Raw genomic sequence first — 72,089 nt, 5'->3', positions numbered from 1 at the left:
ATCTTCATTATCAAAATAATAATAAGATTACATGAAACTATCCACAAAAGTAAGCTCGAAGTTGAGCAGAGCAAAACTTCAACAAGAGTTTGAAAAGTTGACTAACATTCAACAAACTAATGAGGCCCTAGGCCTCTCTACTTATACAACTGGATCTCCCAATAGATCCCTTAAAATCAGGAAGGCTTGGCTCCCAAAACCTGAGATAGACAGCAGTTATCCTCCACTTGCTCGGCTGCCTCTTTGGTGCATTGATGTGGCTGCTTGTGCTTCAAGCTTTCTGAAGGATAATTTGAAGTATGGAGTCATAAATGAGGGGGGAACCCTCCTATAAATCCTCTCCCTTGTCTTCTTCAAATATTTGCTGCCAAATGTTCATTAAATCTTTGACTTTGTCTCCAAAATTGACCAAAAATTTGCATTAAGCACACATTAGACTCCATGGTATAATGACCAACCCAACTCACTCTATTAGCATAAATATAATCAAAAACATGCAATAAACTAATGAGAATGGTGGATTAAGATAATTTAGGAGGCAAAATGAGCCCATATAATTACCCATTTATGGGGCTCATCAAAATCCCTTGACCGGTAATGGCAGGATACACGGTAAAGTCTAGAGATCTAGACGGACAAATTCCTCATGGTTTAGGTGGAGAGATTCAGAGGCATCCATTCTTGTTTAGGACCTAGTGATTTGGTGCGATTGTGATAAAAAATGGTTGTAATGATCAGGGTTTCAGGCCTAGGAATCCCTTAGTGGATATACGGTAAAGCCTAAGGAAGCTGTGGTTGGTTTTGTTGTGAGTCCCACATTCATGCTTGGAATGTGACATAGGAGTGATTGGCTTAAAGAAATATATCGTTCAGCCCAATCTATGGTCAAGCGGTCCGTGGAATCCCCTTGCTTGGTTGCCTTATGCATTCATTAATAATAGATCTTTCTCCTTTGGTATTTCATGTGTAAATGTACTTGTTCATATGTGGTTTTCATGGTTGTTCCACCATTGTATTTATGTTGGTTATAAGTATGGTTTATGAAAAACTTTGATTATGGCTCTCATCATGTTTTGATTAGTATATGAAATGTGAATGATTATGTGACCTAATAGATGATAATACAACTATTGTGATAATTCATCAATGCTCCCTACGAATCTCAGATAAGTATGAGACCCCTATGCTCAGATATGTTGTTATGACCTGTAGATTACATATTTGTGACATGTTTGAAAAAATATATGTCATGGATAGTAGGGGTCCAGTCAAGTCCTTATACCAATGTTGCATTAGTAGCCTTATTTCATTGTTATTTATCATTTCTGAAAGTTTCATGAAGTTCTGGGTAGGGGCCTAAGACCTAGCCCTGAAATAGTGGCACAAAATCTAGGGTTGTTGGCACATAACTGCTTGAAAAAGGCCATAGTAGTTGGCATGCATTGCTGTGAGAGTGATTGGAGGGTCTCGGCCGCATGCATGGCTTTTCATGGGTGTGGCTGAGGGTTCAACTCAGCAAAATAATAAGTTGTCTTAGGGGTTAAGCACTTGGTCGGGTTGGCTGCCTCCTGAAGGGTCTATAGCTCCTAAGGAAGGTAAAATTGGTTTTTTTTTGTTGGTTCCACTCCCTTAACTTTACATGGGGAGTTGAATAACATCATAGTATCCTCTCTCACATTTTTATCCCAATGGACCAATTAGCTAGAGTAAATGTGGGAAGAGGGTGTTACAGAGGGGTATCAGAGCATGGTTTTATTCTCCTTGGGTGATGTCTAGTTTCTGTTCTCCTTGGATGAATGTGTTTTCATGTGTACATATCAATTGCATATGTGTCCTTATGCTTGTGTTCTATGTGCTCATTGTGTATGCATGGTGGTGGTCATTGTTTCATTGTGACGTCATGCAGAAGTCAATAGTGTTGTTGTCGGAATGTGTTCGTCATGAATGCATGTCATTGTTTATATGTATTATGTATGCATGTGTGTCGTACATATGTTGTTATGCATGCATTGTGTCTAGTTGGTGTGTAGTTGTGGCATCATGCATGGTACTAGATGATGATTGAGATGATGTCTATATATTGTTATGATTATGATTATATATGTATTGCACTAATCTAGTTGATCTTGTAGATGAGATATCCTCCCCTGAACTAAACTGAGGTATGTTGGTTTGTTTATGATTTCGTTTAGTTGACATGATATACCTTGTAGGAAGAGAAGATCAAAGATGACTACCAATATGGTATACTAAAGCTCACAAGATTCTCTCTATAGATCATATGATCATCATGGTGAGGGATATTCTCCTGACATAGAAGGCACTTTGAGAAGTTTGAAGGCAGAAATAAGAATTTTCAAAGAAGATAATGACATAATCATTCAAGCACAGGAGAAATAAGCAAAAGTTAATGCAGTAATCCTTTAGATTTTGTCATAATTGTATAGACAAGGACCGCTTAGGATCAGCAATGGGCATGAAGTTAGGACTAATGGAGCATATGGAAGTAGATATCATGTTGGGAAGAGGTCGTATAGGGATGACAAGATTAGAGACGGCAGGCTCTTAGATACATGGGATAGGAGAGGTGATGGACACAGGTTCTATTCTAGTTCTAGTTCTAACAGGCACTATAATCATCATCGTTATCATCCTTATGGGAGTAGTGACAAGGGATATTTTCCAAATGATTTCAAGAAAGAAAAGCCACCTACTTTTGATGGGGATTTGAAGAAGTCAAAGGATGTAGAGGCATAGCTACACGGGATGAAGAATTTCTTTGATTTGCATGATTACACGAAGAATATGAAGGCCAGAATAGTTATCTTCAGCCTCAAATGGAAAGTAGACATTAGGTGGGAAGACGTGAAGCTTGTTAGAGACATCAGGATAGAGGATTTGATTTGGCATGAATTCAAGAGACTTTTCAGGAAGAAATATTTGTCAAAGAGGTACTACGATAGCAAAGGTGAGTTCTATGAGATAAATATGGGAACAATGACAGATGAGGAGTATATGACCAAGTTCCTAGAGTTATTGAGGTATGTACCATATTAAGGATGAAAAAGAAAAAGTTTAGAGATTTGGTAGTGGATATCCATTAGCATTTAGATATCAGATTGAGTGTGATGAGCCTCAGTCGCTTAAGGAGGTCATTGGGAAATTGAAGCATCGATATGAAAAATCAAAGCATAAGACAAAATCTCAGCGAGGTTGGAAAGATAAAGACAAAGCTAAAGGTAAATGGTAGCCAAAGCGAAAAAGACTCCTCATAATGGAAGAGAGAAAGAAAATGTTTCACCTTACAAGAAGTTTAATGGATCACAGCATGGAGGGCAGAAAAATAAAGGTGATCGTAAGGAATAGTTGCAGTGTTGGATACATGGAAAGGAGAATATCAAGAAATATTTTCCACATAATCAGGGTGGTAGGCCTCATATTTACAGTGCACGGGATGGGTAGATAGTTGGGGATGTTGGGCAGAGAATTCCACGTATCTATACAGCATTGGATAACAGGAAGGAAGATCACCAGGCATCTATTATCAAGATGGACAGTAAGCTTTGTGATCAAGTTGTTTCTATTTTTATTGACCCTAGATCTAATTATAGTTATGTTAGTCTTGACCTGGTGGATAAGTGTGGTTTGAGTAAAGAAGTGCATACAGAATATTGTTTAGTGCAGTTGGCTATAGGTACAAAGAAGAGAGTTCATCATTGGGTAAGATCTTGTGCATTCGAGTTGAATGGTATGCCCACCTCAATGCATTTGAATGTACTTCCATTAGGATCATATAGTATGCTTTTGGGTATGGATTGGTTATATATTCATAGGACTAATGTGGACTATTATGACAAAGCTATTGAATGCTTGGATGACAATGGGGAATAGAAAATCTTGCCAGGTAAGAAGAAATATGCATCAGTCAGAATGGTGACAGCTATGCAGGAAAAGTGCAGTTACAGAAAAGGGTGTGTGTTATTTACAGTGAATATTTCTAGTGATAAAGGTAAGGATGTTGAGGCTGCAGATGTTATGAAGAGGTACCTGATCTTACAGCAGTTTTATGATGTGTTTCCAACATAAATTTTAGAGTTGTCGCCTTATAAAGGAAACTCATGATGAGAACAAAAGAAATGTTAATCATGATTCCATAGACGCTAATGTTGGATCGAAGAATCACCATATTCCAAAAATCGATATGAGGAAGTTTGATAGCAAGGATCCCGCCACATGGATATTACAGATGGAGCAATTCTTCGATCTCAATAATGTGCAAAACGCACAAAAGGTACGTATGGCAACTGTATATTTGGAACCAAATCAGTTTGTATGGTATCAATGGCTTTTCTCTCGTAAAAAATTTATCACTTGGGAAATTTTTACGGAAGAGTTGATAGCACATTATGAAGATACAAAAAGCAACACTTTTTTTAGCCAATTGATAAGTCTCAAACAAAAGGGTTCAGTAATGGAGCACATTGAGGAGTTCCAAAAATTGAACCTAAGGGTAAAAGATATTCCAGAGGAGCATAGGATTGATGTGTTCATAGGGTCTTTAAAGGATAATATCCAACATGATGTTCGCCTTTGGGAACCTGATTCATTAGAGAAGGCATTCAGGTTAGCAAGAAAAATGGAAAGCAAAATTATGGCAACCAGGAAGCATACCACTCACAACTATAAAGACGGAAGTGTTGTTGCCCCTAGTCTTCCACAACCTATAAGGTTGACACCACAACAATTGGAAGAAAAAAGAGCAAAAGGGCTTTGTTACAGTTGTGATAGCAAATACACTAAAGGTCATAAGTGTGCTGAGAAGAAATTATTCTACATAGATTGTGAAGAGGAAGAAGAAAAGGAGCAAGAAAGGTCAAAGGAAGAAGATATACTCCAGGAACAAAGCCTAGATGAAGAAAAAATAAATCCGACCATATCTTGTAATGCATTGGCGGGAATTACCACTCCTCAAACCATCAAGATAGAAGGACAAATCAAGAAGAAAAAGGTAATAGTGTTGATTGATTCAGGAAGCACCCACAATTTTATTCATTGTAGGGTAGCAAAAGAATTCAATTGCTTCCTATATCCAGCACCAAAGTCTCAAGTGATGATTGCAAATGGAGGAACAATAAATTGCTCTGGAAAGTGCCATAATATCAAGCTATCCATGGGAGAATATGTATTAACTAGCCCAATGCTTTCCATTCCAATGGGAGGTGCTGATGTTGTACTAGGAGTCCAATGGCTACAATCCTTGGGTACAATAGCTTTTAATTTTCAAGAACTTTTCATCAGATTTTCTACGGAAGGAAAGGAAGTTGAATTAAGGGGCATTGCAGAGAAACTAGGAAAGATAATCAGCTCTAATGGCATGACAAAGCTTCTAAAAAAGGAGCAAAGAGGTGTAATTGCACAATTATGTTCGCTAGATGTTTCCACATTGGAATCATCTATTTCTCCATATCTCCAAAAAGTCCTGGACAATCATTCCAAGGTATTTGAGACTCCAAAAGGTCTCCCACCTATGCGTGATCATGATCATGCTATTCATCTGATTCCAGGAAGTGTTCCTCCAAACATCAGGCCGTACAGATATCCCTATGTCCAAAAAAGTGAAATTGAACGTATGGTTGCAGAAATGCTAGAGGCTGGTATAATTCAACCGAGTCAAAGTTCTTTCTCAGCTCCAGTAGTATTGGTGCACAAGAAGGATGGATCATGGCGCATGTGTTCGGATTATAGGGAGCTCAACAAGCTCACTATTAAAGATAAGTTCCCCATTCCTGTTATTGATGAATTACTGGATGAATTGCATGGATCAATTTACTTCACCAAGTTGGATCTTCGTTCGGGATATCATCAAATCAGAATGAATATTGAAGACATTCCGTAAATGACATTTAGAACTCATGAGGGTCATTATGAATTTTTGGTCATGCCTTTTGGCCTTACCAATGCACCTTCAACATTTCAAGGTTTGATGAATTCAATTTTCAAACCATTCCTTAGAAAATTTGTGTTAGTATTTTTTGATGATATACTAATCTACAGCAAGTCTTGGAAGGATCATGTTGAACATGTTGACAGGGTGCTACAACTATTAGAGGAGAAACAATTATATGCAAAAAGATCCAAATGTTTCTTTGGAGTCCAGGAGGTGGAATATTTGGGTCATATTGTATCTCATGAAGGAGTTAAGGTAGACCCTAGCAAAATTAAAGCCATTAAGGAATGGAAAATCCCCACATCCATAAAGAATCTGCGAGGATTTCTTGGGTTGACAGGGTATTATCGCAAGTTTGTTAAGAATTATGGGAGAATAGCAGCACCTCTAACAACATTATTGAAGAAAGATTCATTTTCATGGACTCCGAAAGCAACAAAGGCCTTTGAACATATTAAAGAGGCAATGTGCCAAGCACCGGTCTTAGCTACACCAGACTTCACAAAAACCTTTATTGTGGAATGTGATGCTTCAGGAAATGGAATTGGTGCTGTTATAACGCAAGATGAAATACCCATTGCTTTTGAAAGTCGTCCAATCAAGGGAAAGTTTTTAAGCAAAGCTATTTATGAGAAGGAAATGTTGGCAATACTCCATGCACTTAAGAAATGGCGACCCTACCTAATGGGAAGACACTTCAAGGTAAAAACGGATCATGATAGCCTTAAATACTTTTTAGAAAAAAGATTATCCTCTGAAGAGCAACAAAAGTGGGTCACAAAGATGTTGGGTTATGACTTTGAAATCATCTACAAAAAAGGGAAGCAAAATGTGGTGGCAGATGCACTCTCAAGAAAGGATGAGGATGTGGAAGCATTGTTGTGTGCCATTTCTATTATCCAACCAGATTGGATAAATGAAGCAAGGGAGGAATGGAAGAATGACGAAGAAGTGTGGGCACTTATTCGAAAGCTACAACAAGATTCCAGTACTTCTGATACATTTAGCTGGAAAAATGATTCGTTATGGTACAAAGATCGCTTATACCTCTGTAAGAATTCCCAGCTAAAACAAAAGATTCTTATGGAATTGCACACTTCTCCCTTAGGAGGGCACTCAGGATTTGTAAAGGAGGTTGCCCCCTCGAAGAGGCTGAATTCTAAGGCGTTGATCTATCTTTTCTATCTTTTCTTGAGCTGGTTTCATAACAATGCCATATCTCAGCTCATGGAGAAGTCTAAAATGGTAGCCATAAACTATGCTATACCTCCCTTCACAGGAAATATATTTGATAATCTGGTAACTGACCTCATCCTAAGGGTAAGGTATGCTTGTCCTCCTAACGCCATTTTTGTCTTCTATAGGATGTTCATTGTTTTGGAAGAAGGTTTTCTTGGCATACTGTCCAATTGGCTTTTCATCTTTGCTCCAAGGTAATCCAAAGAGGAAGGGTGGTAACTCCACTGATAAATTCTGGGGTGATTTCCATGGAGAGACCTCTCAGAGTAATAGTGGCATGGGTCCTCGAGCAAGGGACTAAAGAAAGGGAAATCTCCTGAGCCACTTCTTCATCAAACCCTCGGGATTTTTCAAAAAATGGCATCCAATTTTCTCTGGTAAAAATGGCTACTACTTCGGGATGTTCATGGATCCTAGCTGAATTTTTAGGCTCCTTCCTCATGAATCCCCTTGTCATTTTTCTTATACCCCCTTTGAACACCCAAAATAGAGATGGAGACAAGAATTTTGAAGGATCAAGAAAACAAAGAAAAACTGTGTTTTTTTAAGAAAATAGGCAGAAATTTTTTTATGGAATTCCTCTTCTCCTACAAGCTCAAATCCTCCTTAAAACTGTATCATTCCTTTCACATATTAATAATCAAGGTGCGTATGCACAAAACCTACCTCCTCAAGCCATAAATCAAGCAAAAATCTCGTGTTTTCTCCTTAAAAACTACTTACTTCCCCTCCTATAGAACTAGCTGTAGGTGCTCCTCTAGAACCTGTTACTGCTCTTGTAGAACACCGATAGTAGGAGGATGGCCGAAAATGATAGAGAACGATGATTTCGAGGCTATGGAGGTGGTATAGAGCTTGCTGCAGCTAAGTGGACAAGGATGAAATGGAAGAAAAGGTGGTGGAGGAGTTTCGAGGAGGAGTACTTATGTCTTCTTTGAGATATTTCTAGTGATGGGTGAGCTGGCAAAAAGGTACGTTGCCATATTTGGACCGTTGGTCCCCACTGCCTTGTCATCAGGACTCTTCTCCGCAATCACTTCCCATCATTACATCGAAGTTTTTATACCGTCCACTACTTTTCCTTTGGATTTTTCTATGAGTTGACTAGGTACACGTGTGGTGACATCTCCGAATGAGCGCAGTCAACTAGATGAGGGTGGCCAGTTAACTGGCCACCTTTTCTCGTTCAACCCTAACCATCTCATTCGATTATGCATATTTTTCAATTACACCAATGCAACAGAGGATGGGGTTAGTCACTTACCTATGAGTCGAATGTATGCGTTGTGAGGCATTTTGGCTCCTTTTGCTGCTGCATGCTTGTATTTCCTTCGCTGCATGCTTGTGTTTCCTTTGCTGCATGTTTTCTACTTTCTGATGTGTGGCTAGTTGTTTTGTGCAGGTATCCTCTGGTTGGATCTGATCTTTAGGTGTTTGCTTCAACCTTCAGATTTGCACCCTCATGCTGTTGATGCTAGATTTTAATGGGACAGTGACTTTTTTTGTCCATATCTCCCAAACGGTAGACTGGATTGACCTGAATTTTTCTGAGCATGTTTCCATCATCATTATGCACCTCCCATAGAAAAAATTTGGTTAATGGATGCACGGATTTCAAGAAAAACTGAAAATGGCTAAAGGTGATGGAGGTTGATTTCTTGGAAACCGTGCATTGGAATTTGCTGAAATTTCTTGGGCATGTTACCATCATCCATATGCATCTCCCCATGAAACAGTTTTTTAAATGGATGCACGGATATTGAGAAAATGCAAAAATGGATAAAGGTGATGGAGGCCAATTTCTTGGTAACCGTGCACTAGAAGTTACTGGAATTGCTTGAGCATGTTACCGTCATCCATATGCAACTCCCCATGAAACAATTTTTTAAATGGATGCACGGTTTTGTTAGGATATTCCGACACATAGGAAATAGTTAAGTACAACTTGGTCTAGTATAGAGTTAGGTAAAGTGTGTTTCTTTACCTTGTACATTTTGTAACTTACAATCCGACGGTCACGATATGTAGTGATCTGACGGTTCATTCTCTCCTCGGTATTACCGACACTTGATCCGTGGCTTGACACCCGATTGGTCCATGATTTCTATTTAAAGCGCATGGAGGGTCATTTGTAGGGTAATCCGTCTATGAGAGAAGCTTATGTAAATTTTCATTCTTTTATTAATAAATTGCCTGAAGTGGCCGCGTTGGCTCAAGCCGTGGACTGTTTCCCTCTTTGAGGGTTTTAACCACGTCAAAAATACTGGTGTATTGATCTGCGATCTGGTTGTGAGCGGTGTCCTTTGGTGTTCTGTCTGAGGAACTTACCCTGTAAATTCCTACATGGTATCAGAGCTATTTGAGGGCCGCGTCCGTTGGTGATCCAAATATGAAGCCGGTAGAACTGCATCCGACTGTTGTTTCCTAGATCTACTGTTTCTGACTACTTTCGGGCCAAGAGGACTGCTCTATTGTGTTGGGAGCATCTGTTCCAGTGAGGAACCCCTTTCGTTTCACGCAAAAAGATTTCCGGTAGCCCTAGCTGCGTCATTTTTAAGATCTGGAGGTATACAGTGTTTATTTGTAGTTTACAGTTATTTTCTCTCTGTTTATTTCGATTTCGGTTTATTTAGCTTTTTTTATTACCGGATCTATACCTTTCATTTATGTGTATGCTCTTTTCCCTGCGACTTTGTGTGATTTGGGCAAATCAGAAACAGAAAGGAAGGATTTTTCTCATGCGTATGCTCTTTTCCCTGCGCCTTAGTGTGATCTCGGAAAATCAGAAACATTGAGGAAAATATTTAGTTTCCGGCTAAAGCTAACTTTGAGCCGCAAGGTTCATCTTTGAAAATATTTAGTTTTTCTGCTAAAGCTAACTTCGAGCCGCAAGGTTCGTTTTTTTTTTGTATGTCCGTGTTGGGTTTTGTGTTTTTGTTTTGTAGGGAAAAAGAGCCTTCTCAAAGCAAGCACGCAACCCAAACCATCAACCCCCCCAACCCCCCCCTCTCTCTCTCTCTCAAATTTTTTGTATAGCTCAATTGGTTCAAAGCTATTTTAAGAGAGTAGAGGTCTTGGGTTCAAATCTCCTTTTTGTGAGGGCGGATTTTTTCATTTCCGCACGTTCCCACACTTCGTCGGCAACTTCATCAATGTTTTTTCAAAAAGCCATAACTTCTTCATCCGGAAGCCGTTTTTAGAACTGTTTTTTTTTAAACAGCCTAATTTTTTGAGATCTATCCATTGGAACACTTAGTTTCAGCATCTTTAGCTTTAGTTTCCAATGAAATAGAAAGTCAATACCAAGTTACCCTTGACAGTACCAACTACTTCCAATGGTTGTCCTACATTGAGGATTTACTTAGAAGTAAAGGTCTCTACAGAATAGCCTCAGGCCAAGAAAAGAAACTGAAGGATGAAGATAAGGCTTCTAAATGGGAAAACAGGCAAGATCAAGCACGTGGATTGATAGTGATGTCTATTTCTCCAGATCTTAGATTCCATATTGCAGAACTTGATACTCCTGATGAAGCAATGAAACAAATCAATAAAGTTTTTGGGATTAAAAATGAACTTAGAGCCCATCAACTTGAAAATGAGTTGCTTACATTAGACCCTAATAATTTTTCTTGCATTGAAGATTTCTTGTCCAAGTTCAAGACCCTTAGATATCTCTTGGAAGGTGTTAAAGTTAAGAAAGAAGATAGTAACCTTATCTATTCCATTCTTACTAAGTTGGTACCAGCCTACTCTGTGTTTGTTTCCACATTCCATTCTACAAGAGAAGCCTTCATTTCTCAAGGAACAGACTACAAGTCCCCTTCCTTTGACTCTTTTTGTGATTCTTTAATAAGAGAACAAGAAAAACTCTTACACCTTGGTCTTCTTCATCTTGGAAACTCTTCTAAGAAAGCGTTAGCCGCCCAGCAGCAACCAAATCCAAAGAATCCTAAGAAGTTGTATCCTAAAAAGAATGGTCCTAAACCAAACAAGGGTCCTAAGCAATTTTAGCCTCAAAATGAAAAATCATTTCAACAAAATGATAAGACAAATAAAAACAAAGGGAAGAAGACTGATAGACATTGCAACTTTTGTAATCGAGATGGCCACTTAGAATCCAAATGCTTTAAGAAGATGGAAGCCTTGGAAGCAGCAATGAAGAAGCAGAACATCCATTTGGAGCAATCTTCAACTTCAACTTCATCTTCAGGAATGGCACTTTCTGCATGTGGTTGTCAATCATCTCGGTCTAGTTATGCATTAAATGTATCTTCTTCTTCTCATTCTCATGAGTGGCTCATTCATTCTGGAGCTTCTTATCACATGGCCAAAAACAAAGCCATGTTTTCTTCTTTAAATGATTGTAACACCAAAAATATATATGTTGGTGATGATAGATCTCTTAGTGTTGTAGGGACTGGAACTGTTCATCTAGACAATGGTCAATTTAATGATGTATTATGCGTTCCAACGTTATCCTGCAACCTTCTATCTGTATATCAGATAACTCATTCAGGTGAAGGTAAAATCGTTGAATTTTCACCTCACGATGTTGTAATCAAGGACCTAAGAGATCCTAAACAGATTTTAGCTACTGGCATTGCTGATGATTCTACAAGGTTGTATAAGTTTCACAACTTTGGGTCATCAAATCTTCCCTTAGTATTTGTTGCTCATAACGATGAAGTGAGCAAACTTTGGCATGAGCGATTTGGTCACTTAAACTATCGCTCCCTTCAGCATCTATGTAAAGAAAATATGGTGACAGGTCTTCCTATGGTATCTTGCAGAGATGGTGTTTGTTCCGGATGTGTACTCGGAAAACATCATCGAGACAGTTTTGAAAAACGTGCCTCTTGGCACGCCTCAGCCCCTTTACAGCTTGTGCATAGTGATTTATGTGGTCCACTTCCAATTGTTTCATTCTATGGCTGCAAGTATTTCTTAACTTTCAATGATGATTTCTCCAGACGCACTTGGGTATACTTCTTAAAACTCAAGAGTGAAGTATTTAACACATTTTTGGCCTTCAAGGCCTTTGTTGAAAAACAATCTGGACATCAAATTCTTAAGCTAAGATCTGATAATGGCGGAGAATATGTTAAAAACACATTCATCAACTTTTGCACTGAGAATGGAATTCAAATGCAACATATTGTTCCATATACTCCACAACAAAATGGTGTAGCTGAAAGGAAGAATCGCACCTTAAAGGAAATGGCTAATTGTATGCTACAATCTAAAGGACTTGGTCTTAGTTTTTGGGTAGAAGCAATTAACTGTGCAAATTACATAATAAATCGCACTCCTACTAAAGCTTTAAAGAATATCACTCCAGAAGAAGCATGGAGCTCAATCAAACCAGATGTCAGTCACTTTTGTGTTTTTGGAAGTGAAGCGTGGGCCCATATTCCAGATGAAAAGCATAAAGCTTTAGAACCTAAGAGTGAAAAATGTACTTTTGTTGGATATTCTGAAGATGTCAAAGGCTATAGACTTATTCCACTTAAGTCCAAAAATGTTATCATTAGAAGAGATGTAAAATTTGATGAAAATATATCGGCCTACGAGCCTAGTCTGGCAGATGTGCCACCTCTCCCTATCTCTTCTACTTTTGAAAACATTTCTTCTTCAGATGATGAAAGTGAGGATGACAATCCTCCCCCACCATCTCAGGATCCTCCTTCAGCTCCTCAGCTTCCAAAATGGGTTCGTGCTACTCGAGATGCAGCAGGTGATCTTGTCGGTGATCCTACAGATCAACGACACACACGTTCTCAATTTGACAGAGCCTCTTCTTTACTGGCTCAAGCTCCAGTAAATTATGATCCTGACACCTTTGCAGAAGCTTCAGGCCATCCAGATTGGGAAGAAACTATGAATGAAGAATATCATTCATTATTGGCAAATGATACATGGGATCTTGTTCCTCTACCAAAGGGACGAAAACTTGTTAGATGCAAATGGGTTTACAGAACCAAGTATGGACCAGATGGGAAAGTTGATAAACATAAAGCTCATCTTGTTGCCAAAGGTTTTTCATAGGTTGAAGGCATTGACTACACTGAAACCTTCTCCCCTGTTGCCAAAATGAACTCTATCCGCCTTGTTCTTTCCCTTGCTGCCTCGTTCAAATGGGAAGTCCATCAAATGGATGTTAAATCTGCCTTCTTGCATGGGGACTTGCATGAAGAAATCTACATGGAACAACCCATTGGCTTCATAAAAATAGACTCCAGCCTTGTATGTCGGCTTAAGAAATCTCTTTATGGTCTCAAGCAAGCTCCTCGAGCTTGGTATGCCAAAATGGATAGCTTTCTTTTAGAATCTGGTTTTTCTAGGTGTCATTCTGACAATACTGTCTACACCAAGAAAGTGGGAAAGTCTCTTATCATTCTTGTTCTTTATGTTGATGATCTTATCCTTACCGGTAGTGATCCCAACCTTATAAACCATGTGAATTCTAGCCTTAAAAGGAAGTTTGAAATGACAGACTTAGGACACTTACATTATTTTCTCGGTCTTCAGGTCTTGCAATCCAAGGAAGGTATTTCCCTTTCCCAATCCAAGTATGCCTGTGATATTCTACGCCATTTTCACATGGAAGACTGTAAGCCAGCCCCTTCTCCCTTTCAGTTTGGAGTCAAACCTTCAGTCACTTGTACTTCTCCTGAAGTTGATGCTACCTTATACCGTCAACTTGTAGGAAAACTTTTGTATCTAACCCATACTCGTCCTAACATTTCCTTTGTTGTTGGCCTTGTTGCTCGGTTTATGAAAAACCCACATGAAAGTCATTGGAAAGCAGCTAAAAGAATACTTCGTTATGTTCGAGGTACAGTTCAGTTTGGGATCCATTACAGTGCCGAAGCAGCTCCTCTATTGGTTGGTTTCACTGATTCCGATTGGGCTGGTGACCCTGATGATCGGAAGTCTACTGCAGGTTATGTGTTCACTCTTGGTTCAGGACCTATTACATGGGCCTGCAAGAAACAAGGTGCCATTTCTCTTTCTTCAGCAGAAGCAGAGTATCGTGGTGCCATAGAAGCTAGTAAGGAATTCTTGTGGCTTCGTCAGATCCTGTCCGAGTTTGGCTTTCAGCAGCAGCATCCGACTACACTTTGGTGTGATAATCAAAGTGCCATTCAGCTATGCAAAGATCCAGTCCAACATCAGCGCAGCAAACACATTGAACTGCACATGCACTTCATCAAAAAGCTCATCCATGACCATGTTATTGAAGTGCAATATTGTTCAACATATGATCAAGTTGCAGACATCTTTACAAAGGCTCTCACAGAGGCGAAGTTCACTAAACTTCGATTTATGGTTGGAGTTCAGGAAGCTGTCACTAAGGGGGGATAGGCTCTAGTGCCTCCTTCCTTCTCCTATTGTGTCATATTTGTAAATCCTTCAATCCTATCCCAAGTTGTTCTTAAGGGGGGATGTTAGGATATTCCGAAACATAGGAAATAGTTAAGTACAACTTGGTCTAGTATAGAGTTAGGTATAGAGTTAGGTAAAGTGTGTTTCTTTACCTTGTACATTTTTTAACTTACAATTCGACGGTCACGATATGTAGTGATCCGACGGTTCACTCTCTCCTCGGTATTACCGACACTTGATCCGTGGCTTGACACCCGATTGGTCCATGATTTCTATTTAAAGAGCATGGAGGGTCATTTGTAGGGTAATTTGTCTATGAGAGAAGCTTATGTAAATTTTCATTCTTTTATTAATAAATTGCCTGAAGTGGCCACGTTGGCTCAGGCCGTGGATTGTTTCCCTCTTTGAGGGTTTTAACCACATCAAAAATACTGGCGTATTGATCTGTGATCTGGTTGTGAGCGGTGTCCTTTGGTGTTTTGTCTGAGGAACTTACCCTGTAAATTCCTACAGGTTTTCAAGTTATGGGAAAAACAAATTTCTGCTCTATGTATTTTTTCATCCTATAGTTTTTTGGATAGCAAGGAAAATGAGCTTGGGGTGTGATGCAGGCTTGAAAATGATGGAAGAGAGGTTTGAAGACTGCAGGAGGATTTATAAATCTTGTATGAAGCTTCCCTGTTTCCCAAACTACCTTTAAAATCCATTTCTAGCTCTCTGTAATTTCTACAGGAGCCTCCTGTAGAAAACACAGTTTTCGAAAAAGGAGCAAAGTGAGGTGAAAAGAATGTCAAGAAGGATGGATAAAGGTGAGGGAAGGTAGGATAGGTGCTATTATTGGTTTCGGAGCTCCCTTGGCACCTGTTGTTGCTTCCTATAGTCCTCCTGCACCTGCAATACAACTGGAAATTCATTTTTCTTTTCCATTTTCTCTATTTTATTTTTGTTTTGAAAACAACAAGGGCACCTCAGAGAGGTTTTCGCCCTAATTGCCTGCCCTGGGCACCTCTGAGGGAGGTTTTCACCCAGGGATCTTATTCTTTTTCCTCTTTTTTCTTTTTTCCAACCCATTGACCACCTCATGGAGGTTTTCAATCAATGAGCAAATCTGAGGCGCCTCCAAGGAGGTTTTCACCTTAGTTTTTTATTTTTTCTCTCTACCCTACCCTACTTGAAAAATAAAATCGTTTTCAAGTATAAGAATACTTCAAATGGAGCCATGTGCACATCGAGATGATAGAAAAAATGATGTGGAGGTTGGAAATGTATGCTTTGACATATATTCAGATTTCAGAGACCAAATGATTTGACTTTGAAGGGATCAAGGATAGTTGAGGAAGAGAGTGATGCTGCAACTTAGTGACTGTCTAGAACCATATCTCAATATAGTTTTGATGTCCTTGGCCCTTCTGCTGATTTAGATCATTATTCATGTCTTCTTCTACCATGACCTTCATATCTTCCTCTTTTTTCTAATTTTTCTCTTGAATACATGGAGGATTTGATGGTAACCATAAGGGAGCTCTCTCGATCTCTGATTTTGATGTCTTCTCTTCATCAAGTGCAGCCCATGGTTCTTTGATCTTCTCTTTTGAATCTTCTTCTACTGGATGTGGTCCTTCAATGATATCAATATAATCTCTTTTTTGCAATACTCTTCCTGAGCTATGGTGAATATCATTGAGCTCAAGAGGAGTTGTTTGAAAGTATTGTACCTCAGCATTGTAATTGGGTTGAGCTACTTCAATGTGCGGGTTTGGAAATGGTGGTATGGGTAGTTGAGTGGGAGTGTATATTTGAGATGGATGTGGATGGGGTTGTGGTTGGGTAGGTGGTGGAGGCAGAAGAGCGGGAAGAGAGATGTATTGGGGCCTCCACCCCTGATGAGATGCATTCCACTGAAGTTGCGGCTGAACATAGGGTTGAAATGAATGGGTGGCTGGTTGGGCATGATATGGAGATGTGAATGACCAAGGAGGAGGTGTGGACTAGGAAGGATGAGCAAGGGGGCCCCAAGAAGGTATGGATGTGACTTGGTTGGGGTTGTAGTATGCCTGAGATGTCCCTTGCATCCCCCGCTGGTATGGTCTAGGTCCATGTGGCCCTCTTTGGTTTATGTAATAGATCTGTTCAATAACTCCTGTAGCCCCTTGGTATACATATTTAAGTCCAGGCAAGGAAGGGCACTTATCTATAGAATGATCTTGTTCGCATACTGAACAAACCCTTATAGAGTTCAATGGGAATCCATTCCTAGGATGCCTCCTGGTGCATCTAGGGAAAAAAATGGCCAAAGCTCTCTCTGCTTCCTCTTGTTTCCTTTTGAGATGTAAGGCATCCATTTTCATGGCAAGAATCTGCAGCATCTCACTCTTGAGGTATTCCAACATGCTTCCAATTTCACCTTTAATGGATGAATTGGAAGAAAAGGTACTGCTCCCAACATTTATGTTTTCAGCCATTAGCTCCAGAGGAATGTTTTATTCTTCTTCTTCCCCTATAGGTTTTTCAAATATGTCTAGCTGTTACCTAAGGGATTTTCTTGATTGTAGCCACCGAAGAAGAGAGAAGGTTGGTTGTGTGAAGTAGTGGGGACGTTGGGCAAACATTTTTCCGAATTATCTCTATTCCTACGAGGCATGAAAGGAAATCTTTTTGGTTGGTTTTTTTTTCACTGCTTGTACCTGCAAAATTGAAATTGATTGAAAAAACAAATTTCAACTAACTGAAATTAACTTGCTGAAGTGAAATTGCAGAACTGAAAAGGAAAGAAAATGAAACGCAGAACTGAAAGCAAAGAAATGACTAATCTACTTTTGCTTAAATGAAGTTGCTGAAATGAAATTACAAAATTGAAAATGAAAGCAAACTGAAATGCAAATTGAAAGCAAGGAAACAACTACTCTACTTTTGCTGAATGGGAAATTACAGAATTGAAAATGAAAGTAGGGAAATGCGGAAACTAAAAGCAAGGAAACAACTACTCTACTTTTGCTGAAATAAACTACTTAGCAGAATGTTGCGATAGAGAATAGAAGAAAGCAGTAATCACAAAATACTTTGACGCTTCCCCAGCAATGATGCCAAAAAGTGGTGAGCACCAGTATTGTAGCAATAATGTTGCAACTCCTAGGCTTCCTACTTTACTTTTATCAACCCAGTAGTTCGTAACAAACTTGGAAGCGACGGTGCTGTATGCATAAGTACTAGTTCTTACTACAGGCTGTCACTTGGTCAGCTGGCACAAGATCACTAGGAGCTCAAGCCAACTTTTATGAATTCTAGAAGAAGAATTATATGTGATGAAAGAAGGGAAAGCCTACTCTACAGAGGCTACTCTACTTGCAGAAAGAGAAAGAAGACTGAAATGTGAAGTAAACTTAGTAAACCCTACTTAACCAACTAATCCTACTTTTGCAAAAAGAGAGATGAAAAACCATGAAATGAATGCCATTACCTACTCAAGGAGTAAACAACATATACTCAAGCTATTTCTAGAAGCAAATGAGCAAAAAACATCTTTTTGGATTTTTATATATTTTTAGGTGAAGTTGTCTTACATGTAATTTATTTGTTTGTGTGTGTAGCAGCGATTAGGTGGAAATGGAGGATGAATTTGGAATTTGTAGAGGTGTAGGAAGGTGTGGATGGGTCCTAGGAGGTCTCAGGTGCCATTCTGGAGGCTTTTCCTGCAATTGGACTTCAAAAAGACACCTACAGGAAAATCTACAGGAGGCTGTAGGGGATCTACAAGAGGTATACAGGAGGATGCCGAGAGCTGTTTTAGAGGTTTTGAAGGTGGGGAAATGCATGGAAAGGGTATATGATGGCTAGGAGGATGTGTTAAGGTGTCTAGGGTTCATCAAGAAGGATTAGGGAAGAGAAATATGGTTGGACTTCTTCAAAGAAAGAGAGAAAAGTTTATGAGAAAAGTGCAGAAAATTAAGGCAAAGTTGTGAGGGACTTTGGATGACCCGTGGATCATAGATCAAAGAGAGATGGTGATGGCTGATTGGCTGACTTATTGTGAGCAGATATGTACTGCAAGAGAAGTGATAATCAAACATTGAGATTAAGCAAGTAAAGAAACTAGCTACACCAAGAAAACAGAACTTTGCATCAAGCTCGTCTAAATTCTTATCTAGGAATGTAAATGCTAAACAATTCTATATGGAAAGAAAGCATGGAAGGAAATTTATTGCAAAGACAGAAATGAGCATAGCGAAATAGATCTACAGCAAAATCATTAACCTTCTAACAAACTACAACACTAGAAATCCTATGGAGAAGGAAAATTTGTGTTTTTGTGGCAGCAAGAGGGTATTGGCCTCAGTTCATGGTCCCAAAGGGAGGAAAGGAGGCCAAGGCTCTGTTGATGGCCTTTTTGTATCGTTTTTCTATCACTGTTCAACCTGCTACAGAAAATTGAAATGAAAACAACCTTTTAAATCACCAAAAGCAACCTATTCTTAACCAAGAAAGAAATTTATCTAACAGCAACTAATTTATAAACTGAAACAAAACATATAAATACAAAACAAGAGGTGCTTGGATGCTTGGATTGGGCTGTAACCCAAGATCTTAAGCCCTATGAGGTGACTCAGTGCTAGCTCAAAAACAATCTCATCTTCATTATCAAAATAATAATAAGATTACATGAAACTGTCCACAAAAGTAAGCTCGAAGTTGCGCAGAGCAAAACTTCAACAAGAGTTCGAAAAGTTGACTAACATTCAACAACCTAATGAGGCCCTAGGCCTTTCTACTTATACAACTGGAGCTCCCAATAGATCTATTAAAATCAGGGAGGCTTGGCTCCCAAAACTTGAGATAGACAGCGGTTATCCTCCACTTGCTCGGCTGCCTCTTTGGTGCATTGATGTGGCTGCTTGTGCTCCAAGCTTTCTGAAGGAGAATAAGTATGGAGTCATAAATGAGGGGGACACCCTCCTGTAAATCCTCTCCCTTGTCTTCTTCAAATATTTGCTGCCAAATGTTCATTAAATATTTGACTTTGTCTCCAAAATTGACCAAAAATTTGCATTAAGCACACATTAGACTCCATGGTATAATGACCAACGCAACTCACTCTATTAGCATAAATATAATCAAAAACATGCAATAAACTAATGAGAATGGTGGATTAAGATAATTTAGGAGGCAAAATGAGCCCATATAATTACCCATTTATGGGGCTCATCAAACTCCCTTGACCGGTAATGGCAGGATACATGGTAAAGTCTAGAGATCTAGACAGACAAATTCCTCATGGTTTAGGTGGAGAAATCCGAGGGCATCCATTCTTGTTTAGGACCAAGTGATTTGGTGCGATTGTGATAAATAATGGTTGTAATGATCAGGGTTTCAGGCCTAGCAATCCCTTAGTGGATATACGGTAAAGCCTAAGGAAGCTCTGGTTGGTTTTTTTGTGAGTCCCACATTCATGCTTGGAATGTGACATAGGAGTGATTGGCTTAAAGAAATATATCGTTCAGCCCAATCTATGGTCAAGCAGTTTGTGGAAGCCCCTTGCTTGGTTGTCTTATGCATTCATTAATAATAGATCTTTCTCCTTTGGTATTTCATGTGTAAATGTACTTGTTCATATGTGGTTTTCATGGTTGTTCCACCATTGTATTTATGTTAGTTATAAGTATGGTTTATGAAAAACTTTGATTATGGCTCTCATCATGTTTTGATTAGTATATGAAATGTGAATGATTATGTGACCTAATAGATGATAATACAACTATTGTGATAATTCATCAATGCTCCCTACGAATCTCAGATAAGTATGAGACCCCTATGCTTAGATATGTTGTTATGACCTATAGATTACATATTTGTGACATGTTTGAAAAAATATATGTCATGGATAGTAGGGGTCCAGTCAAGTCCTTATACCAATGTTGCATTAGTAGCCTTATTTCATTGTTATTTATCATTTCTGAAAGTTTCATGAAGTTTTGGGTAGGGGCCTAAGACCTAGCCCTGAAAAAGTGGCACAAAATATAGGGTTGTTGGCACATAACTGCTTGAAAAAGGCCATAGTAGTTGGCATGCCTTGCTGTGAGAGTGATTGGAGGGTCTCAGCCACATGCATGGCTTTTCATGGGAGTGGCTGAGGGTTCAAATCAGCAAAATAACAAGTTGTCTTAGGGGTTAAGCACTTGGTCGGGTTGACTGCCTCCTGAAGGGTCTGTAGCTCCTAAGGAAGTTAAAATTGGTTTTTTTTTGTTGGTTCCACTCCCTTAACTTTACATGGGGAGTTGAATAACATCATAGTATCCTCTCTCACATTTTTACCCCAATGGACCAATTAGCTAGAGTAAATGTGGGAAGAGGGTGTTATAGAGGGGTATCAGAGCATGGTTTTATTGTCCTTGGGTGATGTTTGGTTTCAGTTCTCCTTGGATGAATGTGTTTTCATGTGCACATATCAGTTGCATATGTGTCCTTATGCTTGTGTTCTATGTGCTCATTGTGTATGCATGGTGGTGGTCGTTGTTTTCATTGTGACGTCATGCAGAAGTCAATAGTGTTGTTGTCGGAATGTGTTTGTCATGAATGCATGTCATTGTTTATATGTATTATGTATGCATGTGTGTCGTACATATGTTGTTATGCATGCATTGTGTCTAGTTGGTGTGTAGTGGTGGCATCATGCATGGTAACTAGATGATGATTGAGATGATGTCTATATATTGTGATGATTATGATTATACATGTATTGCACTAATCTAGTTGATCTTGTAGATGAGATATCCTCCCCTGAACTAAACTGAGGTATGTTGGTTTGTTTATGATTTGGTTTAGTTGACATGATATACCTTGTAGGAAGAGAAGATCAAATATGACTAGCAATATGGTATACTAAAGCTCACAAGATTCTCTCTATAGATCATATGATCATCAAGGTGAGGGATATTCTCCCGACATAGAATGCACTTTGAGAAGTTTGAAGGCAGAAATAAGAATTTTCAAAGAAGATAATGACATAATCATTCAAGCACGGGAGAAATAAGCAAAAGTTAATGCAGTAATCCTTTAGATTTTGTCATAATTGTATAGACAAGGACCGCTTAGGATCAGCAATGGGCATGAAGATAGGACTAATGGGGCATATGGAAGTAGATATCATGTTGGGAAGAGGTCGTATAGGGATGACAAGATTAGAGACAGCAGGCTCTTAGATACATGGGATAGGAGAGGTGATGGACACAGGTTCTATTCTAGTTCTAGTTTTGACAGGCACTATAATCATCATCGTTATCATCCTTATGGGAGTAGTGACAAGGGATATTTTCCAAATGATTTCAAGAAAGAAAAGCCACCTACTTTTGATGGGGATTTGAAGAAGTCAAAGCATGTAGAGGCATAGCTACACGGGATGAAGAATTTCTTTGAGTTGCATGATTACACGAAGAATATGAAGGCCAGAATAGTTATCTTCAGCCTCAAATGGAAAGTAGACATTAGGTGGGAAGATGTGAAGCTTGTTAGAGACATCAGGATAGAGGATTTGATTTGGCATGAATTCAAGAGACTTTTTAGGAAGAAATATTTGTCAAAGAGGTACTACGATAGCAAAGGTGAGTTCTATGAGATAAATATGGGAACAATGACAGATGAGGAGTATATGACCAAGTTCCTAGAGTTATTGAGGTATGTACCATATTAAGGATGAAAAAGACAAAGTTTAGAGATTTTGTAGTGGATATCCATTAGCATTTAGATATCAGATTGAGTGTGATGAGCCTCAGTCGCTTAAGGAGGTCATTGGGAAATTGAAGCATCGATATGAAAAATCAAAGCATAAGACAAAATCTCAGCGAGGTTGGAAAGATAAAGACAAAGCTAAAGGTAAATGGTAGCCAAAGCGAAAAAGACTCCTCATAATGGAAGAGAGAAAGAAAATGTTGCACCTTACAAGAATTTTAATGGATCACAGCATGGAGGGCAGAAAAATAAAGGTGATCGTAAGGAATAGTTGCAGTGTTGGATATGTGGAAAGGAGAATATCAAGAAATATTTTCCACATAATCAGGGTGGTAGGCCTCATAATTACAGTGCACGGAATGCGTAGATAGTTGGGGATGTTGGGCAGAGAATTCCACGTATCTATACAGCATTGGATAACAGGAAGGAAGATCACCAGGCATCTATTATCAATATGGACAGTAGGCTTTGTGATCAAGTTGTTTCTATTTTGATTGACCCTAGATCTAATTATAGTTATGTTAGTCTTGACCTAGTGGATAAGTGTGGTTTGAGTAAAGAAGTGCATACAGAATATTGTTTAGTGCAGTTGGATATAGGTACAAAGAAGAGAGTTCATCATTGGGTAAGATCTTGTGCATTCGAGTTGAATGGTATGCCCACCTCAACGCATTTGAATGTACTTCCATTAGGATCATATAGTATGCTTTTGGGTATGGATTGGTTATATATTCATAGGACTAATGTGGACTATTATGACAAAGCTATTGAATGCTTGGATGACAATGGGGAATAGAAAATCTTGCCAAGTAAGAAGAAATATGCATCAGTCAGAATGGTGACAGCTATGCAGGAAAAGTGCAGTTACAGAAAAGGGTGTGTGTTATTTACAATGAATATTTCTAGTGATAAAGGTAAGGATGTTGAGGCTGCAGATGTTATGAAGAGGTACCTGATCTTACAGCAGTTTTAGGATGTGTTTCCAACATAAATTTTAGAGTTGTCGCCTTATAAAGAAGTGTATTTCTCTATTGATTTGGTACCAGGGACAGCACCAGCATCAAAGGCACCATACACAATGAGCACACTAGAGTTAGTAGAGTTGAAGTTGCAGTTGAAGGAAATGTTTTACAAGGGATACATTAGGCCAAGTGTATCGCCTTGGGGTGCACCAGTTTTGTTTGTGAAGAAGAAGGATGGTACTCTCAAGTTATGCATTGATTACAGACAGTTGAACAAGATGAACATCAAGAATAGGTATCCATTGTTGAGGATTCATGACTTGTTCGACCAACTGAAGGGAGAAACAGTGTTCTCGAAGATTGAATTGAGATCTGGATATATTCAGGTACACATTAAAGAGGAGGACATCTACAAGGCTTCTTTCAGGACCAAGTGTTACACAGTATTTTGTCACACCTCCTGCACTTCCCTATGACATACCCTGAAGTTCCCAAAACATGACCAGTATGTAGTGTCCTCATTCATATATGCAACTCAGATCCTTCCTAAGACATTGATTGGAAAATGCCTTGAGCTTTCCTTGAAAGAAATAGCTCGAAAACCATAATTAGAGAATCATCGCGCCTATGAGAATAAAAACAACGATGATCGCCTGTTGCACTGCACTTGACCTATGATGGCATCACTCTGCTCAATTGTATACCCGGGATGATCCCAAAAAGGCAATTTTCCCAATGAGGATGAGAAGCTTCGTGATCTAGAAGCTTCCAGAGTGGCAAGATGGAGGTTGTTTGGCATAAGTGAGGTCAAATTCTCCCAACTTGGCCTCTTGGTCTTATCCCTATGAGCTACCTCCTTGAGATGATGGCCTAATCCTATCTTTGTAGAGGTCTTAACTCCCTTTCCTAGCATATATATTTATCCTCTCCCATTCCCAAATGGTTGATCTATGTCTATTGGCACCCATATGCTAAGATTGTGCCTATATGTTTTTCATTTGGCTTAGAGAAGGAGTGCTTGGAGAGCTTAGCTTGGACTTGGATATTCATTTAATGAGATCCTATCAACATCAAGGCTTGGTTGTATGCTTCCCCTTATTTTCTATTAATATACAACTGCTGGTTCATTTTCCCTAAATGTGTATGCTCATGTATCATTTAGCTTAACATTCCTTGATCAGTTAAGTAGGTTAATTTTGAATATGTTATTTGTATTTGCATGCCTTATTGTGTCTTGATCTCTTGTGCCAGTGCATACATGTTGAGAGCAGCAAGAACAAGCCTTTGATGCAAGTGATTCAAGGTCTTCAACAAAGGAGATCGAGATAGCATCAGAACGAGGTAGGCCATATTCTTCGTCTCTCTTTTCAATTGCAACTTAGGAAAGTGTCTAGTAGATTGTCACTTCGGTTGCTAGAACCACTCATTGGGCTAGAGGGATCGTCTCTGTCAGCAGAGAGGATTTACCTAAACAACACCAAGTATGGGTATTATGAGTTTGTTTTAGTTCCATTTGGTATGAGCTCTAGCTAACTTTATGTTCTTCATGAATAGTGTGTTGTGTCCTTATCTAGACAAGTTTTTTATTGTATTCATTGATGACATCTTGATGTACTCTAAAAATGAGGAAGAGCATGTCGAACACTTAGCATAATTATTGAGATTGTTGAGAGAGAATCAATTGTATGCTAAGCTCAGTAAATGCAATTTCTTTCAAACAGAGGTACACTACTTTGGGCATGTGGTTTCTAAGGAAGGTATAGTAGTCGATCCGGAGAAGATAAGATTTATCATGAAGCGGGAAGTTCCTAGAAATGTGGATGAGGTAAGATCATTTATGGGGCTAATAGGTTCTTATAGGAAGTTCATCAAGAAATTCTCTCGAACTTCTATATCCCATTACACATTGCAGAGAAAAGGTTAGAAATTTTAATGGATAGAGGAATGCATAGCCAATTTTGAGCAGTTGAAGCAATTGTTGACAAATGATCCAGTTCTAAAGATTGCAGATCCAGACAAAGAGTTTGTGTTATGTACATATGCTTGCAAGAGAGGACTTGGTTGATTCCTTATGTAGGCAGGACGGGTAGTATACTATGAATCAAGGAAACTGAGTGAGCATGAGCAAAATTATCTGACACATGATCTTGAGTTGGCAGCCATCATCCATGCTTTGAAGATGTGGAGGCACTATCTTCTTGGAAGGAGGTTTGTACTAATGAGCGATCACAGTCGATTGAGATACTTGTTTGACAAACTGAATCTGAATGTCAGAAAAGCTAGATGGTTTTCCATTATTAGTGAGTTCAACTTTGAGATCAAGTACATCAAAGGGAAAGAGAACAAGGTTGCAGATGCTCTTAGCAGGAGGATATAGGTAAATCATATAGAAGCTATGAGCTCCTATGGGACAGACTTACAGGATCATATTTTAAAGGCAGGATAGTAGGATGACAGGTACATGGAGCTCATGCATAGGTTACAGCGGGGTACAGGTGGTCAAGATGTGGACTATCATCTTTCAATGGATGGTTTGGTAAGATTTAGGGACAAGATCTATGTATCAAATGAAAGTGAGCTTAAGAAGACCATCTTGCAATAATTCCATGCAAAGCCATATTCAGGCCACCCAGGATACCAGAATACATTTACAGCGGTGAAGAAGTTCTTTTATTGGGCGAATTTGAAGAAAGACGTGGCAGAATTTATGGCTAGATGCTTGGATTATCAACAAGTAAAGACAAAATGTAAGCATCCGGGTGGATTACTACAGCTAATTCCAATTCAAGAGTGGAAATGGGAGGTCATTTCCATGGATTTCATTACAGGTTTGTTGAGGACATCTAGACAGCATGATTCCATCATGGTTGTTTTGGAAAGATTGACAAACGCAACGCACTTCATTCCAATGAAGTCTACTGATTCAGCTAATAATGTAGCATAGGTCTTCATCCGAGATATAATGAGGCTGCATGGTGTTCCAAGGATGATTGTCTCAAACATGGTGATCCGAATTGGATCCATGAAAATTAAAAAGGTGCCATGACTGTATCAAACAAGACAAACTTCCAATTTATGGGTAAAGAGTGATCAGGAAAACCTCTAGATAGTGGCAGTTTGCAGCCAGCAAGGAACGACGAGGACCTCGGTCAAAGCGTGCTGACTGAGGCCCATGGAGACTGTGCATGAGGAAAAATTGGCCCTTGGGAAGCCCGGATCGGGAAACAAAAGGCATTTCTGATTCGCACATCGCTGGGAAAAACCCCTCGAAAAGGACAAACCCCGAAGCGCTCGGTCGCAAGGAAGCCGGGAAACTATGGGGAAAGCGCTAAGGTGGAAGGCGGGACCCGCACTCCAAATTGAGCTCCTTATTTGTAATTCTCTGCTTTAAAGACACAATTAAAGAAGGCCACCACTGAAAGCTGGACCGGAGATGCAGCCCTGGAGAATAGGGCGAAATCCTTATTAATTGTTGTGTTCTTGCATTTGCTTACTGTGTTTTCCTTATTGTTTTCCATTTTTTAGTGTCTGTGTATTTTGCATTCTGATCTTTCCGTTGCCTAAAATAACATAGACACACCAGCACATGAGTCTGTAATACCTTCATTTATTAATAATTATTTAACTGAGGTCACACACGAGTGATTTTTAGATCAAGTGGTATCAGAGCTCTAGGTTGTAAGGTTAGACAAGCTTGTGTTGGTTTAGTTGTTGAATGCTAACTAGATCAAAGCTCAAATTAGGAGAAGGAGAGTTGGTTGAAACTAATCCTGAAATTGGGAGAGTCTATTCTCAGAAGACAATGTCAGAAGAAGGTTCTATGGGACCAGACCCTCAATTCATAGATAGTTTCCTAGCCATAAAATCCATGGTAGAGGAAATGTATAAGGACTTTAGAAAACATAAGGATGAAGATGCATCAGGCTCCAAACAAGACAAGGGAGAAGATGGGTCTTTCCTCCATGACCACTCAAAAGGAAAAGGGAAAGAAGAACACTTTCTCACACCTCCTAATAGCCCTGAACACAAAAAGAAAGCATCTTTGATCAAACTAGATGTTAAATTTGATTTTCCTGTATATGATGGAGAGTTGAATGCAGAAAAGCTGGACAATTGGATTAGACAAATTGATGTTTATTGCAGAGTGCAGAGTATTGAATCAGACAAGAGCAAGATTCAGCTGGCAAGCCTACATCTTGGAGGCACTGCCTTGGTTTGGTGGGAAGGTAGAACCCAAGCTGATCTGAAGAGACATGGTAAGACTATCTTTGTCTGGAGTGAATTTTTTTCTGCATTCAAAAAGCAATTCTATCCATTGGCCTACATGCAACAAGCCATGATGAGTTGGTAAACTCTTCGACAGTTGAAAGGGAAAAGTGTGTAAGGGTATACTCAAGAATTTAGAAAGAGAGCATTGATTCTAGGAATCTCATTAGACTCACCTAAGACTCTGTTGAAGTACATTGGTGATCTACACAGCTACATGAGGCACACTATCCTCATGTTTAATCCCACTACTATAGATGAGGTATCTGTACAAGCTACTCATCTAGAAGCTAGAGGAAAGAATGGAAGTCCAGAAGTTGGGGGATCATCCCAACCCACTGCATGCAAGAATAAGGAGAAAAGAAAGCAGAAATGGAAAGCAAGGAAGGCTAACACTCCACAGAAAAGCAAGGTTTCATGCACTCACTGTAAAAAGGATGGGCATGATGATGAGCACTGCTGGATTCTGCATCCAGAGCTGAGACCTAAGAAGTTCAAGGGCAAGAAGAACAAGACTGCTGCAGCTATTTAGAAAGATTTAGGGTCACACTCAGGAGATGAAACAATTATTGCAGCCACAGGTATAAAAGGTAAGAATTCTGAAGCATCTACTAGTAATTCTGCACAATCTATTATTAATGAAGAAAATGAGAGAAAAAGACATGAGCTTTTCCATATTCGAGTTATTTCCAAACATCAAAAGATTGATACTTTGTTTGATAGTGGCTCACAAGTAAATTTGATTTCTGAAGAAATTGTAAAGAAATTGGGATTAGTCACTACATCTTACAAGAAACCATACCCATTAGGATGGTTGAATGATAAAGCACAACTACAAGTGACTAGACAGTGAAAACTAAAGTTTTCTTTTGGGTCAGCATTTGTAGATGAGGTTGAGTTAGACATAATTCCTTTGGATATATGTGGAATTATTTTAGGAAGTCCTTACTTGTATGACAGAAAAGCCATTTTCTATAGAGCTGAGAACAAAAATCTACTTGTTAAAGATGGAATCAAATACTTTGTAAGAGCTCATAAGCTTAAGAATAATTATACTTTGTTAAGATAATCTTCGGCAAAATCACATAACCAATCTTTTGTCGACGCGTTTCGAACCAACCAGTGTGGTTCATCGTCAGGACAAGTTGAAGATCTAATCAGGCTTAGCTCGATTAAATCGAGCTAAGCCTGATTAGATCTTCAACTTGTCCTGACGATGAACCACACTGGTTGGTTCGAAACGCGTCGACAAAAGATTGGTTATGTGATTTTGCCGAAGATTATCTTAACAATGTTATGGATCACAGAAGTCTAAATTCCTTAATAATTATACTCTCATAAACTTAGGGCAAATGAAAAGAATGATAAATTCGTGCAAGCAATTCTTACTAAAGGTTGTAAAGGAAAAAAAAAACCTGATAAAACCAATGTTTTTGAAGGTTGTAATGCTAAACCACAAGCTAATTTAGAAAAGTTTGTTTCAGAGTATGATATCTTGTTTCAGGGACCTAAAGGTCTGCCACCCAAAAAGGAAATAGTGCATGATATTATTTTGCAGCAAGATGCTCCATTGCCTAACATTGGAATGTACAGGTTGTCTGCTTTAGAGAATGCTGAAATAAAGAAGCAGGTGCAGGAGTTGCTCGAGAAAGGGTTCATCAGACCTAGCACATCACCATGTGGGTCACCAATCGTTTTGGTGAGAAAGAAAGATGGCTCGTGGAGAATGTGCATTGATTACCGAGCATTGAATAAGATAACAATAAAAAATCATTATCCCCTTCCTTGTATAGATGATCTTTTGGATCAATTGAAAGAAGTTGTTTATTTTTCCAAGTTAGACTTGCATAGTGGATACCATTAGGTCAGAGTTGCAGAACAAGATGCATGGAAGACTGCTTTCAAGACAAAGCAAGGATTGTATGAGTGGCTGGTTATTCCTTTTGGCTTAACTAATGCTCCTGCTACTTTCATGATATTAATGAATGATGTACTCAGACCATTTCTTGATTATTTTGTTATTGTGTATCTGGATGACATTCTGATTTTTAGCAAAACATGGGAAGAACACTTAAAGCATGTTAAGCAGACACTAGATGTTTTGAAAAGAGAAAAACTTTATGTTAAACTCTCAAAATGTGAATTTGGAAAAACATCTCTAAATTATTTTGGACATATAGTAAGGGGTGGTGAATTGAAGATAGATCCCTCTAAAGTGGAAGTCATTGTGAACTGGCCTAAACCAAAATCTGCTACAGAAGTTAGAAGCTTCTTTGGAGCAGCACAATATTGGAGAAAGCTTATTTCTAGCTTTTCCCTAATTGCAGCTCCCTTACATGCTTTAACAAGATTGAACAAGGTGTTTCAGTGGGGAGGCAAACAACAGAAAGCCTTTGACACCTTGAAAGAGAAGATTAGTACAACACCTGTACTAGCACTGCCTAATCTTTAGAGACCATTTGAGATCCAAACGGATGCCAGTGACTATGCCATGGGAGTAGTGTTGACACAGCACGGTAAACCCATATGTTATCATTCTGAGACTTTTAATCCTACAGTAGTTAACTATCCTACATATGATAAAGAATTGTATGCATTAGTACAGAGTGTGAAAAAGTGGAAACATTACTTAATGGGCAAAGAGACAGTAATACATACTGATCATCAACCACTTCAATATCTACACTCCCAAACTAAGTTGCAGCAATCAAGACACTATAGATGGATGGGTTTTCTACAACAGTTTCATTTAGTCATTAGATATAAAAAGGGCATACATAATAAAGTTGCAAACATGTTATCTAGACCCATTATAAATGCATCTACTATACTTAAGCATAATTTTGTGTTACATGAGAGTTACATTGAACAATATGCTCAAGACATAGACTTTAAAGATGTATATGCAACTTTAAGTCAAGGCAAAAGAGTAGAAGAATTGGACTATCATGTAAAGGACCGACTCTTATACCATTGTGGGAAGTTATGCATTCCACAAACTGAGAGAGTAAAGATAATTTGAGAAGCACACACTTCTCTAATATCAGGTCACTTTGGGGTAAGTAAAACAGTTGCACAGCTGCAAAGATTTTGTTATTGGCCAAAAATGAATGAGACAGTTTCTAGATATGTAAGAGGGTGTACTATGTGTGCAAAAAGCAAGCCCAACAATAGAAAACTAGGCTTGTACACTCCATTACCAGTTCCTTCTCATCCTTGGGAAAGTGTTTCCATGGATTTTGTTGGAGGACTGCCTAAATCTAGGAAAGGTCATGATTATCTGTATGTTGTTGTGGATAGGTTCAGCAAAATGTGTATTTTGATACCTTGTAATAAACAGATTACAGCTGAAAAAAATGAAAAACTATTCTTTGAACATGTATGGGTTCATTTTGGATTACCCACTTTCATTGTATCTGATCGAGACACTTGATTTGTGGGGAAGTTTTGGTCAAGTTTGTGGGAACTGATGGACACCAAACTGAAGAAAATCACAGCTTTTCATCCACAAACTGATGGCCAGACAGAAGTAGTTAACAAGAAAGTGATCAAGTTGCTCAGGGGATATTGCAGCAAACATCCTAAGCTTTGGGATGAACATTTGTGTTATGTGCAGCATGCTTACAATAGAGCAAAACACTCTTCTACACAGAGATCTCCTTTTGAGACCTGTTTTGGTTTCACACCAAGGTCTGGATTTTGTTTTTGGTAAAGACACCACAGTTGAGGGACACAGTGATGTGGACAGGGCAACTAGGTTCATTGAACATATCCAAGAGATCCACCAGGCAGTACAGGAACAGTTGGAAAAGAGCCAAGCCGAATACAAGGCAAGGCATGACAAGCATCGGATGGAGCATAGTTTCCAAGTTGGTGACCAAATCTGGCTGTACATCAGCAAGGACATAATGCAAGGTAAAGGTAGAAAGCTAAAGCCTGTTAGGTATGGACCTTTCAGGATACTTGAGAAGATTGGTGAGAATTCTTTTCGCCTTGATCTACTAGCTTACATGCACATCTACTCAATCATAAATGCAGATTGCTTGAGATTGTTTGAACCTTCATTAATTGAGGATCCCGAAGAGCAGAGTCAATTGCCTTCTGTTGATGACTTGTTACCTGAATATCTTAATGAATTGCAGGAAGACACAGTGCTCGACAGGAACGTGAGGACGACGCACAGGGGGGATGTTGAGTACCTCAGAGTTGGGCTCAAGGGTTCAAAGCCAAGCAATGCAAAGTGGATAGAGATTGGACAAGTGAGACAATTGTACCCTCACTTAGTCGATGCTTGAAAACCAACTTTTGGTGGTCCAAAAGCTTTTTCAGTGGGAAGGCCGTGATCTGAATTGGATCCATGAAGATTAAAATGGTTCCATGACTGTATCAAACAGGACAAACTTCGAATTTATAGGTAAAGAGCGATCAGGAAAACCTCTGGACAGTGGCAGTTTGCAGCCAACAAGGAACGGCGAGGACCTCAGTCAAAGTGCGCTGACCGAGGCCCATGGAGACTGCACAGGACACAAAACTGGCCCTTGGGAAGCCTGGATCGGGAAACATAGGGCATTTTTGATGCGTGATTAGCGCTTAGCTAATCGCGCATCGCTGGGCAAAACCCCTCGAAAAGGAAAAGCCCCGAAGCGCCCGGTCGCACGGAAGCCAGGAAACAATGGGGAAAGTGCTAAGGAGGAAGGCAGGACCCATGCTCCAAAACCGACGGTGTATATCGGAGGCATCCTTGGGCGGTAAGCAGATTTGGAGAAAAACGAGCGATTCCATTCAGCGCCCGATGCGTGTTCCGCGGATGAGAGAGAAAACCACCGCTCATCGCGCATTAACAGTCGAGCAAGTCAACCGCACGAAATGAGTGAATGTCGTAGGATCTGGGGGCTCCAGATCTGACGGTGGAGATCGCGGTCGATGGAGAAACTGGATTTGACAGGGGATTAAGCCGTGACACATAAGAATTTGATGCCCGATTTGACTGCCAAGTTGGTGGATGAATCATTCCACAGTGTAACTGAAATTACCGAACCATTGAGGACGAGCTGGTGTAGTTCGTGAGAGGACAAGTAGCCACTCCCTATGAGACGTTGGTGAAGACGCATAGGCAAGGAACTCCAAGCGAACAGTAGCAGGCGAACCGAAGGGATGGAAGAGGAAGCAAGCAGTCATGAGACAGATTGGCTTTAAGCCATGAACAGACACAACACAGAGAAGGAGGACAGAGAGAGGAGAAAAAACAGTGAAGCAAGAAGCAGAAAATAGAGAGCCAAGCTGACCTGCAATGTAAGGCAGCGAGCAGAAAAGTAATCCCTGAGAGGATCTATCGGGAATTGAGCACCACATTGGGCTCCTCCCATTAAAGACCAGAGAGGTCAAGATTTGGAAAGGAAAAGAGTTTGTGCACTCTAGTGGCTTGGGGAATCCAAGAACCACCCTACCAAACATTCTCTGTTTCAAGAGACTCAAATTGAGCTCCTTATTTGTAATTCTCTACTTTAAAGACACAATAAAAGAAGGCCACCACTGAAAGCTGGACCGGAGATGTAGCCTTGGAGAATAGGGTGAAATCCTTATTAATTATTGTGTTCTTTCATTTGCTTACTGTGTTTTCCTTACTATTTTCCATTTTCTAGTGTCTGTGTATTTTGCAATCTGATCGATCCATTGCCTAAAATAACATAAACACACCAGCACATGAGTCTGTAATACCTTCATTTATTAATAATTCTTTAACTGAGGTCACACACGAGTGATTTTCAGATCACATGGATGCTAAATTCACTTCCAAGTTCTATAAATAGTTATTTGCAGGTTTGGGTACATAATTGGCCTTCAGTACAGCTTATCATTTGTAGACATATGGACAGACAGAGAGGATCAACATGATATTAGAGGATAAGTTGAGGATGTGTGTGATGCATCAGTAGAGGAGATGGGAAGAGTACCTTCCATTGGTTGATTTTTCTTATAATAATGGTTATCAGGAGTCACTGAGGATGAGTCTGTTCGAGGCACTCTATGGACGAAGTTGCAATACTCCCATCATTTGGAGTGATCCAGTGAACAGGGTGTTGATAGGACTAGAGAAGTTGGCAAAGATGGAATAGGGAATGTAGGTAATCAAGAAGAATATGAGGGCAGCACATGACAAGAATAAAATTTATGTAGATTGGAACAACATGTTTAAGGAATTTCACGTTGGGGAATAGGTGTACTTGTGCATCAAGCCCAAGAAGAGCTCCTTGAGGATTCCACCTCAGTTTTGTGGACCTTTCAAGATTATTGAAAGCATTGGACTAGTAGCCTATAGACTTGCACTGCCTCTGACAATGAAAGTCCATGATGTTTTCCATGTGTCCTTGCCTAAGAAATATGTTAAAGATGTTGATCATGTGATTGACTGGTTTGTATTGTAGGTGGAACCATGTGGAGAATTCGAGTTTGAATCCCAATGTATTTTGTAGAGAAATATGCTCATGCTCTAGAACCGAGAAATTGAGGTTAAAGTGTAGTGGAAGCACTTTGGGCCTGATGAAGCTACATGAGAGATGGTTGATCATATGTAGGTTATGTATCCTTCCCTATTCACTGCTTGAGCAAATGTTTTTGGCATATTTTTTGGTATATGTATCTATGTATATGGATGTAAATAACACCATGAGATGTGTTTATATGTTTTGGTATATGTTGTGGAGCGATAAAAAGGTGTCTTTTTAACTCCTAATTACCTTCACATTAATTATCAACCCAGGGACGACTTTTTATTTCAAGAGTGTACTCAGTCTGAGGCGGCTATTTACTCAAGAGTAATGTTTTGTAGTATAGTGCTTAAAATGCAAAAGTAAATTAAAGCTGGAAACAAAATCTAATTGGAACAGCAAGAAACTGAAATGTTCTAAACTAAATCATTCACTTAAACAACCATCAATCGAGGATACAGTAGCAATAACTCATTCCTCTGGATATTGATGCAATTGAAATCAAACCGGAACAAGACAATCAATCTGGGAACGAGGAAGCAATAAACAATGTTCTCTACAGTTGACAGTCCTGCTTTAAAGCAATCAAAAGGAAATCGAAATTGAACTAAAGCTGCCATTGAAAGTAAACTAGGAAAACTCTTTAAAAGAAAACTATTGCAATTAATGAACAGAAATAAACAACAAAGTAGATGGGTAGCAAACTGTAATTAAAGGAATCTGAACAGCAAACTCTAATTAATGGAAATCAACAACAAAATACCTTGAATCCTAAATCATTCATTCGAAAAAATAAGCAATGTATCAGTCAAGGGTTCGACAGCAATAGCCCATCCCTTTGGAAACTGATGGAAAGGAAATTAGAGCATGGACCACGGGTCTGGGAGCTAGGCAGTAAATGCCAAGGCTCACTACAGCCACAGATCATCTCTCACACCAAAATAAAGATAATGCGAAAAACAGGAAATGGAACAGCAGATTAAATATGGATGTACAACAATCCAAATCAAGCGTGCAACACACTTATCATTAAAAGGGACAGTAATTCGAGCTTCGATACAATATGCATGAATCATAACTATAAAGTAACAACAAGTGTAACAGAACAGCAATCCCGAATAAACAACAGTCACAATTTAAGAATACATCATACAATTGTACCGATTTAGGAACATACAGCGCGGTTAATCTGTAATCGAATGACAATCTGTAAGGAACAGCAATGTTATATCAATTATCAACAGGAACATGTTGAGGGCCCTGAAATCGGGTCAACAACAAGGGGGATACCCACCCGATCGGGAACCTGGTTGGTGGCTCCGTGCCCGTTTGGTGTAGCGGATCCGACTGGGGATAACGGGACCAGCTTCCCGTTCTAAGGGGATGTGTGTGTGTAGAGTTTGGTGATGTGTGTGTGTGTAGAATATGATAATGAAAATATGGAATTATTTCTAAGCTAATCTAGTTCTAAACTCTGAGACTGAATTTTATACTACTTTAATCTATCAAGAACAACACATCTAATCTACGCTAACCCGGGATAGAACTTTTTCCATTATGCGATCTAGAAAGATTTCACACAATAACTGGTAATGAAGATTATTCAGCTATTATGAGAATATAAATCAATTAAGATGAACCATCCTGCATAAAAAGTTAAGCAAAACGGTTGTGAACAGCATATCGCATAATCAGTTATTCATGTATTAAGCATAAATCAATGACTCCACCGTACAAAAGTGCCAAATGGTAGTCCATTCATTCATACGTTAACATATAAACAACATCAGTTGTATATTACTCTAAGAATGCAAGCAGAAACTTGTCAAGAGATAAAAGTACCATTTATGACTGACTTTATACTCACAAACCTGAAGCAATAATGATCTATTTCTACTTACTTCTAATGCCTACTAAGAGTACAGAAGTGCAACATCAGTAGCAAGTATTAAAATGCAAACATAAATAAATCTTGATCCGTCCATTCATCAAAAACCCCCTCCGAGGGTGCAAAAGTGCATGTTCTGAGGACAAGTTTTTTGACAAATTTCCGGACCCTTCTCCAATGCAACGAGAAGGGTTAAATACTACTAACCGGCTAATTTTAATTACACAAATTTAGGGAACGGCTTCAAATGACCGCCCTTTTACTAAAACAAATTTATTTCTAAAAACTGAATCTAATTTCTAACCATTTATGTATCTGCTCCTTAGTGCTGTAAGCGATGCGCTGTTCGCCGTGAAAGAGTCGGCTGCTTGTCCTTTCCTTTTGTTCAAGCTTGAAAATTAGAAATAACAAGAGCTGGCACCTCTTTCTGACAAACTAGAAGATATTTTTGAAAGTGTTCTTCTGGATGAGTGTCTTCACGGCGTGTATACTTAGTACAACTCAGGTTTCTTTCAAACTGATTGTGTTGTTGCTATTTCAGTTTTCGGCCGTGCGAATGACTCAATGAGCTGGGGATTTTGTTGCCTGAACGATTTTCTCAATTGAAACTTGTTTCCATTCTTTGTTCCAGGCTTTTCTGAGACGTCTTTCCCCTTAAGCGTTTTTCTTTTTGCTTTATCCAATTTGGGACTCAGGATCTTTTATAAACGCTTTGCTTTTGTGCGCCTTTGACTCTGAGTCCTAGATAGCCTATTTCCATCAGCATTTGTTGAGTGATACTCTGGGATCCGCGGTCCTGCTGTATGCAGTATCTATCTGCGAAGTCATCTCCTCTCCGTTCTTCTATTTCTGGCGCTTTTCCTTAGATGTTTCCTACATATAGATTTATATCAGTTGCTGACTTATAGTTCACGTAAATGAAAAGAGACAGAAGAAAAGATTGACATGAAAGCAATTAAGTTCTAATGAATGCATAATCATGTCACCCATTATGACTTGACTCTTCGAAAAACGCAACATAATCATCTTTTGGATACGCAGGCGTACAATCATTAATTTCCCGTAAGGTGTGCGCCTAATTTTAAGCTCACAGATCATGCCGAGGAATGCCTGCGACGAATGGCTTCTGCGATTTGCATCGCAGCATCGAAGATTGCGATGTAAATAAGTGGTATCGTAACAATTGATGGTCTCATTTATCGCACACCATAGATCGCAGGTCGTAGCTTTGCATGGTCGCAGATCGCATATCGCAATATCGCAAGGTCGCAAGGTTTGTCACTTTGTCACATTGCGATGTGCGACGTCGCATATCGGCCGTCGGCGGTTCTTTAGGTTTTCCCCTTTTGAGCGCTTTTAATGCACGCGATGCGATGAGTTCTTGCGTCTCTCCTCCTCAGTGTGTTTATGCGCTTTGGGAAAGCGCTCCTTTTTCCTTTGCGACGCGATATAGCTCTTAGGGAGTTAATACAAAAGATTTTTCAAACAAAAATATTTTTTGGATTTTTTGGTTAAGGGTCCCCCTTTTCTTGATGTTATTACTAATATCAAACAAAGAGGGGGGTTGTTGGTGACCACAACAATGGCGATTCACTGTGAAGAACCAGTTATCTCTGCATTTCTATTGACCGTTCACTTCCGAAACAGCAAAAATTTTATATGTCTAAATTTTGTTATGGAGAGATAGAGTAGATTGCCCCTCACCTTGTCGACGATATTTTGTCTCAACCCTTTTTATATCCCAATTTCTTGCTTCCTCAGGTTTTTTTTTTTTTTTGCATTCGCATCAGACATTACTTGGTCTTGATAAAAAGATAAAATAAGGTCTTTTCTGCGTACTGGCTTAAAAGTATGCTCATTTGTCGTAGGTAGAGCCTCTGCTACCCGCAAGCATCCATAGCCTCGACAGGGTTACCATGTTATCCAGCAATGATCCTTTTTCCTGCTTGAGGTTACTCGCAACATTCCAGAGAAAAATCCTTTTTGACACACTTTTCCTTTTTTAATTCTCTAAAGAACAATGTCTTGGTTTGGTGGCCAAATTATGACACAGTCATTCACCTGATTTACACTTTTGCTGAACAAGCCGGCTCGTGATGAGACCTCTTGTCTTTTGATTGCAACAATCTTAAGTCGTTGCCCTGTTTTGATAGACAGTATTGGCAAAGTCAGCAAGTTATAATATCTGTGATCATGATAAGCCGGCTCGTGATGAGACCTCTTATTCTTTGAGATATAGTGTTTTGTTTGGATTGTTTCTCTGAATGTTGTAATTTCCTTTTAGCAGGGAGGAAGTCATTGTTTTTCCTTAAGAAAGCTCTGGATGACAATAATAGAGTTTTTGAAAACAACAGTTTTGGAGAGAATGCTTATTTTATTATTGATGATACCTTTCATGGTGCTGATACAAAACAATTCTTTTACCAAAGGTTGCTTTTGTCAAAAAAATTTAGAGGTCGAAACGAGTATCGTAATCAAAGTGAAGTTAACTCTATTTGTCAATAATAAAATTGAGCATCCGATAAGTCATAAGGTAAAAAAAACCCATTTGAGGTTTCGCTCTCAAGCTAGGGTTCTGAGATTTCTGCTGCGTCGCTCAGGCTGCTGCGCCCTTGCGCACAGCCTCGCCCCTCCCTCTGTAGTCAGATGGAGGCTCCTGAGAGCTCTGCCCCCCCTGTGGATCCACCCCCGAAGTCACAGCTTTCAGAAACTTGATTGCAAATGGGACAAATCGGACTCCCTCTGCGACACAGCAGAAATTCATCAAAAGAATGGACTCGATACCCTCTGTTGCCCTGCCAGAGGAGGACACCTGCAAAGCGGCCCTGAACTTGGCAGAAAAAGGCCTCATAGGCTAGTTTACAGGCCTATGGCCCTCCCCCAAATCCGTGGAGGATTGGACCCAAAGAAACTGGAAACCTCTGATAAAAAACGGAGTGAAGAGTTATTTTGTGGGCAAAGGGTACTTCGTTTTTGTATTTGAAAACGCGGAAGACAGAAGCTTAATATTCAGAAATGGCCCCTACTTCATGGGGCCGCAGGGACTGTATTTAAATCAATGGAAACCAGACTTTGATCCCTCTCAAGACGTCCCATCTGTTGTGCCGGTGTGGGTAAGGCTCCCTCATCTGCCCCTTCATTGCTGGAACCAAAAATCGTTTCAGACTATTGGGAACGCATTAGGAAAATATATAGACCAGGCTGTAAGAAGAGACCAATATTCTTGTGCGCGTATCTGCGTCGAAGTGGACCTTGAAGAAGGATTTCCTGAAGCGATCAAGCTCACGGTGGCAGGATGGACGCACATCCAAGAGCTCAACTATGAGCAGCTCCCCTTTAAATGCAGACAATGTCACGGCTACGGGCACTTTGCCAAGCATTGTAAGAAGAAAGCAGAGGATCAGGCTTAAAAACAAAATGGAGATCAATGGACCCTAGTCCAGAGAACAGCCCAAGCAAAGAAAGACGCAGGAAAAAGCACAGCAACAGGAGACAGGAACAACGTCACCCCACCGCAGGAAACAGGAGAAAATGCAAAAGGAACCGAAGAGGCACAACCCGATCCACCGATCAAAGACCAGGAAAAAGAGAACCATGAGGAAACCCCTCTTGAAAGCAAAGAGGGAGGGGGCGACATCCACATCGAAGCCACCCAAGGCAGCCCCTCAAGCCCCACTTATGCAGAAATCACAAAGAAAAAGTCAGCTGAAAGCTCTGAGTCTTCAGAGGAAGAACTCTTTGAGAGACCATTAAAAAGACCCGGAAGGAAATCCCGCAAGGAAAAAAGAGAAGAAGAAGCAGAAAGGCTCAAAACCCAAGGGAGCCAATCCACGATAGAAATGACAATCGGAAGAAGTAGCAGGCCCAGGTCATCCAAGGGCGGCTCCACCCCAATCATAGGTAAATAATGAAGCTAGTCTCTTGGAATTGCAGAGGACTGGGGAACCCCGCAAAAATGGAAGCAGTTAAGGACCTCTTAAAATCGGAACCTACTGATATCCTCATGCTCCAAGAGACTAAGATAGCAGGACAAGCCCTGCTAGAAACCAGCAAATCAAAATGGAAGAAAAGTTCAGGCATAGCTGTCAGCGCTCGGGGCTCCTCGGGAGGTCTGGCAACTCTCTAGAACGAAGATCAATTTCAACTGATCAACACTTACGAGACCCTGCATTGGATATATATAGAATTAACCCACATTTCAAGTAAGTTATCTATCTCTCTAGTCAATCTATATGTACCTGTCAATTACTCCGAAAAAAGAGACTGCTGGAAAACTCTGGCAGAATTTCTTGAGCAGGAGACCCCTAACAACATCATTCTCGCTGGAGATCTCAACATTGTTTTGAAAGCCAAAGAAAAAAGAGGAGGCACCATCTCCAAGGACCCTATGGTGGGAGTAGTGGAGGAGCTTGCTCAGCACTGGGATCTGCAAGATTTTAACCCAATCCAAGGCTTATTCACCTGGTCAAACAACAGAACTGGAACAGATCATATCTCTGCTCGTCTTGACCGTTTTCTTGTGCAAACCCTCCTCATGAACAAGAAAATCATAACAACAAAAATTCTGCCCAAGTTGTCCTCGGATCACAAGCCAATATAGCTCTGTTTAGAAGACGAAGAGGATTCGGGTCCCATCCCATTTCGTTTTTCTCCTCAATGGATTGAAAGAGAAGGCTTTTTGGACACGGTGAAAGCAACCTGGAACAGCTCCATTTCCGGTTCCCCAAGCTACGTTTGGGAGCAAAAACTAAAACTCACCAAAAAAGCATTGAAGGAGTGGATCAAGAAACAAACTCCCAACCCCATCTCTCTTAGAGTCGCAGCAGTCCAGGCTTTGCATTCCCTACAAAATGACATGGAAAGCAAAAATATTAATGAAGACCTCTTGGATAAGGAAACAAAAGCGCAGAGAGCAGCCTACCAATCTTTTAGAAAAGAGGAAGAATACTGGAGATTAAAGTCTAGGAGCCTGTGGCTAAAAGCAGGGGACCGCAATACCTCTTTCTTCCACCGGCAGTACAGGGCTAGATTGTCAAGGAATCATATAGTAGAAATAAAGACTATGATGGGCCAAATCTGCAAGGGCAATCAACAAGTCAAAGAAGCAGCAGAATTACACTTTCAGAATCTCTACAGCTCGGATGTTCAAGGTGAAGAAACGGATGAAACAGAATTCCTCAATCACATCCCCTCCTTAATCTCTCCGGAGGACAACTCAGATCTATGCAAACCTGTTACAGAGGAAGAAATAATCAAAATTATCTGGTATATGGACTCCGACAAGGCCCCCGGGCTGGACGGATTTACCATTCATTTCTACAAAGTATGTTGGGACATCATAAAAAATGATCTGCAAAAGATGATAAGGGGATTCATGACAAAAGCTAAAGTAGGTGGCAGCACTAACTCAACCTACTTAACTCTGATTCCCAAAGACTCTAATCTGGAAACTTTTTCCAGATTCAGGCCAATTTCGTTATGTAATGCTTCCTATAAGATCTTGGCAAAGTTGTTGGCCAATAGAATGAAGCCCTTGCTACCTAGAATTATCTCTAACTCTCAAGGAGGTTTCGTGGAAGGTAGACACATTCTGGACAACGTCATACAAGTGTAGGAGACCATACACTCAAGCAAGCAGAGAAAAGAGAAAGGTATGCTCATAAAGTTAGATATGGCGAATGTGTTCGACAGAGTCAATAGAACATTTCTCAGCAAAGTCTTGCTCTCCTTTGGCTTCTCCATTCAGTTTGTCAATCTTCTAAAAGCCTGCATGAATAGCCCATGGATAGCTCCCCTCATAAACGGCAGGCCTGCTAACTTCTTTAAAGCCAAGAGAGGCATCAAGCAGGGATGCCCGCTCTCCCCCTATCTTTACATCATATTGGCTGAAACATTAAGTCGAAAACTTGAAGCTGAAAGACTGTCAAGATCCATCCCGGGCCTCAAACCCCCCAACAGAGTAAGCCCCCTGAATCACACATTATTCGCAGATGACTCGATTCTTCTGGGGGGCGCCTCAACCAGAATAGCAAAGGCATTCGACACGGTCATTAGGAACTATTGCAAAGTCTCAGGAGCTTTGGTAAATGAAAGCAAAAGCGAAGCCTACAGCTGGAATACAGATCAACAGGAGCTCAATAATATAGCTAATACTCTCAGATTCAAAGGGCATTCACAATGGGAGAGAATCAGATATCTCGGGCTACCCATAATCTCAGGAGTGAATAAGAGATCGCTTTGGAGCGACATAATCTGCAAATTTAAAACCAAGATTTTGAAATGGGGAGGATACTGGTTGACAAAAGGAGGTAAGGTCATTTTAATTAAATCTCAGCTCTCTTCCTTAATAATTTACCAAGCAGCCTTTCTGCTCGCTCCCAGAAATGTCATGGATCAAATCTCCTCTCTCCTTAGAAATTTCCTTTGGCAAGGAGGCAGGGGCAATGACAAGAAACATCATCTTGTAAACTGGGAAACAGTCAAGAAACCCATCGACGAAGGAGGACTGCAAATCCGAGATCCTTCTCTGGTCAATCTCGCCTTAGGCAGCAAAATTCTGTGGAAAATGATCAAAGAGCCAAGTCATCCTGTAAGTGTCATACTGCAGTCGAAGTATACAAACAAAATTGATTTGAGAAACCTTCATCTGGGTTACACAGCTAACAGTACGCTGTTGTGGAAGCTCTGTTACAAAAGCACCAAAATCTTCAAACGAAATGTCTACAGAATTCCAGGGAATGGCAAGAAAACGCGTCTCTGGCAGGATTGGATAATGGGGCGAAATCCTCTAAGTGAAAATGAGGAAATCGCTGACTTAAGGGACTGGTTAATTACAGTTGGGAAGTTAAGTTTATTTGATATATCCGTTTGGGATCAGAGAGACGATTGGGCAGGTTGGGCAATCCCCGTTCCTCCAGCCCATCTGCAACAGCAAATGAACTTATTTCTGGAACTGATCGAAGATGCTGCACCGATACATCGATCAATGCAAGACCGGTGGGGCTGGGGCCAATCTGGAGAATACACAGCAACAGAAGGCTATAAAGCACTACAGACTTCGGGAAACAACAAGCACAGTCCTGCGTTCTGGAAAAACGTATGGGATCCCTTAGCTCTCCCAAAAGTCAACTTTTTTTTTCTGGACACTGATCCATAATAAGATTTTAACAGGAGACAATCTAGCAAAAAGAAACTTCGCTGGCCCTCACTGGTGCGCTCTTTGCAGAAGCAACGTCGAGACAGCTCAACATCTCTTCATCGACTGCCAGTTCGCAAAGGAAGTATGGGATTTTACGCTGCAAGATTTACTTATAAGCTCTCCCGCTCAGATTTCAGTCCCAGACCTCTTCGCAGATTGGAGCCATCGCTACTCTCATCATATCCCTCAAAAATCGATTTGGTACAAAATCTGGAACGCTTTGCCCAAGTTTGTCTGTTGGAAGATCTGGTTGGCCCGTAATCAGAAGATCTTTAAAGAATTCCATCTCACCCCCTTGCAAGTAGCAGCTAAGGCCAAATCCCTTCTTCTAGAAGCGGTGCAGCAACAGAACTATAAAGAGGATGTATCACTACAGCAGGCAGAGAAGCGGTGGCTTGGAAAGCTTGAACTGCAAAACAGAAAAATCCTCTTTTCTCCAAAATCAGAGCCCCCATCCTGGAAGAAAAGAGACACAGATGAAACATTTCAGCTCTGGTGGCGAGCTCAAAACTCCCACACAATCTTCTTTGATGGGGCTTCTAAAGGAAACCCCGGCCCCTCGGGCGCCAGTGGGATCATCTACTCCCCTGAAGGGCTCACCAGAGATACTTTCTATTGGGGTCTTGGTTTGAAGACTAACAATCAAGCAGAGCTGCTCAGTCTTCTTAAAGCATGTCAAATTGCCAGAGAACAAGGGATCAGAGATATTCAGGTTTTTGGAGATTCGGAGATCCTCATAAAGAAGCTGAACGATGGAGAGCTATTCAGAAATGCAGGTCTTAATAGAACACTGGAAAGATTGAAAAGAGTGCTCTCATACTTTGCATCTTACAAATTCTACCATATACTCAGAACCTCAAACAGCGAAGCGAACTTGATGGCAAACAAAGGGAGCGCTCTGGATAAAGGGTGGTTGTTCATCAATGAGGACAGATTTGTAGAAACTCCTTGCTAAAAGCTTAGATAGATCAGCTGATTTAGAAGTACAAGCATGATGTAATCAGGGCTGCTTTGGCAAAGCCCCACTCTTTTTCCTCTATAAATAATTTAAAAAAAAAAAAACATATCCGTTAAAGTTTAAAAAAAAATAATAAATTGAGATTTTTCAAAAATTTTGCTATTTGTACAAGCGAAATCAAAATCTGATAGAGAATTGGCGTGCTCTTTCATGAATCCTTTTTAAATGATCATTTACAACGGGTTTTATTCATAAAAAGAAAAAAACAAAACAAAATAAAAACTAAAAACTAAATCTATCCTACAAAAATTAGAAGAATTCTCTTCTATGGAAAATATAATTTAAGAATCAGTCCGTTGACAGGTAAAGAATCTCTCCTTCCTGCCAGATCCTGCAACACGAATGTAGACGGGCCTACGACTTCTACAATCTGAAAAGGGCCAAGCCACAGCTTTTGAAATTTCGTATGTTTGCCCTTTTCTTCATGAGCCTTATCCCATTTCAAAACTAAATCACCCATCTGAAAGTTTTTTCTGGTTATGATGCTTGAGTCAAAAGAAGATTTTATTAGCGCTTGGTGATGAGCATGGGTTTTCCTAGCTTGTTCTCTTTGTTCTTCTAGTTTGATTATTTCCATTTGTCTTAATTGTAAAGAGGAAGTAGATACTTCATCGATATATTGCACTAAAGACAAAGAGGGAATGACTAAGTGAGTCGGAAGAACCACTTCTCGTCCATAAACTAAATTAAAGGGAGAAGTGTCGATTGAAGCTTTCTTTGTGATTCTATCAGCCCATAAAGCATTTACCAGCGCTTTGTGCCAATTCCTTTGGTTTTGGTCCACTGTTCTTTTGATAATTCTGATTAGGTTCTTGTTTGTTGATTCAGCCAATCCATTACCTTGCGGATAGTAGTTGGCAGAATATTTCAGTTTGAAACCTCTTTTAAGCGCAAACTCAGTCATAGTATTTCCAGAAAAATATGAAGCGTTATCAAACATTAATGCTGTTGGCAATCCAAACCTAGTGATGATAAATTGATCTATGAATTCAATAATATTTTCAGAATGAACTGTCTTGAGAGGAACTGCTTCTACCCATTTGGTAAAATAATCAGTTGCCGTAAGGATATACTTATGCTGCTTAGAAGAGTGAGGAACGATCTCACCTATTATGTCCAAGCCCAATTGACTGAATGGTTGGTCGATGATGACTGGTTGTAGCGGCATGGACGGTTTCCTTTGTTTTCCTGTAGCAGTTTGGCAGACTTGGCATTTCCTTACGTGATTGTATGAGTCTTTGAATAGCGTGGGCCAATAATATCCTGCACGCAAGATTTTATGTGCAGTCGCATCTCCGGCATAGTGTCCGCCTGCTGGTCCATCATGGAGTTCCTGCAAAACGTTTTCGGCTTCAGTTTTCTCAAGACACCTAAGAAGCACAGAATCGTAATTCCTTTTAAACAAGACATCATTTATGAGCTGGTATTGTTTAGCTTTTAATCTCAGAGCTCTTTTCTTGGTATGATCCAGACATGATGGAGCATACCCGTTCTTAAGAAAATAAATGGTGTCAGCATATGATGATTCTGCATCGTTTAGGCTTACCTCATACGTTTGTACCTCTTCAGATGAGTTCTCCGGGATTTGCGATGCTCCGGCTAACATCTTGCAGAATCCTTGACCTCTTACGATGTTTGCTGGTTTGATCTTGAGATCATATTCTTGTAAAGCGGTAATCCAATTAGCTCTCTTTTCGCCCACGTCTTTCTGCACTAAAAGGTTTCTTACTGCCGGAAACGGTACTACGACTTTAGTGTGGGCTTTAAGCAAGAAAGGTCTGAAATATTTGATCGCTTTGAAAACAGCATATGCTTGTTTCTCTATGTCTGAGTAATTAATTTCAGCACCTTGTAAGTTCGAGCTAAAGAATGCGATTGGAGCCTCCACTTTCTCTTGATTTGCTTGGGTCAAAATCGCGGCATAGGATTTCTCTGAGGCAAAAGTGTATAAGGTAAAAGATTCCGAAAAATTTGGGGTGGCCAAAGATGGAGCATTGATGATAGCTTGTTTGATTAAGTTGAACGCTTCATGCTCATCTAGACCCCATTTGAAATTTGAATTCTTTTTTATCATATTTTGTAAGGGAGAAATAATACGTGAAAAATCTGGGACAAATCTTTTGAAAAAATTGATCTGTCCAAGGAAGGATTGCATGGCTTTCTTGTTATGGGGTATGGATATTTCGGAAATTTCCTTGATTCTGTCGGGTTCTATATGAATACCAGATTTCGACATTATGAATCCGAGCAATTTCCCTTCGCTTAACACAAAGAAAGATTTCTTTGGGTTGAGCGAAATCCCATACCTCAAGCATCTTTGAAAGATTTGCTTCAAATCTTTGAGGTGGTTGTTTCGTTTTTTAGAGTACACTGTTATATCATCCAAGCAAATCACCACTAATTTATTGACTAACCCTTTAAACGCGATGTCCATGGCTCTCTGAAAGGTAGCTCTGGCATTGATCAGACCAAATGGCATCTTCCGATATGCATAAGTGCCCCATTTGGTTCGGAACATAGTCTTTAACTGATCATTGGGATGCACCAGTACTTGATTGTATCCTGAAAATCCATCCAGGAATGACATTAATTCTGAGCCTGCTACTGCCTGTAATATTTGCTCCATAGGTGGGAGGGGAAAGTTATCTTTCTGACAGGCTTTGTTGAGATTTCGGAAATCGATACAGATTCTAATGTCTCCGTTTTTCTTCCTAACGGGCACCATATTGGATACCCATTTAGAATGCCTGACGGGGAAGATTATTCTGGCTCTCAACAACTTATTAAGCTCAGTTTTTATCTGATTTTCTAGGTTAGGGTGTATTTTTCTGAGCTTCTGCTGGACAGGTTTTTCATTGTCAATCATAGGGATAACATGTTGAATGATAGAAGTGTTGTATGTTTTTAGCTCATCGTAATTCCAGGCAAAAACGTTTTTGTATTGTCTTAGAAGACGGATATATGCTGATTTCTCTTCAGGGGCTAGGCCATGACCTAGGTTAACGTTTTGTTGTTTCTGATCGGTCCCTAGGTTTACTAATGCATAGTTCAGGGTAGAACTGCAAAGTTTAGCGTTGGCGGACCTTTTAAACCGACTTTTCAAATCATATAAATCTTCTAACTTGACCACCGATTTCGGTATAGCATTGTCAGAGCCATTTTGTTGTATTTGATGATCATGATGGTCTTCGTTGATTATCTGATTTGAGTAGGATCCTTCAGAAGTAAGGAAATTTATGATGTCAGGATCGTCGTTGAACACTCTCCAATTGGTGATATTGTCAGGGATGGATGGTCTAAAGATTAATTCTATTGAAAACCTATCAGGACTAAAATCTTCAGAAGGGATAAGTCTAGAGGCTACGTTAGCTAACAGGTCTGCGCTCGCGTTTTGAATTCTTGGAATTGACGAGATGTTGAATGCTACGAAATGTGCAGTGAGATCTTGAACTAATGATTGATAATGCTTTAAATGACTTGACAGGCAATGTATGGTGTTACGTACCTGTTTTACGACGATCTCCGAATCTCCAAAGACTTGAAGATACTTAACGTTTAATCTGATTGCTTTGTATAGGCCTTGAACCAATGCTTCGTACTCCGCTGTGTTGTTCATGCAATCGAACTCAAGTCTGCATGTGAGCATAATCTTATTCCCGTCTGGGTTAATCAGAACGCATCCTGCTCCTGCCCCCTCATTTGATTTAGATCCTTCAAAATATAATTTCCAAAATAAAGATGTATTTACAGAATTATCTAAAAAACTAAAACATTTTGAGTCATCAGTTTGGGAGAAATTTTCAACTTGGGATAAAACTGAATTCTCTAAGTATGGTGAAATATGAGCATTGAAATTACCTAGGAAAGAATCTATTGCGTAATTGCCTACAATGCTGCTATTGTACGTTATGGCCTCATTTTCTCCTTCCAGTTCTGTCACTATGTATTTTTGGTGCAATTCTCGTTCAACCTTTATCTGATTTGGTTTACCATTGTATGGTAACCACATGTGCGACCAATCGGTTGAAAAATATCCGTGGATTTTTTCCGACCAATCCCTGCTAAGAATCAAACCATAGAACTCAGGGATATCAGCTACTAGAATGTCGATAACCTGACACACTTTTGGGTTAGACGACAATCTTATGGTCACCTGATTGAGTTCACCAATCACTTCGACTTGGGATCGATCAAGTTGAACTATACGTACTGCGGATTTTTGAGGTTGCACATTCAATTTGGCACATATTGACCTGGGTAAAATATTCGTTGAAGCACCAGAATCGACCAAGCAATTGTGCACGTTTTTGTTGAAGATTTCATATGTGAGAATAAAAGGAGGAGTATGGGATCTTGATCTTCCTCCAATCAAGGCAATGTCATTTGGATCAATTTTATTGATCGTGTTGGTTGGAGGCCTTCCCAGATTGTGGGAAGCTACAGCTGTAGGTAAAGATGTAGTAGGCACAGCATGTAATTCTTTCATCATTATTTTCTGCTGGTGTTTCAATTTACTCAATTCATACAGAGTGATATTAGCCCTAGTCTTCTTCATGTCATCGATGATGTTACACTCCATTTCATCCGACACTATTAGTGTTCTTGATGGAGGCGTTTGATTAGATTGGACTGGGCTAAACTGGGTCGCTTTAGCAGTTGTCTTTTTTGTTGCGACCTTTTCTTTTGTTGCAGGGCTTGCGCCCTTTTGTTTTGGGGTAGTTAGGGGAGGATCAAGTTGATTTTTGCTTCTCGTACTAACAGGAAATGCTTCTTGATCCTCTTCTTGTGGGAGGATGAAGTCCCACATTCCTTGTAGTTCTACGACCTCTTCCTCGTCGGTCTGCCCTTCAGTGGTATTCTCTTCTTCTTCGTCTTCTTCAAATTCAACGTTTGAGACAACACTAGGTGGTCTTACCTCTATGGGAGGATTTCTTTTAAAAGTCCTAAAGGGCTTTTTCGAAGAAGTCTCTGCTACTTGTTTCTTAATATCAATCATCTCATTTGACATGGCTTTCAACACTTTTTGTAATCCTTCCAAATCGAAAGGATCTTTCGTTTGCTTCTTCTTGGTGTCTTCTTTGAAAGAGATCTTCTTAGATTTGCGTTCTTCTATAGCAGATCTCTTTTCTAGGGCTACCACGCATTTTTCCACTGCTAACGCTTCTGTCAAGTTGTCGACTAAGGTGGTCTTGTTTGCCCTATCTACGAATATTACCAATTTTGGAGGTAAAGACGTGATGTACCATTCACATCTTACTTCCTCGCTGGGTTGTGAGGCAGCGGGGATTTTGTTGAGGATCTTATTGAACCGTAAGTTAAAATCTTTAATGGGTTCTCTAGCCTCAGCCTTAAGATTAGATAGGTCATTGATCAATGTCACCGTGGATCTGTCATCACCAAACTTGGTGAGGAACTGACTTTGAAAAATGTCCCAGCTTGTGATGGATCCGGAAGGTAACGAAAAGTACCATGACCCGGCTATTCCTTGCATTGTATAAGGGAAAAGCCGGACAACAGCGTCTTCGTTAGTGACTCCGTTGAGATTAACAGAAAGCATGAAATTATTGATATGTTCCTCGGCTAGCATGCCTGCTTCCGGGTTGAATTTAGGGAGCCATTTCTCAGGATGGGCCGGTATAGGGATCAGGGGTGGAGGCATTAAAACCGCCCCAGGATTATTCCATGGAGACTGGGCCATCGTTGAGCTGCTAGTTAATGGAAGTGCAGAAGATGATCCCTGATGCTGAGAAGATGAAGATATTAAGATCTTTGATGTTTGAAGAGGAAGGTTTGTAGAAGATGGGTGAGTGAGTTGGAATGAAAGAGTGGGTGGTTGACTTCGCGGTGAGGGAGTTGATATGGACGAAGTGGATGAAGGAGTCTGACTGTCAGACTCTGGTGGTGTTTTCCTTGCTCTTTTCCTGGTAGGGAGAGGGATTTCACTTGGTTGTATGCCAAATTTTTCACTCTTTGATCTGGTAAGGGGATGAGCAGGGTTGTACTGCGAAGTCACGCTGCTTTTAGATTTATCAGACTTCTGGTTAAAAATAGAGAATCCCTGGAGTTTACGAATCAAAGTTCGAATTTCAGGGGGTTCAAAGATAGATTGGTCTGATATATTCGAATATGTAGCAGCGGTAGATACTCGAGCGACTTCAAATTCCGGGTTTAACCGTGTTGGAGAAGTCGAGGGAGTTGATGAGGGTGTATTACTCTCAGAATGGTATTTAGATATTTCTTTAGGTGCCATTCATAGTTTGGGCCCTCCTTCTAGCGCCAAATATGTTGAGGGCCCTGAAATCGGTTCAACAACAAGGGGGATACCCACCCGGTCGGGAACCTGGTTGGTGGCTCCGTGCCCGTTTGGTGTAGCAGGTCCGACTGGGGATAACGGGACCAGCTTCCCGTTCTAAGGGGATGTGTGTGTGTAGAGTTTGGTGATGTGTGTGTGTGTAGAATATGATAATAAAAATATGGAATTATTTCTAAGCTAATCTAGTTCTAAACTCTGAGACTGAATTTTATACTACTTTAATCTATCAAGAACAACACATCTAATCTACGCTAACCCGGGATAGAACTTTTTCCATTATGCGATCTAGAAAGATTTCACACAATAACTGGTAATGAAGATTATTCAGCTATTATGAGAATATAAATCAATTAAGATGAACCATCCTGCATAAAAAGTTAAGCAAAACGGTTGTGAACAGCATATCGCATAATCAGTTATTCATGTATTAAGCATAAATCAATGACTCCACCGTACAAAAGTGCCAAATGGTAGTCCATTCATTCATACGTTAACATATAAACAACATCAGCTGTATATTACTCTAAGAATGCAAGCAGAAACTCGTCAAGAGATAAAAGTACCATTTATGACTGACTTTATACTCACAGACCTGAAGCAATAATGATCTATTTCTACTTACTTCTAATGCCTACTAAGAGTACAGAAGTGCAACATCAGTAGCAGGTATTAAAATGCAAACATAAATAAATCTTGATCCGTCCATTCATCAAAAACCCCCTCCGAGGGTGCAAAAGTGCATGTTCTGAGGACAAGTTTTTTGACAAATTTCCGGACCCTTCTCCAATGCAACGAGAAGGGTTAAATACTACTAACCAGCTAATTTTAATTACACAAATTTAGGGAACGGCTTCAAATGACCGCCCTTTTACTAAAACAAATTTATTTCTAAAAACTGAATCTAATTTCTAACCATTTCTGTATCTGCTCCTTAGTGCTGTAAGCGATGCATTGTTCACCGTGAAAGAGTCAGCTGCTTGTCCTTTCCTTTTGTTCAAGCTTGAAAATTAGAAATAACAAGAGCTGGCACCTCTTTCTGACAAACTAGAAGATATTTTTGAAAGTGTTCTTCTGGAGGAGTCTCTTCACGGCGTGTATACTTAGTACAACTCAGATTTCTTTCAAACTGATTGTGTTGTTGCTATTTCGGTTTCCGGCCGTGCGAATGACTCAATGAGCTGGGGATTTTGTTGCCTGAACGATTTTCTCAATTGAAACTTGTTTCCATTCTTTGTTCCAGGCTTTTCTGAGACGTCTTTCCCCTTAAGCATTTTTCTTTTTGCTTTACCCAATTTGGGACTCAGGATCTTTCATAAACGCTTTGCTTTTGTGCGCCTTTGACTCTGAGTCCTAGATAGCCTATTTCCATCAGCATTTGTTGAGTGATACTCTGGGATCCACGGTCCTACTGTATGCGGTATCTATCTGCGAAGTCATCTCCTCTCTGTTCTTCTAGTTCTGGCGCTTTTCCTTAGATGTTTCCTGCATATAGATTTATATCAGTTGCTGACTTATAGTTCACGTAAATGAAAAGAGACAGAATAAAAGATTGACATGAAAGCAATTAAGTTCTAATGAATGCATAATCATGTCACCCATTATGACTTGACTCTTCGAAAAACGCAACATAATCATCTTTTGGATACGCAGGCATACAATCATTAATTTCCCGTAAGGTGCGCGCCTAATTTTAGGCTCACAGATCATGCCGAGGAATGCCTGCGACGAATGGCTTCTGCGATTTGCATCGCAGCATCAAAGATTGCTATGTAAGTAAGTGGTATCGTAACAATTGATGGTCTCATTTGTCGCACACCATAGATCGCAGGTCGCAGCTTTGCATGGTCGCAGATCGCATATCGCAATATCGCAAGGTTTTTCACTTTATCACTTTGTGCTGCTTATGCGACATTGCGATGTGCGACGTCGCATATCGGCCGTCGGCGGTTCTTTAGGTTTTCCCCTTTTGAGCGCTTTTCATGCACGCGATGCTATGAGTTCTCGCGTCGCTCCTCCTCAGTGTGTTTATGCGCTTTGGGAAAGCGCTCCTTTTTCCTTTGCGACGCGATATAGCTCTTAGGGAGTTAATACAAAAGATTTTTCAAACAAAAATATTTTTTGGATTTTTTGGTTAAGGGTCCCCCTTTGCTTGATGTTATTACTAATATCAAACAAAGAGGGGGGTTGTTGGTGACCACAACAGAACAACAATGCGATACAAAGTTAAAATGATAACATAGCATTCCTGTTGCAGATAACGATAGTATCCAATTAAGTATATCTAATTGCGCTGATATGTAAAACAGTAAAGTGTGTCAGATTACTGAACAGAGTAAAAGAAAGAGATCAAACCACACATGAAGCATAAAGATATAATACAGCAGCAGCGTACTCCACCAGAGGCTGGGCCCTTAGCCCCCAGCGGATGCTGCTGGGTTACTTCAGGATCAAAGATGGAATGGCAACTAGATTTATATTAAAATATCAAAGCAGAGTTACAGTGGATTACAACAAGAAGTCTCTCAATCTCTCATCCATTATCCATTCTCTCTACCATCCTCAATTCTGAATCTCTAATTCATCCTCAATTCCATCATTCGAATCCCCCCCATCTCTGATCTCTATTTTCATTTAAATAGAGAGAGATCAGAGAGCAGTTACAATAGAGATAACTACAACATGATTTCTATTACAAAATTGGATTGTTTCCAACCAATTGATAAACAAGAAGATATATTTCCATCCAGCTTTCAACAAGAGCAAAACGAATTTGGCTTTGCAGCTGATATTTGGAGGACGGCCGCAACAAAAAGCCAAATTTGGGCAAACCGTCCTTCACTTTAGTTAATTGGGTCCATTCTGGACAAAACCCATGTTCCGGATTTTCCAGATTCTACTTCATTTGCTCAGAATCTCAACCGCAAAACCATCACTTCTTATTCCAGCGAATTTCTGAGTTGGCACTTTTAATGATCAAATCTTCAATCTGGAAATTATCTTGGAGGCTAAAAATGGTGAATAATGTTACAACTGATTTTATTAAAACTATCATTGATAAAATCATGCATAATCATCGATTTATTAGAAATAAAGGAGAATAAATAATATTCATTCATAGAAGCATAAATCATCATAAAATGGATTTATATAATAAATGACATGATGAAGAATAGTAGAAATGGGTGGAATAAGTGTTCAAAAGTGATAATAATAATGGCATATTAACGGCCCAACATACCCCCACACTCAATATGTTGCATGTCCTCATGCAACGAAAATTGAATATATTGCATGTCCTCATGCAACCCAAAGACAAAAACCCATGTGTTAACCAAGCAATAAAAAATATGTTCATCTCAGCTCATTAAATGGATAGAACAAATGAATTCTTCCTTAATTAATGAATATTCACTTTTAGTAATCTTGATGAAGGCATAACAAGTTTTACATTGACATTCAACTATATGTATATATGAAGCTGCAACACAATATGATATAAGTAACAGCAAACTTCATTAACCATTTTCTCAAAAACTACAAACCAGCTTTTGTTGAAATTTGGCAAGTAAATTTATAATATATGAATTCCTTTATGATCCAAAAAAATCAGACTGTTTTGATGCACGGATCATGAGATATAAACAAAATGGCTGTAGGTGAGAGTGCATGATTTCCGAAATTTTATGAACCAATTTATCTTGAAATTATCTAGGTATGTGTATTTTAATAGTATGTCTGTGTTTCCTAGAGATCACAAGAATTGAGTTCATAGTTTTAAAAAATTATGGAAATCAATTTCTACACTGAAATTGTATGCCTTAAATGAGAAAGAAAATAGAAAGCATCCATCATGCGTAGCAATTCCTCCCCTTCTCTGAAAAATTAGCATGCCCTCATGCGATGCTAGAAAACAAATAGAGGTGGTTGCTACCAGCTGTTGAATTCTATGCTTAGTGTAAAACAACATGGAAGAAGGGAGGTGTTGAGAAGAAATAAGAATAGCAATGGATGATAAGGAATATGAATAACATGGTTATAAGAAAGAAATGGATGAAAGCAACACTCCCCCAAACTGAAAGATGACATGTCATTGAAAAATGGGAAGTGGTACAGATGTGGAGTGAAGGATGACAAATAATGCTCAAAATGGATTTTTATGAAATTCTCCTAAATTTGTAATAAATCAGAAAATTATGCTATTTTACCTCAAGTTGTACCTCCAAAAATAAAAATGTGGAATGACATATATGGACTGGCATTTGTTGAAGCTAATGTAGGCAGAGTTGGCACTGAAAGTGATGCAAAAGGTGGAATCCAGGCAAGCACATCATGTCTGAAAAATTGTTCGTATTCGCAAGTTGCTCGAGCCTCTTCTGTTGGTTACAATAGTGTGGACATGCTACGAATAGAGTTTCCCCCCATACTTGTTGTTCTCCTGTAAACAAATCACTATTTTGCATACAATGTTCTTGAATCCATAGTGTAAGCAATAGATAAGATGCATGAAAAAATTTCAACCAGAAAAACTTATGTATACATGCAATACTAATATTTTGGCAAATCAACAAGTGATGGCAGAGTGCAGTAATCATATCGCATGCAATCCCATAATGCATACATTCCCCCCTCCAATTGGAAAAGGAATTCCATGGCCATAAAGCATATGAGAGGTGTTGTGTTGATGGCAAGGCAAGGGAATGAACAATATAGCAGTGAATGAAGCAGAGTACACATATCAATGATAGGATAGCGGGAGTTATGGTTATAATGAGAGCAGAGTGTGTAAAGATAGTTATGAATAAGAGATAGGACGCTTTGAATTGATGATAGGTGATGAAAAAGAGAAAAAGAACAACAATATGCCAATAAGATGCTTTACTGATAGTATGCTAGCTGAAAATGATGCGATTGATCATAAAACAATTTCTCATGCATAAAGGTTCAAAACAGGGAAAAAGTTAAGGAAATAACTTCTCTGATAAAAAGAAAAAATAAGAAAATGGTATTATAATAATAATTGACGATAAGATATAACTTCAATACCATAAGCAGAGCCGCTGCTGCCAGCAGGCGTCCATAGCCTCGGCAGGGTTGCTTTTTAACCCATATGAGCCAGGATCCTCAATTTATAAATGGAGAGTTACAGTGTTGTTCTACAGAAGAGATCAGTGTGCTGGCGTGGTAACCAGATAACCACACTGCCATTCACTGGGATGTAGCAAAAGTGATCAGGCCGGCTCGTGATGAGACCTCTTGTTCCAAGGATAATTTGGCTATCCAATGGATCATAACCCTGGTGTGGTGGCCATAATGGGAATGTCACTTTCTTACAACCTTATGAACATGGTAGGTTGGCTCGTAATGAGACCCCCTATCCTCCATCTGCGAACAAAATTTTGTTGTTATTAAATATTTTTATGATAAAAAGAGGGAGGCTCAGTACTCCTTAAGAGCAGGGATGGTGGAAGAAGTTGAACATGCCAAAGAAAAAAAAATATAACCATAATCTCATTTATTACAGACAGAGAAGATTATAACCAAGAAGGGTTGAACCAGCATGGTATTAAGATGATCAATCAGTATCCTGTACAGCAGAAAACAATGTAGTAAAGTAGTATATAAATAATTGTGTCCCTTTTGAAAATAAGCTATCATCAAGGAGTTGTCCTGTTAAAGATCATAACATGAATGATATTAACTCACTTCAAAAGAATCCATAATTCTTGTCTTCATAAAAATAGTTTACTTCATGCCATAAAAGGGAATCAATAAAATGTGGTTGAGATGGATTAGGAATAATCCCACAAGAAGAAAGAAGGGTTGCTCTCGAAAATATTCCCAAAATGTTTTTTTTTTTTTTGAAGGAACAGCAAAAACACTCAAAAAGAAAGTGGTGTTCTGTGTAGGGAACAGCAAAGAAAATTCATGTGAAAAAGTGTTGTTCCTTAAGAGGAACAAAAAAAATGCGAAAATGTTGTTCCTTTGAAAAGGAACAACAAAAATGTGAAAGTGTTGTTCCTTCACAAAGGAACAGCAAAAATGTGAAAGTGCAGAAGTGTTGTTCCATTCGGAAAGGAACAGAAAAAAGTAAAAGTGCAGAAGTGTTGTTCCATTCGGAAAGGAACAGCAAAAAGTGAAAGTGCAGAAGTGTTGTTCCATTCAAAAAGGAATAGCAAAATGTGAAAGTGTAGAAGTGTTGTTCCATTCGGAAAGGAACAACAAAAAGTGAAAGCGCAGAAGTGTTGTTCCATTCGGAAAGGAACAGCAAAACGTGAAAGTGCAGAAGTGCTGTTCCATTCGGAAAAGAACAGCAAAAAGTGAAAAAGGAACAGCAAAATGAGTCGTGGAAAAGGAACGACAAAATGAACCGTGAAAAAGGAACAGCAAAATGAATTGCTGACCAAAAAGGTGATGTTCCTTTGGAAAAGGAACAGTAAAACGAAATTGTTGTCCCTTTGAAAAAGGAACAGCAAAAACGACAAAAGTGCACACAAACGCTATCCCTTCAGAAAAGGAACAGCAAAATGCACAAGCATGAAATGCAAGCTCGCAAAGAATGAATTAGTTTTTCACTGTATTGATGTTGAGGATGGGTCACAGTTTGAATGAAGTAACACCTGAAACACAAAATATCAGAAATATCAGAAAAGAAATAACGTTTTATTTAAAAACAATATGTAAATAACTAAATTAAGTTACAACAGCTATGATGTTATGTCAAAAAAAATGATCTCTTTGAAAAATGTTTTGCCAGCAGTGACATGACATGAATCTTCAAATGGAAATCAATTCTTGATTTCTGCTATTATGAATCCGTTAGGTAATGAGTTGGATGAAATTCCTTTGTTTCATAAAATTTCTTTCAAAAATTACTCGTCCATAAATTGACCTTCTTTATTTTCCCAGGACCTACAAAAAACGAGTGTCTACCTGCAATAAAACATTAAATCATGGAGAAAGAGAGGTGATCGGGCTCCCCTAATCCAATAATTATGCAAAAAACAACAAGTAGCTACCCTGTATAACAAATCCATTGAGAAAATAACAAAGTAAAATTTATCTGTCACTTGCGGGAGAGTAGTGGCCAATAATGCTAACCTGCAATGTTTTAATCACAACTTCTTTGTTTTTCATCGAAATTGAGTGACTCCAAAGAAAAATGAGAGCTGATTCAAAGGGTTATCTCCAATAGCAACAGGTTTAAAAAATTCAATTCTATGATATGTCAAATTTGTTTAGAACAACCTGCATAATAGAGTCATTTTCGATTACCCAATCTAGACCAACGATTGATATTTCAAGCATAGATTCTTCGTTTGATGTCGGATTCAAATGATTCAAATTGGAAATGAAAGTAGATTCATTTATTTATCTCCAATAGAAACAGGTTTTGAAGAAAATAAGAATTGATAGGTCAAATACTGTAAGGAACAGCCAGAAAGACATAGTTTTAAGGGTGCTGATTTACGATAGACAGTCAGTATTTTGATCATAACTTCCCCATACGATATCAAAAATGAGTGATTCAAATTTAATTGTAAACTAGATTCATAGGGGAATCTACCATAGTAACAGGTTTTAAAAATTCAAACATTTATGCTTCCAAAAACTAACTGTCCCAACTTTGTTCCTGAGCTGCCCACTAGACACCCTGTCAATGTTTTGTTTCTAACTTTTTCGTTTCAAATCCAAATTGAGTGGTTCAAATTGGGTTAGAAAGTAGACATCAAGGGCCACCTAAGGTAGAAATAGGTTTTAAAAATATTCACTTTTGGTCCCTCAAAACATGACTGTCCCGACTGTTTTTCAAGAAATCTCATTAAGCCCGAAAGCCAAAAAAAATGATATTCAACCATTTTTTCATATTGATGATAAAAATGAATATAAGTGTTTGTAGAACTATTATTTCCATTATAAGTCATCTACATACACAAATGAATTAAAAAAAATTATCACCGATGTTGATTTCCATAGCATGTTGCAACAAAAAACAACTAGCTTTACAAAAATAAAAATAAAAAAGATGTGTTTGTTTTATTTGTTTATTTATTTTATTTTCTCCACTATCCTACTCTTCTTTGAGAATCAAATATGTTTATGTATAAGAGTATTTCCAATGGAACCATTTTAGAATTAAGGCTTTATGTATGCACATACCCAAATTTGAAAAATGCATGTTGATAAAAATTAGGGTATGAGAAGCCAACTTCCCTTGAAAAGATGGTATCAAAAATTGTTGAAGTATGGAGTGATGATGCAAACACATGGTGGAGTGAAACCAATCTTCAATATATCCATTACTTTCTTGATTTCCCATCATACCATGAAGTTCTTGAGCTTTTAAAATGGTTTGTTGGTGCAACCTAAAAGAAACCTCATTTTCTTCCATAGCTTCTACAATTTTTGAATTTGAAACATTCTGAATCTCATTGTAAGTTTTCTCTAATGGCACATGTGAGATAGAATGGGTGGGAAGGTTGGGTAAATTTGGCAGTCCAACACTGTAAGCATGTTGTACTGGTTTATTGTGGTGAGGGTGTGGAATTAGTTGAGCAGGAAATTCAAAAGTAGAAATGTTGGGCAGTTTCTTACCATAACAGAAGATGTTCTTCATGTGTTCCTTCGAAGCTCCTTCTTCCAATGTTCCTGTCAATTAGTTAGTGAAATGGGTGGTGCTTACATCACCACTTGAGTGAAATCATGTGATTCATTTTTCAAAATTTCTATTTTTCCTAGTCATTCACACAAAAATTCAAACATCTATTTCTACCCAACAAAAATTAACAAATTTGCCGGAAAGCGGGCGGGGGAGCAGGGCTGTTACATGCTCCGTACGCAGGTTCTTACCTTCCATTTTTAATACCCAATTCTCTCCTAGCAGGCACTCATCAGATTCACACTACTCTTTAGAAATGGCTACACTCTCCCCGGCAACGGCGCCAAAATGTGGAGCGATAAAAAGGTGTCTTTTTAACTCCTAATTACCTTCACATTAATTATCAACCCAGGGACGACTTTTTATTTCAAGAGTGTACTCAGTCTGAGGCGGCTATTTACTCAAGAGTAATGTTTTGTAGTATAGTGCTTAAAATGCAAAAGTAAATGAAAGCTGGAAACAAAATCTAATTGGAACAGCAAGAAACTGAAATGTTCTAAACTAAATCATTCACTCAAACAACCATCAATCGAGGATACAGTAGCAATAACTCATTCCTCTGGATATTGATGCAATTGAAATCAAACCGGAACAAGACAATCAATCTGGGAATGAGGAAGCAATAACCAATGTTCTCTACAGTTGACAGTCCTGCTTTAAAGCAATCAAAAGGAAATCGAAATTGAACTAAAGCTGCCATTGAAAGTAAACTAGGAAAACTCTTTAAAAGCAAACTATTGCAATTAATCAACAGAAATGAACAACAAAGTAAATGGGTAGCAAACTGTAATTAAAGGAATCTGAACAGCAAACTCTAATTAATGGAAATCAACAACAAAATACCTTGAAGCCTAAATCATTCATTCGGAAAAATAAGCAATGTATCAGTCAAGGGTTCGACAGCAATAGCCCATCCCTTTGGAAACTGATGGAAAGGAAATTAGAGCATGGACCACAGGTCTGGGAGCTAGGCAGTAAATGCCAAGGCTCACTACAGCCACAGATCGTCTCTCACACCAAAATAAAGATAATGCGAATAACAGGAAATGGAACAGCAGATTAAATATGAATGTACAACAATCCAAATCAAGCACGCAACACACTTATCATTAAAAGGGACAGTAATCCGAGCTTCGATACAATATGCATGAATCATAACTATAAAGTAACAGCAAGTGTAATAGAACAGCAATCCCGAATAAACAACAGTCATAATTTAAGAATACATCATATAGTTGTACCGATTTAGGAACATACAGCGCGGTTAATCTGTAATCGAATGACAATCTGTAAGGAACATCAATGTTATATCAATTATCAACAGGAACAGCAATGCGATACAAAGTTAAAATGATAACATAGCATTCCTGTTGCAGATAACGATAGTATCCAATCAAGTATATCTAATAGCGCTGATATGTAAAACAGTAAAGTGCGTCAGATTACTGAACAGAGTAAAAGAAAGAGATCAAACCACACATGAAGCATAAAGATATAATACAGCAGCAGCGTACTCCACCAGAGGCTGGGCCCTTAGCCGCCAGCGGATGTTGCTGGGTTACTTCAGGATCAAAGATGGAATGGCAACTAGATTTATATTAAAATATCAAAGCAGAGTTACAATGGATTACAACAAGAAGTCTCTCAATCTCTCATCCATTATCCATTCTCTCTGCCATCCTCAATTCTGAATCTCTAATTCATCCTCAATTCCATCATTCGAATCCCCCCCATCTCTGATCTCTGTTTTCATTTAAATAGAGAGAGATCAGAGAGCAGTTACAATAGAGATAACTACAACATGATTTCTATTACAAAATTGGATTGTTTCCAACCAATTGATAAACAAGAAGATATATTTCCATCCAGCTTTCAACAAGAGCAAGACGAATTTGGCTTTGCAGCTGAGATTTGGAGGACGGCTGCAACAACAAATCTGAGAAAATCGTGCTCAAAGAACCCTGCGTTTCTCTCAGTACAAGCCGAATTTGGACAAACCGTCCGTTACTTTAGTTAATTAAATCCGTTCTGGACAAAACCCGTGTTCCGGATTTTCCAGATTCTGCTTCATTTGCTCAGAATCTCAACCGCAAAACCATCACTTCTTATTCGAGCGAATTTCTGAGTTGGCACTTTTAATGATCAAATCTTCAATCTGGAAATTATCTTGGAGGCTAAAAATGGTGCAAAATGTTACAACTGATTTATTAAAACTATCATTGATAAAATCATGCATAATCATCAATTTATTAAAAATAAAGGAGAATAAATAATATTCATTCATAGAAGCATAAATCATCATAAAATGGATTTATATAATAAATTATAATAAATGACATGATGAAGAATAGTAGAAATGGGTGGAATAAGTGTTCAAAAGTGATAATAATAATGGCATATTAACGGCCCAACATACCCCCACACTCAATATGTTGCATGTCCTCATGCAACGAAAACTGAATATATTGCATGTCCTCATGCAACCCAAAGACAAAAACCCATGTGTTAACCAAGCAATAAAAAATATGTTCATCTCATCTCATGAAATGGATAGAACAAATGAATTCTTCCTTAATTAATGAATATTCACTTTTAGTAATCTTGATGAAGGTATAAAAATTTTTACATTGACATTCAACTATAAGTATATATGAAGCTGCAACACAATATGATATAAGTAACAGCAAACTTCATTAACCATTTTCTCAAAAACTACAAACCAGCTTTTGTTGAAATTTGGCAAGTAAATTTATAATATATGAATTCCTTTATGATCCAAAAAAATCAGACTGTTTTGATGCACGGATCATGAGATATAAACAAAATGGCTGTAGGTGAGAGTGCATGATTTCCGAAATTTTATGAACCAATTTATCTTGAAATTATCTAGGTATGTGTATTTTAATAGTATGTCTATGTTTCCTAGAGATGACAAGAATTGAGTTCATAGTTTTAAAAATATTATGGAAAACAATTTCTACACTAAAATTGTATGCCTTAAATGAGAAAGAAAATATAAAACATCCATCATGCGTAGCAATTCCTCCCCTTCTCTGAAAAATTAGCATGCCCTCATGCGATGCTAGAAAACAAATAGAGGTGGTTGCTACCAGCTGTTGAATTCTATGCCTGGTGTAAAACAACATGGAAGAAGAGAGGTGTTGAGAAGAAATAAGAATAGCAATGGATGATAAGGAATATGAATAACATGGTTATAAGAAAGAAATGAATGAAAGCAACACTCCCCCAAACTGAAAGATGATATGTCGTTGAAAAATGGGAAGTGGTACAGATGTGGAGTGAAGGATGATAAATAATGCTCAAAATGGATTTTTATGAAATTCTCCTAAATTTGTAATAAATCAGAAAATTATGTTATTTTACCTCAAGTTGTACCTCCAAAAAGAAAAATGTGGAATGACATATATGGACTGGCATTTGTTGAAGCTAATGTAGGCAGAGTTGGCACTGAAAGTGATGCAAAAGGTGGAATCCAGGCAAGCACATCATGTCTGAAGAATTGTTCGTATTCGCGAGTTGCTCGAGCCTCTTCTGTTGGTTGCAATAGTGTGGTCATGCTACGAATAGAGTTTCCCCCCATACTTGTTGTTCTCCTGTAAACAAATCACTATTTTGCATACAATGTTCTTGAATCCATAGTGTAAGCAATAGATAAGATGCATGCAAAAATTTCAATCAGAAAAACTTATGTATACATGCAATACTAATATTTTGGCAAATCAACAAGTGATGGCAGAGTGCAGTAATCATATCGCATGCAATCCCATAATGCATACATTCCCCCCTCCAATTGGAAAAGGAATTCCATGACCATAAAGCATATGAGAGGTGTTGTGCTGATGGCAAGGCAAGGGAATGAACAATATAGCAGTGAATGAAGCAGAGTACACATATCAATGGTAGGATAGAGGGAGTTATGGTTATAATGAGAGCAGAGTGTGTAAAGATAGTTATGAATAAGAGATAGGACGCTTTGAATTGATGATAGGTGATGAAAAAGAGAAAAAGAACAACAATATGCCAATAAGATGCTTTACTGATAGTATGCTAGCTGAAAATGATGCGATTGATCATAAAACAATTTCTCATGCATAAAGGTTCAAAACAGGGAAAAAGTCAAGGAAATAACTTCTCTGATAAAAAGAAAAAATAAGAAAATGGTATTATAATAATAATTGACGATAAGATATAACTTCAATACCATAAGCAGAGCCGCTGCTGCCAGCAAGCGTCCATAGCCTCGGCAGGGTTTCTTTTTAACCCATATGAGCCAGGATCCTCAATTTATAAATGGAGAGTTATAGTGTTGTTCTATAGAAGAGATCAGTGTGTTGGCGGGGTAACCAGATAACCACACTGCCATTCACTGGAATGTAGCAAAAGTGATCATACCGGCTCGTGATGAGACCTCCTGTTCCAAGGATAATTTGGCTATCCAATGGATCATAACCCTCGTGTGGTGGCCATAATGGGAATGTCACTTTCTTACAACCTTATAAACATGGTAGGCTGGCTCGGAATGAAACCCCCTATCCTCCATCTGCGAACAAAATTTTGTTGTTATTACACATTTTTATGATAAAAAGAGGGAGGCTCAGTACTCCTTAAGAGCAGGGATGGTGGAAGAAGTTGAACATGCCAATAGAAAAAAAAATATACCCATAATCTCATTTATTACAGACAGAGAAGATTATAACCAGGAAGGGTGGAACCAGCATGGTATTAAGATGATCAATCAGTATCATGTACAGCAGAAAACAATGTAGTAAAGTAGTATATAAATAATTGTGTCCCTTTTGAAAATAAGCTATCATCAAGGAGTTGTCCTGTTAAAGATCATAACATGAATGATATTAACTCGCTTCAAAAGAATCCATAATTCTTGTCTTCATAAAAATAGTGTACTTCATGCCATAAAAGGGAATCAGTAAAATGTGGTTGAGATGGATTAGGAATAATCCCACAAGAAGAAAGAAGGGTTGCTCTCGAAAATATTCCCAAAATGTTGTTTTTTTTAAGGAACAACAAAAACACTCAAAAAGAAAGTGGTGTTCTGTGTAGGGAACAGCAAAGAAAATGCATGTGAAAAAGTGTTGTTCCTTAAGAGGAACAAAAAAAAATGCGAAAATGTTGTTCCTTTGAAAAGGAACAACAAAAATGTGAAAGTGTTGTTCCTTCGGAAAAGAACAGCAAAAATGTGAAAGTGCAGAAGTGTTGTTCCATTCGGAAAGGAACAGCAAAAAGTAAAAGTGCAGAAGTGTTGTTCCATTCGGAAAGGAACAGCAAAAAGTGAAAGTGCAGAAGTGTTGTTCCATTCGGAAAGGAACAGCAAAACGTGAAAGTGTAGAAGTGTTGTTCCATTCGGAAAGGAACAGAAAAACGTGAAAGTGCAGAAGTGTTGTTCCATTCGGAAAGGAACAGCAAAAAGTGAAAAAGGAACAGCAAAATGAGTCGTGGAAAAGGAACGACAAAATGAACCGTGAAAAAGGAACAGCAAAATGAATTGTTGACCAAAAAGGTGTTGTTCCTTTGGAAAAGGAATAGTAAAACTAAATTGTTGTCCCTTTGAAAAAGGAACAGCAGAAACGACAAAAGTGCACACAAACGTTGTCCCTTCAGAAAAAGAACAGCAAAATGCACAGCATGAAATGCAAGAACGCAAAGAATGAATTAGCTATTCACTGTATTGATGCTGAGGATGGGTCACAGTTTGAATGAAGCAACACCTGAAACACAAAATATAAGAAATATTAGAAAAGAAATAACGTTTTATTTAAAAACAATATGTAAATAACTAAATTAAGTTACAACAACTATGATGTTATGTCAAAAAAAATGATCTTTTTGAAAAATGTTTTGCCAGCAGTGACATGACATGAATGTTCAAATGGAAATCAATTCTTCATTTCTTCTATTATGAATCTTTTGGGTAATGAGTTGGATGAAATTCCTTTGTTTCATAAAATTTCTTTCAAAAATCACTCGTCCATAAATTGACCTTCTTTATTTTCCCAGGACCTACAAAAAACGAGTGTCTACCTGCAATAAAACATTAAATCATGGAGAAAGAGAGGTGATCGGGCTCCCCTAATCCAAGAATTATGCAAAAAACAACAAGTATTTACCTTGTATAACAAATCCATTGAGAAAATAACAAACTAAAATTTATCTATCACTTGCGGGAGAGTAGTGACCAATCATGCTAACCTGCAGTGTTTTAATCACAACTTCTTTGTTTTTCGCCGAAATTGAATGATTCCAAAGAAAAATGAGAGCTGATTCAAAGGGTTATCTCCAATAGCAATAGGTTTTAAAAATTCAATTCTATGATATGTCAAATTTGTTTAGAACAACCTGCATAATAGAGTCATTTTTGATTACCCAATCTAGACCAACGATTGATATTTCAAGCATAGATTCTTCGTTTGATGTCGGATTCAAATGATTCAAATTGGAAATGAAATTAGATTCATTTATTTATCTCCAATAGAAACAGGTTTTGAAGAAAAGAAGAATTGATAAGACAAATACTATAAGGAACAGCCAGAAAGACATAGTTTTAAGGGTGCTGATTTACGATAGACAGTCAGTAGTTTGATCATAACTTCCCCATACGATATCAAAAATGAGTGATTCCAATTTAATTGTAAACTAGATTCATAGGAGAATCTACCATAGTAACATGTTTTAAAAATTCAAACATTTATGCTTCCAAAAATTGATTGTCTCAACTTTGTTCCTGAGCTGCCCACTAGACACCCTATCAATGTTTTGTTTCTAACTTTTTCGTTTCAAATCCAAATTGAGTGGTTCAAATTGGGTTAGAAAGTAGACATCAAGGGCCACCTAGGGTAGAAACAGGTTTTAAAAATATTCACTTTTGGTCCCTCAAAACATGATTGTCCCAACTGTTTTTCCAGAAATCTCATCAAGCCCGAAAGCCAAAAAAAATGATATTCAACCATTTTTTGATATTGATGATAAAAATGAATATAAGTGTTTGTAGAACTATTATTTCCATTATAAGTCATCTACATACACAAATGAATTAAAAAAAATTATCATCGATGTTGATTTCCATAGCATGTTGCAACAAAAATCAACTAGCTTTACAAAAATAAAAATAAAAAAGATGTGTTTGTTTTATTTGTTTATTTATTTTATTTTCTCCACTATCCTACTCTTCTTTGAGAATTGAATATGTTTATGTATAAGAGTATTTCCAGTGGAACCATTTTAGAATTAAGTCTTACGTATGCACATACCCAAATTTGAAAAATGCATGTTGATAAAAATTAGGGTATGAGAAGCCAACTTCCCTTGAAAAGATGGTATCAAAAATTGTTGAAGTATGGAGTGATGATTCAAACACGTGATGGAGTGAAACCAATCTTCAATATATCCGTTACTTTCTTGATTTCCCATCATACCATGAAGTTCTTAAGCTTTTAAAATGGTTTGTTGGTGCAACCTAGAAGAAACCTCATTTTCTTCCATAGCTTCTATAATTTTTTAATTTGAAACATTCTGAATCTCATTGTAAGTTTTCTCTAATGGCACATGTGAGATAGAATGGGTGGGAAGGTTGGGTAAATTTGGCAGTCCAACACTGTAAGCATGTTGTACTGGTTTATTGTGGTGAGGGTGTGGAATTAGTTGAGCAGGAAATTCAAAAGTAGAAATTTTGGGCAGTTTCTTACCATAACAGAAGATGTTCTTCATGTGTTCTTTCGAAGCTCCTTCTTCCAATGTTCCTGTCAATTAGTTAGTGAAATGGGTGGTGCTTACATCACCACTTGAGTGAAATCATGTGATTCATTTTTCAAAATTTCTATTTTTCCTAGTCATTCACACAAAAATTCAAACATCTATTTCTACCCAACAAAAATTAACAAATCTGTCGGAAAACGGGCGGGGGAGCAGGGCTGTTACATGCTCCGTACGCAGGTTCTTACCTTCCGTTTTTAATACCCAATTCTCTCCTAGCAGGCACTCATCAGATTCACACTACTCTTTAGAAATGGCTACACTCTCCCCGGCAACGGCGCCAAAATGTGGAGTGATAAAAAGGTGTTTTTTAACTCCTAATTACCTTCACATTAATTATCAACCCAGGGACGACTTTTTATTTCAAGAGTGTACTCAGTCTGAGGCGGCTATTTACTCAAGAGTAATGTTTTGTAGTATAGTGCTTAAAATGCAAAAGTAAATGAAAGCTGGAAACAAAATATAATTGGAACAGCAAGAAACTGAAATGTTTTAAACTAAATCATTCACTCAAACAACCATCAATCGAGGATACAGTAGCAATAACTCATTCCTCTGGATATTGATGCAATTGAAATCAAACCGGAACAAGACAATCAATCTGGGAATGAGGAAGCAATAACCAATGTTCTCTACAGTTGACAGTCATGCTTTAAAGCAATCAAAAGGAAATCGAAATTGAACTAAAGCTGCCATTGAAAGTAAACTAGGAAAACTCTTTAAAAGCAAACTATTGCAATTAATCAACAGAAATGAACAACAAAGTAGATGGGTAGCAAACTGTAATTAAAGGAATTTGAACAGCAAACTCTAATTAATGGAAATCAACAACAAAATACCTTGAAGCCTAAATCATTCATTCGGAAAAATAAGCAATGTATCAATCAAGGGTTCGACAGCAATAGCCCATCCCGTTGGAAACTAATGGAAAGGAAATTAGAGCATGGACCACGGGTCTGGGAGCTAGGCAGTAAATGCCAAGGCTCACTACAGCCACAGATCGTCTCCCACACCAAAATAAAGATAATGCGAATAACAGGAAATGGAACAGCCAATTAAATATGAATGTACAACAATCCAAATCAAGCATGCAACACACTTATCATTAAAAGGGACAGTAATCCGAGCTTCGATACAATATGCATGAATCATAACTATAAAGTAACAGCGAGTGTAACAGAACAGCAATCCCGAATAAACAACAGTCACAATTTAAGAATACATCATACAGTTGTACCGATTTAGGAACATACAGCGCGGTTAATCTGTAATCGAATGACAATCTGTAAGGAACAACAATGTTATATCAATTATCAACAGGAACAGCAATGCGATACAAAGTTAAAATGATAACATAGCATTCCTGTTGCAGATAACGATAGTATCCAATCAAGTATATCTAATAGCGCTGATATGTAAAACAGTAAAGTGCGTCAGATTACTGAACAGAGTAAAAGAAAGAGATCAAACCACACATGAAGCATAAAGATATAATACAGCAGCAGCATACTCCACCAGAGGCTGGGCCCTTAGCCGCCAGCGGATGCTGCTGGGTTACTTCAGGATCAAAGATGGAATGGCAACTAGATTTATATTAAAATATCAAAGCAGAGTTACAGTGGATTACAACAAGAATTCTCTCAATCTCTCATCCATTATCCATTCTCTCTGCCATCTGTTATCACTCAGGTTGTTCCCTTTGACTCCTAAGGGAATACGGCCGAGGTAACCACAGACCAATCTTTGGATCACAGGTCCTAGCCTACCTGCAATCAGAGAGGGCTCTCTCTTCAAGATTTAGCTTTGTTTTGGTAATGTTTAGGCTAGTTATGATGCACTGAATTTTGTTTAAAGTTTTGGTTGAATGATGTCTTCCAACAGCTAAAATGTAATCTTCAGGAGTTTCAGTCCATTGGGCAATGGAGTCTATGATTATGTGTTGTTTGAGGTATTGAGTGAGAGTGATGAAACTGCAGGGCCATATGGGTACTCATGAAACAATCTTCAAATTGTGGAATATGGACTATTTCCAGCCAGTGAGAAGGCAACTAAGAATCTTTCACTAAGCTGGTGATATGGAGAAAGGAAATATCACTCAGGAGCAGATCAGAATTCCTGAATAGTATTTACTATGAAAGATTCAGTGTAAATGCGAGCAATTAAGAATTTCACATTCATAACTAATTCTGAAGAAGACATTCATAACAGCAGAGATTGAGTCAAGGGTGTTCAATGAACAAATCCTGGACTATTCTTTTTCTCTAATGCTAAACCTATGAAACATACAGCATAAGTGGATTATGAAAGAACGAAATACATAATAACATGGTTCAGAAAACTTATTGTGACATGAAATAGCGCAGGAATCCTGTAGCAGCAAGCAAGCCCATCACAACACTTCAAACAACTCAGAACTTCAGAAATTCCATTAGCTTCTTGTATTAAAAGTCTGAAATTACAGCATAGCTTCTTCAGAAGAAAAATCAACAACCCCAATAAGTTTATGCATGGGGATATATATACAATCGTTTTACAAAATATCTTAACGATGAGTCATTTGCTCAATAACTGTCTTTACCAACTTTCAAAAATAGCAGATACAACAGTGATTGCTACTTTAAATGGATAATGGATGATTGTTCAGTTTTGTCAGAAATTCTTTGACTTTTGGGGGCAACTGGGCCTGTTGGGTGCTTCGTATTGATTCTGAGTAATATTCCCTTTACTGCTTTGTCATGGTGCGGCTAGCTCATCCCCGTCATCTGCATCTGTCAGTCCTGCCTTGGTGGCTAAATTTAATTGCTGAGTTGGCCTTTTTCACTCTTTTCCCAGTCAGAGCAAATATATTAATTTTCTGAAAAAATGCTGACTTGTGACCGATATACAAAAATTTGGTGAAAAACCTGTTTCTTCACAACAGCGTTTGTATCATGCCCATCCACCATTCCTGTGTAGCAATTGGTGCCTTAGGATTATGCCAAAAGTCTCATCTGCCTCAGTATATTTGTAATAGTTTGGAGGCACTTCAAAAAGATGTCTGATCTCATTCATAATAAAAAATAAATTCTCTATTTTGTCATAGAGACTCTGCCCAGATGGACGCCCTGTTTCCTCTGGGACACTTGCTGATGCAGTGATCTGGTTTGTGGCATATGTATTGACTCTTTTGGCATAGTTTTCATGAGATAGTAACCTTCCTGCACTGGTTACCAAGCTGGGAAGACCTCTGTCATGTAATGCTGTAATTTTCTCAATGAATTTGTTCACCTCTGTCTGCATTTCTTGACACCTTCTGTCCAATGTCTATACATGATTTCTCAAAGTAAGCACTCTCTTTACTAGTAAAATGGTATCAATTCTGTTAGTGATACCCATTGCTGCCAGCTGGGGGCCAGTGCGATTGTTAAGGACATTGATCATCCTATTGGCTATTTCAGGCATATTGCCTAGAGATGCTCTTGCTCTTTGACTTTCTTTTTGGGCCCTGCCTATGAGATCCATATGTTCGTGGATGGTTTCAATATATTGCCACTGGTCTGTAATAGATTGACCAATATTGGCCCACAGGATTTTCTTGATTTCAACTACAACTTTATCAAGAGAGAGCTCTTTTTCCAGTTCCTTTATTCTCTTCTCAAGAGCCCTTACCTCTCTTGTTTTTTCAGCTACGCTCTGCTTTGATTTATCATACTTTTCTTCAATGGTAGCCAATTTATCCTTGGTCTCTTGCAGTTCAGCCATCTGTGCTTCTAAAGCCTCAAGCTCCTTCATCACGTTCTGCATGCTTAGGCTGGGTCCATGTTCTAGTGTTGTTGCTGGCACTGATACTCCTGTAGCTGGTGCTGAGGTTGAAGGGCCTGCCTCTGATATTTGTTCGGTGGGAGGACCTGCTGCAGATGTCTGTGCTGGCTGCATTGGTAATTCAGCTTGTCTTGGTTTCAATGCTACCTCCAATGCACTCTCTGTTTCCATCAATCTTTTGTATAAACTTAGGAGTAAAGCCACCACATCCTGATCCTTTTTTTGTTCTGCTACCTCCCCAGTCTGAGGGTGAAGGGTAGCTGGCAGCTTGATATGCTTTCTCATAGCTGCTATGTCTTCATCTCTTTTCTTTAACAGCGCCTGCACACCCCTGGGGTCCTTTGGATCATGACCCAACTCTATAATGATCTCTTCCAAGGACTTGATTCTGTTGTCCTTGGCTTGAGATGATGCCTTCTCCAATTCCAGTTGAGCAGCAGTGTTGTGTAAAGAATTTTGTAATTGGTGTGCCAGTAGGGTCTTATCAGCTAATGTGGAATATATCATTTCCCCGGTTTGCCTGTGTAGCTCAATCTGATCCAAGGGGTGGATGTCTTTGGCAAAAATTTCTAGATTAGTTCTGATATAATCGGCAGCTGTTTGAGGTTGCTGCATAGTAGGCCTGAAATGACTAAGAGTCATTTTTTGTTCTTGAATGTCATAAGCAGACATTAATCTTTGCTGATTAGTTGGTGCCATTTTCAAGAGTTGGTTGTAGATTTGGTGTTTGAGGGGCTCATTCCTTTTCTTGATATCTATGAACTGCTGCTTGATGCTAGAGTCCGCCTTAGATCGCTGCCTTGAAGAGCTCACCTCTGCCCCAGGTGGCATGTCCTGTCCTTGCTGTAAGGAGCTGGCCGATGTTTCAATGCTAGGAGGGGGCACAGTATCAGTTGGTCTCTCTGGTAATTCCTCCTCTGAAAAGGGATTTAGCCTCTGTCTTTTTTCACCTTGCTGGTCCGTTGAAGTAGTAAGAGGAGTGTCCTCTTGCCTATCCCTTTTCCTTGTTCTTTCCTCATTAGTAGGTGTTTGTAACACCGAGGATTCAACTGTTACCTCCTGTCTCGAAGGGATTTGCTCTTGTGTTTGCTTTTCTATGGAGGCAAGTTCCTTGGTTGTATCTTCCTGCTGCTCTACTTGCTGTTCCACATTTGGAGGTGACTCTTCTTGCTGCACTATTTTGCCTTTAGCCATTTCTGCTGCTTGATCAGTTGTTTTGGCAGGCTGCTGGGGAACGGTGGATGAAGAGGCAGCTTCTCCAAGATGCTGAGGGCTTGATGACCAAACCTGTACAAAATATTCCAAGTCAACTGCCTTTTCTAAAGTTTTAATGGCTCTTTCTGCTAATTCTTCTTCAGAATAATCTTCCACTAAGGTGCCTTCCCTCCACTCTAGTTGATTAGCATGTTTTTCAATTTCT

This window comes from Pinus tabuliformis, chromosome 2_2 (assembly GCF_031772625.1).
Source record: "Pinus tabuliformis cultivar Carrire ecotype Pingquan chromosome 2_2, CPIR1, whole genome shotgun sequence".
NCBI lineage: Eukaryota > Viridiplantae > Streptophyta > Pinopsida > Pinales > Pinaceae > Pinus > Pinus tabuliformis.
Note: the sequence above shows the minus strand (reverse complement) of the source record.